The 72,089-nt window shown below is 39.5% G+C and overlaps 2 protein-coding genes across 3 annotated transcripts in view; both read right to left on the reverse strand.

Annotated features, from left to right (window-relative positions):
• Positions 1–12,870: 12,870 nt before the first annotated feature.
• LOC113950949 (mucin-5B) lies at positions 12,871–59,072 on the reverse strand. Of its 2 annotated transcripts, XM_027651389.1 has the most exons (49): positions 58,922–59,072; positions 56,215–56,413; positions 54,374–54,629; positions 53,413–53,527; positions 51,952–52,039; positions 50,121–50,254; positions 49,494–49,719; positions 48,566–48,691; positions 47,738–47,855; positions 46,386–46,524; positions 45,706–45,807; positions 44,599–44,668; positions 44,223–44,360; positions 43,352–43,516; positions 42,426–42,520; positions 41,528–41,654; positions 38,228–38,480; positions 37,211–37,263; positions 36,733–36,833; positions 36,275–36,426; positions 34,337–34,475; positions 33,491–33,601; positions 32,563–32,742; positions 31,966–32,202; positions 30,417–30,573; positions 30,075–30,203; positions 29,575–29,659; positions 29,332–29,369; positions 28,135–28,290; positions 27,233–27,298; positions 26,816–26,908; positions 25,879–26,120; positions 25,191–25,368; positions 24,650–24,900; positions 24,040–24,223; positions 23,292–23,484; positions 22,483–22,661; positions 21,900–21,969; positions 21,627–21,748; positions 21,202–21,233; positions 20,612–20,789; positions 19,517–19,621; positions 18,829–18,869; positions 18,092–18,214; positions 17,034–17,129; positions 15,673–15,801; positions 14,735–14,774; positions 13,947–14,070; positions 12,871–13,391 (listed from the first exon to the last, which is right to left on the reverse strand). In XM_027651389.1, exons 2-49 carry the CDS (start codon positions 56,294–56,296, stop codon positions 13,217–13,219), a joined length of 6,393 nt encoding a protein of 2,130 aa, XP_027507190.1. In that variant the 5' UTR covers positions 56,297–56,413; positions 58,922–59,072; the 3' UTR covers positions 12,871–13,216. The 2 variants fall into 2 exon arrangements, with proteins under 2 accessions (XP_027507190.1, XP_027507191.1); XM_027651390.1 differs by lacking the exon at positions 27,233–27,298 and having other exon boundaries at positions 13,029–13,391.
• A 7,587-nt stretch (positions 59,073–66,659) lies between these two features.
• The window catches only part of LOC113950827 (intestinal mucin-like protein), a gene marked incomplete at its 5' end in the record, with an annotated part of 9,350 nt that continues 3,920 nt past the window's right edge, over positions 66,660–72,089 (reverse strand). The window contains 7 exons of the mRNA XM_027651089.1: positions 66,660–67,144; positions 68,547–68,676; positions 68,968–69,007; positions 69,686–69,814; positions 70,444–70,539; positions 70,991–71,113; positions 71,725–71,765. Coding sequence (XP_027506890.1) covers positions 66,949–67,144; positions 68,547–68,676; positions 68,968–69,007; positions 69,686–69,814; positions 70,444–70,539; positions 70,991–71,113; positions 71,725–71,765 — 755 coding nt within the window. The remainder of the gene's footprint in view (positions 67,145–68,546; positions 68,677–68,967; positions 69,008–69,685; positions 69,815–70,443; positions 70,540–70,990; positions 71,114–71,724; positions 71,766–72,089) is intronic.

Consider the following 72,089-nt stretch of genomic DNA (forward strand, 5'->3'; position numbering starts at 1 on the left):
AAACACTATAAATACCATATTGGCCACAAATGAGGCAGAATTGTAAATGTGGTCCAAGATTCAAAATTAATCACAGAAGGCATTATAGAGACCTAACAGCAGTAAATACTGTTTCACCTGTCATCAGCTCTTGTGGGTTACGGGAAAGGTCGTGGGTTTGTGATTGATGCTCTACAGAGCCAATAGCACAGCCCTGATCTTGCAACCCTTCCTGCCTCTTTTGAACATCTCATTCTAGGACTTACTCCCTGGCTGACCCTGTTATCCCAGTACTTGGTAGATGAAGGTAATTGAGAAAAAAAAAATGTTTCTGAAGCTGGAAAGAGTGTTTTACTCTGAACTGGTTTTTTGCACAGACCACTCTTACTTCCCAGATAAGAGCAATTGCCCAGAAAGCCAATCAATGACATGCAGCACAGTTTAAATTCATACGCACACCCTTAATCCAAATTCACTTCCATAAGGAGATAAGCTTTCAGTAAGTTCACTAATCAACCAGTATAAATGCAGAAAGCAGAATGAGAGGTGTGGTTTCACTACTAAGTTTATTTTCCAGAGTTTACATTTAATTTAAATCAAAGGTAAAACAAAAATCTACATCAGAAACATTTCTTTTTTAACAGACCAGCATTTGCTGATAAGCTCAGTAAAAAAAAAAAATAAATAAACTAAGGACCAAGACATAAAATGGTTGCAAAATTATCATATATTTGAACCACACAGAACATTGGGTGATTTGCAATACATTTGATATGCTTCAACCAAAACCCCACAGCAACTATGCTAACACTTGCCTCTGCAGAGACTCACACTTGGAGAGTTTTCCTACTGATGTTACTAAAGGTCCCTTATTTTTTCAGGAGAAAACCTGAATGATGTTAGTTTTCAACTATTTCTTAGGAAGTTTGTTGCACAGGAGCATTTCTGGTTTGTGAACCTGAGTTACAGTTTAAGAGGGAGGAGATGGGTCCATTGTCTCTGCAACAAACTTGCTTCTTTAAATCTGGGTCATTTTTACAGGAAAACAGTCCCTGTATAGTAGACCTGGATTTGTATCATTACTGTTTTATTATCACCTCCAGTGCATATTGAAAGCCTTTTGCATCAATACTTTTTTGCAGTGTTGGCCCTTATGATCTTCCCCTGTAAGTATTTTGAGCAACAGGCTGCAGGACTTCTCCAGACCCCATGCAGATTATCTGCTTCTCCCTAGGTCGCTCCTGTCACTTACACTGACACAGCAAATTTACCAAACTCATAAATTTTTCACATTTGACATGAAGGTCACTGGTATGTGATGAAAAAGACTCATGGCTGGACGTGTATAGAAAGAATGAAGACTTTAGTGCCTTAAAAGCTGTTTGAAAGCTCTTGATCAGTTACAGAGCATGTAAGTTTTGTCTGGTAGTGCTTTGTCCTGTTTTCAGAAATGCAGTGACTTAAATTTGTAGCTGCTTCCTTGTAATTAACTAAGGACAAAAGCTGAACCCATGGAAATTGTACAGTAAACACTGCTGCTTACTGGTATACGGGAAAGAACAATGAGAGCACAGACTCCCATGCTAAAACCTAAGAGCAGCACAATATATTGTATTTTGGGGTGATTCCATTGTGCTGGCATTTGATTTAGAGAGAAATAGTTGCTTTTGCCAACACAGAAACAAATTTTCTCCTGCCATTATGTTTGGGCCTCTTTTCACCTCTCCTGTGTAGAGTGTTTGCTGAAGTCTGTCTGGCCAGTTAAGCAGGAGGTTAGCTGTGCTGCAGCAGATATGTAGAAAGCAATTTAATGATTTATTACCTCTATTGAACATAGGTTTTGAAAAGCAAACATTGTCCAGTGCAATATCACCACTAGTGACACACAGCAGTTTGCTTCTCTCATGTTTTCTTTTAGGACCTCACGAAACATGGCAGAATACCACTGGAATAACACTTGGTCCCACAGGACATGTAATCCTGAAAACAAAATATGGCTAAGCTAGGATGAAGAAGATAGGGTCAAGTTTTCTGCAGTATGAGCACCAAAGAGATTCTGAATTTCTGACAGTTAATTTCAAACAACATGTGATTAATGAAACAGAGAGAGTCTTACAAGCCTCCACAGCTCCCTGCCAGGCACAGCAAAAAAAGCCAGATTACTTGATTTAATTTCAGGCTTTGGGATCAGCACATTCATGGTAAAGAAAGAGTCACAGATAAGCTAAGGGGGCACTCAGTGACATTACTGTCATTAGAATAGAAATTATAAAGCTGGTGCTAAAAATCCAGTGTGGGAGCTGAGTAAGGAACACTAGTTCAGGATAAAAGCTACATTAAATGCTCAGTCTGGCAAAGGTCCTGGACATGCCATTGTAGTCATGACTTATGTTAAATCATGTACTGAAAGCAAGAGGCTGAAGTTTAATTTGGGTCTCTGGATAGAAATATGCCAATAGTCCAGAACATGTTGTTCAAATAGGCAACATGGAGTTTAATGTGCACTGAAAGTATTCAACATGGCTTTCTTGACTTGTGCCACTAAAACTCATACACATGGTCTACCCAAGAAATTTACTATGAACCTCAAACTGGAAGAGAGTTCTGAGGTCAGCAGATTCCTTTCTTGTATCTCGAAAGAATTATATCAGGTAATCTCTCATAAGTGTATCTCTACCTTAAACAAAATAGGTTTTTTGGTGTTCCCTAAGAAAAATTATTACACGGGCTTACATGTTTGAGGGCTTACAAAATATATCTTATTTCAGATTAAGCAAATAAAACCAAATACCTCTGTAAAACATGTTGATTGTTCCACTCTTCTTGTATTGACTTTCTGGATACAGATGGTGTGTTCATCAAAATATGCAAATGGACTCTTTATCTTTTATCTGAGAAAGCTGTCAGCAACAGATCTATTTGGTTCTCTACAAACATTTATATTTACAGACATTTTACAGAAGGACTATGGTTGTAATTTCTAACTAGGAGAAATATAATCCAGAACATAAAATAACAGGATTGTTATACAATCAAATGGATGTAGAACTAATAAATCTAATGTTTCACTCTAAACAAAAGAATAACACTCTCTTCCCACCATTTCTTAAATGTCTGGGTTCTGTTCACTTCAGTGAATTTTGTTCTGGCTTATATTGGCCTAAGTAAAAGCATCAACATCCACAATAACAACACAAGATGGTTTCAAATAGACTTAAAGGGTAACACAATCAGCAGTACTTAATATTGTATCAGTATACGCATATGTTATGCTAAAAGTGATGCAAAGTTACCCACATTAAGATGTTCAGTAACTGATGACGTAAATGTATTGAGAGAATACCATTAGTAATACGAGGGTACTAGACTCTGATGCAAGCAAAAGGAAAAAAATGTTATCAAAGCACATTTAGGAAATCATAAATTATATCTACAAAAATAATGGGCCATTTAAGAATAGTTAAGCCTATCCATAAGAATTATAAATAAAACTCTCATCATGCTAAATATTCTGATATTTTATGAAATGGAAGACCATCAAGTGGTTCACCTTCAAAACTGGCTTAAAAAATATTTTTTCTCCATGTTTCTCTTAAATCGAAAACAATTTCCAGTATATCAAGAAAATGTTAACCTAGGTTTGAGATACGGTCAAACTGTGGTGCTTTTTTTCTTAATATGTCACCTTTGTGGATGCAGTTTAGTCAAATACTCTATCAAAATATGAGAAATCATCTCAGTACCTTTAGGTGTAACATAGACTTCTGACTTATAATCTGTTAATAGCTTCATTGTATTAATTCTGCTCTCTAGATGTTGTAAAGGAAAGATCAAGACTTACCAGAGTGAATGAACTGGCACTTTATAAAGTATCATTTCTGGAATGCCTACAATGTTCCTGGCTATTCTTCAAAAGCCAGAGCACAAATAATATTTTTAATATACCAGTATAGTAATCTAAGTCAAAGAGTTTTTAAAAAAAAAAATCACTTTGAGAGTTTTTTATCTTGACAGTTTGTCACATTTAAAAATACTGCAAAAGTTTCAGACCAAGGTTATTTTCTGACACGATGCTTCAAATATCAATACTCAAAGAAAAGCAGGATTTGTGTAAACAAATAGGATGACATTCTGAGTAGTGAGCCCAGGAGTAATAATGTCACTGAAGGAGAAAGACAGATTTGCAAGAGGTTTCTGTTCCAGTGATGTAATTATGCACAAAAATTCAGCAGAAATTACTGTAATTTGCAGATAGTTGGCTAATATTTTGTGGCACAAAAGCCTGGAGTATGGCTCTGCAAAATGGTAGAGACCAGCTGAAAGTTAAACAACTAGAACCTGTATGCCTTGGCAGGTTAGAGACAGAGGCCGAGAAAACAAGCAAGGAGGGATTTTTGGTAATGGTACTGGAGGTACTAGAGTAGCTTTCTCTTCCTAAAAGGGATGCAGAACACTGCCATTTTTTTCACTTTATTAAAAATAAAAGCCCCCAAAGTAACTATTACTGATTTTCAGTTTGGTGAAAGTAATTGTTGTTTGTTGCATGTTCCAACAAAGAGTGTGTCTCTGTAGAGAAGAACAACACCTAGAGTCACAGATTCATAGAGTGTTTTGAGTTGGAAGGGACCTTCAAAAATTATCTAGTCCAATAGCCCTGCAGGGGCATCTTTTGCTACACCAAGTTGCTCAAAGTGCCATCTAACCTGACTGAACACTGTCAGTGATGTGGCATCCACAACTTCCCTGGGCAAACTGTTCCAGTGTCTCATCACTGCTATTATAAGAAACATTCTTCCTTATCTCCAATTTAAGCCTAACCTAATCTCTTTCAGTTTAAAACTGTTGTCCTTTGTCATGTCACTACAGGTCCTGGTAAAAAGTCTTTCTATATCTTTCTTATCAGTCCCCTTAATATATTGAAATGTTGCCTTCTCTTCTCCAGGCTGAACAAACCCAACTGTCAGACTCTCTTCATAGAAGAGGTGCTCCAGAACTCTGACCATCTTCATGGCCCTCTGGAACTAACAGGTCCATGTCTTTCTTGTGCTCAGGACTCCTGTGTTGGATGTAGCCCTCCAGGTGGGCTCTCACAAGAGCAGAGTAGAGGGGGAGAATCACCTCCCTAAACATGCTGGTCACACCTCTTTGGAGGCAGCCCAGGATGCTGTTGGCTTTCTGGGCTGCAAGTGCACATTGCTGTCTCACTTCCACTTTTACATCCTCCAATAGCCTTAAGTCCTTCTCTGCAAGGCTACTCACCATTAATTAATCACCCAGTCTGCACTGATACCGGGAATTACCCAATACTTCTTGCAGCCTGGAGTACAACTCTCAAGGAAGCAGGAATGGCTCCTTTCCTGAGAGTAACTGCACAGGTTTAGCTTGGAGAAGATTTGGGAGAGCAAATGGATCCAGCGAGGGTGTGAAAGATATGGGTTGAGCCTGCAACAGGAATGCAGGCAGGGAGAGAAGGAGCAAGGGCTTCCCGCAGCCAAGAGCAGACCCAAAGCCAAATTTGAGAGGTGAGGGAGAGAAGGAGGCTTGCCAGGGACCCTGAAGAGACCTGGCAACTCAGAGGTGCTGGCAGGGGCTGGACTGGGGGAAAGCACCTACTCTTCATGAACACAACTGACAAAGGACCTATGTAATAGAACCTTTTAAAATCAGATTCACCCAACAGCTCTGCAGTCCCTCTCAGGGTCATCCTATTGCAGATGATTATTTTGTACTCTAGTAAAATCCAGCTGTAAGTATCTGGTGGGTTTTGTTGGTTTTGGTTTTTGGTTTTTTGTGGTTTGGTGTGTTTGTTGTTTTTGAAGGGAGGACCCTTTTTACTTTAAAAACATTTCATTCCAGTGAACTGGCTGCCTAGAGATCCTGTCACACCACGTTTCCGTCACATCATAACACCATTTTCAATGTCAGTTTGTATCAAATGACAGGTTGGCATTTTCAGAGAAAGCAAAGGCTTTTCTCACTTTCAGATTCTGCTGGTGTAAGCATATATTTGACTCTAAAGGACAGTACTGACCCATCTCATGTCTCCAGCTGTAGTGCAGACTGAATACATAATTAATTTGGTTTCCCTTCAAAGAAAACTGTGCAGACGAAGCAGGACCTGCCAGTCCAGTCAGAATCCATTAGCAACAAAGATTACATATTTCAATGTTTGCTCTGTTGTTTTGACTGCAGGAACAAGGAGAAACAGTTCTTAATTACTAATAATCCCTTGCATGCATTATTAACAGACTATTTTGTTCAAATAGTTGGAGCCTGCAGTGTTTTACAAGTTCCACGTACAAAGTAATTCATCTTTGCTGATGATAATGAAAAATTTTGCTGTTTGTTAGAAGAATCTTTCTCAGGCAAGGCAGTCCACCTTACAAAGGAAATAAAAACTAAAAGTATAGTTCAGTTTTAAAGTTGCAATCAAAAGGTTGATTTAAAAAACAAAAAAGATTCCTGAATTATCACAGAATATGCTGAGTTGGAAGGTACCCACAAGGATCATCAAGTCCAACTCTTAGCCCTGCACAGGACTATCTCCAAGAGTCATATATTTATAAAATAGAAAGTAGAAGAGAATCAGGCCCAAAGCTATTAGAAACCAGGGAATTCAAAGTGATGCAGCACCCCTGAAATGGAACTATATTATGGAACCCCCCAGTATCTACGAGCAAGGGTGATACTACACAGTGAAGCAGAACTGTTCATCAAATAAAATAATAACTCATTTTTATAGAACAGACAATTTTGTTACCAGAAGTGCCATGCTATCCCAGGACAAATGTCAGTCAGGTAGCCCCAAGACAGAGTGGTAACCCTTGTGTCCAGGATGAAAAGAAACTCCTTTCACCAAGTCATATACTGAAGTGAAAAATCAACATCAAAAGCAAGCAGCTTAATTCATTAGTTATTAATAAAAACACATCAGGGAAGTTGAGCACACTCATAAGCATTGCTGTGAAAACAAAATATGAGACTGCTGGGAAACCTTTGGGTTTTTTTAACTTGACTGTTGTTTGTTTTTTTGCTGATGTTTTTCAAGTCACTGAGCTTGAGGGAAAGGTGAATTAATAGGAATAGCTTCTGTTTCTGCCAGAAATCTTTGCATGACTAGTAATTGCACACCTAATTGAATACCCGTTATGAAAGTATGGTTGTAGGATGAGAATGTGCTTGAAACTGCTTTTCCTTTTACAAAGGCTCTAAGGGTCATTATTATCACCCAGTATGAACAGCACAACGTAGGATACAAAAATGTCACCCAATCAACTACTTGCTCCTGGAAAGGCACAGATGTCTCTAGGAAGATGTCTGATCCAATTGATTTGGTGATGGACAAGAACAGACTTTCACACTGCTGCTACAAGGGCTGTTCTGGTACTCAGTAAAAAGACTCCAGACATTTCCCCATACAGAGCAGTACTGCAGGCTACAAAAATTCTTTGAAGGATTTTCCAAATTAGTTATTTAGGAAGAGTGTGATGAATTGTAACACTTCATGAAAATTTTCCTGGGGTAACGGTGAAGAAAGATGGATTTATAGCATACATTACACACCCAGGAAATCTTTTCCATGCCTCACCTGAAATCTGAAAACAACAGAGAACATCATCAAAAGCAAGCAGAAAGTTTAAGTGACAAGCTAGAACTAAGTCAGGGTGCTTCGGGATGTTAAAGTGTGTGCACTAGTCCTTGAGAGAAATAGCTCTGGGGAAAAGCTAATTCCAGGCCATAAAGTAGCAGCTGGTATGGCTACATTGCACTTTAGTAGCCTTTTGTTTATAGAACAATGCTCACTGCAGGTCAGATTAAACTCTGAGTTTAAGCCAAGTTTTTATGGCATTACGGGAAACAGAGCAGTCAATATAGAGTAATGTCTGGATATGTAAAGAAGTGAAGTCAAGATGCTGTAAAGGAGTGGTAATGGACTTGCCTCATGATTCTCTTCGAACAGCAGTGTAGGGAGAGATTGTAACATAAACCATTTCAGAGCTGGAACATGAAAGCGCTTATGCAGTTCTTCAGTGGCCTTCAGAAATTGAAGCTGAATATAACTTACTTACACAACACATGGGAATGGCACCAAACTCACTCCTAATTTATCCCAGTTTTAAGCTCCCTTTGATTTGCTGGTGTCATGCTAAGGGATATTGATGTAGGTCAAGATATGACTCATTCTGTATCAGGGTTTAGAATGAGATCAGTTACTAAGGACTACATTTAAAACACCAAAAAAAGAGTAAAGAAAAAATTCAGAAGACAACTACAAATGCTAAAAACAAGATGAAGCCTTCTACAAAGAACCTATCAAAAATAATGAAACTGTTCTTAGCATTACTCTTATTAAAAATCAGGGTGAAAGAGTCTTTCACTGAAAGCACTGATAGTTGAGATGTTCAAGGTAAGATACAGGGTTGGCAGAATTTGCAGTAAATATCTGGTGGTTCCTATTACAAATATATAACATTGGCATTTGGGATCAACTTCTTACATTGCTTTAAAGGATTTAGATGAAGTAGGGCTGTACTCAGACTGCCTAGTAAGTCAAAAAAAAGAGAGATGGAGGCATTTCCAGATGATAGTTGAGCTGAGGTGAGGTGCATAGCAATTTTCAGTAACTACACAGAAAGATTACAGTGACTCAAGTCCTGATTTATATATACTTTTTGTTGTTTTTTCTTTTTTTTTTAGCTAAATGGGATGATCCAGAGCCTTCCTACTCAGTCTTCCGTGATTTCTTCACTCATATCAATGGGAGACCCCACTGGACCAGATCCTCTGGAGAATCAGTAGTTAATTATTTTTTTATGGAACAAGGAGGGTGGTTTAAAAACAGGCCTTCACAAAAGTCAAGCTCAAGTGAAACAGGGATATCTATGACCAGAAGTGTCAACTCACAGTTACATAAATCCACTGCGCAGATTCCCTTTGAATTTATATATATATATATACACACACATATATGTATATATTAAAGCCAGTGAGTATCAAACTGTCTTACAGACTACTGATGAAACCTGGACACACCTTTTAGAGAAAAGTTAGGTGTATAAGAAATGACAACCTTTCTGTAGTTCCATGATGAAACTCTGGACTACTCCCGACAAAAAGCCAATTACTTGGGCACACCTCTGATGGGGTTGCTTTCCTAAGAGAGGGATTTCAATTGTCAAAGGTTTAAATGGATGTGAGAATGGCCTTGTACAAGGCAAACTGAGACTATTGTTGCCCTAAAGATACTGAATAACCAGATCCTTTGAAGTGGAAAAACAAGAAAGATTTTCACAACTGATACCTTTGTCTAGGTATCTTTGGAAAATTGTCACAGTTCTTTCTCCTAAAGGATTTTTGGGATGCCAGACAAAAGTGTGTAGCCTTGGGATTGCAAATACCGTGTTGTATATCCCTGCAAAAAGGCTTTATGAATTTAAATATTACAATCACATATAAGAAACAAAGGCCTACCTTTATCTTTATATTAGATCAGGAAGGAAATACAAACAAGGCCAAGAACATGTCTTTGAACACACGAATCTGTAGAAGCATCAGGCAGGACTCTCAGACCACTCAATCCTTAGTCTCCCCCTTACCTGAAACAGGATCCATCGAATTTGTTAGATTACTTTCTTTTCTGGTTCATTACTAATCAGATAACTTTCCTGAGTGATATTTAGACAAATTTTTTCATGTTTACCTTGCAACTTTCTAATTGTTAAGCTGGTACGCTGAAACAAAATAGGTGCAGCATTCTTTTAAACAATCCCTTCTGTATTGGAGGGCATTTACAGTTCACAGTCTTTGTTTTCAGCTTGAGATTCTAGATATCAGAATAGATTGTTATCGATAAGGCATGCTGTAGATAACACCAAAGGTCTGATTCCACAACCAGGGGATCTGCTCAGTGGAAAACTAGGTCAAAGAAAAGTGCCTCTCCCCAAATGAAAATCCAGAGCACACCCTGAATTTTCTTTTTCTCCTTGCAAACATTAATAATTGGTAACAAAAGCCAACCCAAAATTTAGCTAAACTGCATTAAAGTGGTGTTGTGAACTGACCTTTCCAAACCTCAAACCAAGAGGTAAGTTAGAGTTCATGTCATAATGGCAACCCAGACTCAGAGCACACCAGTAAAATGGTAGTGCCTTAGGACTTTTCACCTGACATGAGGCAGTATCTCCAACAAATATTTATTTTAGCAATATGGGACAGTACTTCCTGGTGTGTTGGTTCAGAACTGCTCAGTGACTTGGAAGTACCATCCTTGCATGATAAGAAAAGAACGGCTACAGGCTGAAACCAGCTGAGCTCTGGCCCAACTGGCTCAGCTGAGCACTGGTTCTCCTGGGGTTACCCTATTAAGTTTACGCTGCTGTAAAGAATTCACGCAAAAGGAAGAAACAGTACTTGGAGCAATGCCACTGATTTTTCTTGAGTTACGCCAGGGAAATATTTGACTTGCAGAGACCAGTCAGTAGCAGGAAGAGATGGCTTTGGGCTACAGATGAAGGCTTGACCGTGCACACGTGAGAAGCACCCACAAAGCAACGGCAGCCAGATCATGGTCAAATGAAGCTCTTACAGGCAAATTCTCCTGGAAGAGACACCTGCGTTTAACTTTGCCCATTCTGGTGGGGAGCTTGTGGCAACAACCTGAAGAAGGACACAAAGAATTTAGTTACAGTCCAGCTGGCTCTGTGCAAACAGCAGTGATGCTGCTGCATGCAGAGGCAGTCACTGAGCAAGAAGGGCCAGCTTGCCAGTGGGGCTGATCAAGCAGCCTTCAAGCTGATTTGTTTCTCTGCATTTTGGACATGGCAGGTGGGAAGTGGGGGGTGGGGAAATGTTTGACCAATTGACTGTCTCTCAGGTGAAGAAGTTGAAAGTTCTCATTAAACAGACTTTACCTTGCTGGTAGCTAAGTAGGACTCTGCACCTGCAAACAGAGGACCAATGAGTTCTCTCTAATACCCACCATCAGAGCTCTAGGTAGTATTGCATAGGCCAGTTAGATGCTGGACTGAGAGAGTAAATGAAGTGCCAGGTGTAACTGGGAATGAAGAAGTGGCATGTAAAATTTCACATAATCAAAAGCATCCTGGAGACGGAAATAAACCTTTGCTTCTAGTATTTCACTTGCCTGAAAAGCAAAATACCTGCCAAAAATGAACAGGAAAGTATGCCTCTAAATCAGTGCCATTCTCAGCCTCTGTATAAAATCTCATCATCACTTAGACAGGAGAACAGAAATCTAAAGACACCTGGTTAGATTAAGTTGTGGTTTATTCCCTTCTCCCAGCTGAAAATAAGGCAGGGATGCAAAAGGTTCCTGATCATGTTCTTGCGAAGTCATGTTGCTGAGAATGATTGATTTGTGGGGTTGGTTTGCAAGTTGATTTGCATGAGTGTGTATATGACTACTTACAGAGTCTGTTTCCTATTCTGATGAAAAAAGGACTCAAGAATGACCTCTTCCCCTCAGGGAAAGGCAAGGAGGAAAGAAAAGAATGCCCTTTTTTTGTTTTGCTGCTATTCTTTGCATTGTAATAGCATGCACACACTTGATTTGTATCAATAAAAACAGTTTTCTGGACTAAGGTGAAATTTATACATGAGCCTCAGAGTCAAGCAATTGTAACATGTGCCTTCCAAGGGAGTTGCATTGCACTGACAGTTAACCAAATTATTTGGAGATTCCTGTAATTTATCATCAAGCAAACTGGTTCACTGACCAGTGCAAGGGTTGGGAATGGGAGAATTAGGTTCAAGTCAGTGATCCATATGGGTCCCTTACTACTTCAGATATTTTATGATTCTATAATTCAAACTACATCACAGACACCTGTTTGTCGGATTTTGTTGTTCACCCCTCCCAAAGATACCCATGGTGCACCTATTTCCACTGTGATTGTTAGATACACACAGCCTCCCTTTTATTGTTTGTAAGGAAACAGAATAAAAGCAAAGGGTGAAATTCACCTCCTCTGACTTCAGCTGTCTAACCCAGCTACCCTGGCTCTCAGAACCTCTCGTGCTGAGAAACTGGTAACTTCCCAAGGGCTCTTACACCAGCGTTAGGCTGAGACAAATCATTCCAGAAAGGAGCTGGACTCCCATGCTTGTTCAAATTTAAGGATTCCTACAATTTTAAGATCAGTAACACCATAATGAAACAGTACACATCAAAGTAACCTGACATCAGCTGAAATAATTTATTATGAAAAAGAAGCAAATTAAATATTTATTGGAGCTCAAGATCTGCAACATTTTTAAATAGAAAGCTAAAGTTTAATGCATTTCATATCTACTTGGTCAGTTCAAATGCATTCACTTCAAAACAATTCTGAAGACACCTGCACAGCAGGCTGCAGGACACTATCTAAGAAAGTCACAGTGTTCAAGTCTCTTTAAGGTCACAGAAGACCAAATTACTCAAGTAACAGAAGCATCTGCCTTTCTTGAGTACTCTGAAGGTATTGTTGGAACATTTTGGTCACTGTCCACATAAGATACTGTCACCAGTGGCACTGGACATGCCAACTGGGAGTCAATTATTTATAACACAAATCACAGTCATGTAACCAGTACTGAGACTGAACTAACAGCTGAGAGTTTGATGCAGGCAAATAATAAAAAAACCCAGTGAGATAAGGACTCCCAATAAGAGTGCAAATATATTCGTTTTGTAGTGTGTACGTAAAAAACATGTTTTTACACTTCTGATATAGTGCTCACTGTGCTGAAGGACCAGTCACAGCCAAAGCAGGTTCAGGACCACCAGGGAGAACACAAATGTGGCCCTGAGCCAAGTCCTGCCTCTGTCTGAACTAGAGCTGTGGAAGTGATTGCTGTTTCCCTTCTAAGAGAAATGAAGTGATACATGTGGTTATGGCTTTACGACATGCACTTTCTTCAGGTAGGACTTTTGAAAGGCATCACTGTCTTGAGAGTGTCTTGCAATAACCTTGGTTTATAAACCAGCGTGGGATTAAAGACATTAGCCACCTTGCCCCATTAGCAGCATCACTGAAACAGGAGAACAAGTCCTCTTTGAAATGCAGTTTATTCTACAAACATTTAGAGTAAAATCTCAGTTAATTTCCATAACTGCATATAATACCAGAAAGAAAAAGCGCTAGTATGGTCATTTGAAGGTTACTCACAGCAGCTTTCTAAACTACTCACTTGCTAGGGAAGGAGTAAATGGGAGAGGAAATGTTTCCTTTAGTTATGCTCATGTTATCCTCTTTGGGCATTTTGTTTCCACACATCCACATTCATCTACATACACATATGTGAACTGGACTGTCTTATGCTTAGAGCAAATCAGTTCCACCTTCACTTTATGACTTCTTTTTTCATGGCAGCAAGTGCATTTGTGTTCCATTTCATTGGTCTCCAAGGAATACCTATAGAAATGAGGTTTCTCACATCAGTATGCTGCCTGTTATCTTCCCAAACTGATCCATATTTGCTGCTCCGAACAGAAGTACTTCTAAGGAGCAGAGGAGCAAACTTTCCCATCTATTTTTCTGCTTATTCATTACAGCCTTTCCTCAGGATGCTATTGGCCATGCAGGGCCAGATCCTCTGACACCAGTGGGGAAAACACCAGTAACTTCAGTGGATTTGGGAGTAGGCCCATTTCGGCAAGACAGAAAAGAACAACTCATGCACAGAACACACGGCAGGAAAAAACTTCAGTAAACACCACAGCTGTTCAAAAGCCACACAATGACATATTTAAGAGCATGTTTAATAAATTTAGCTGATGTCTTTCCAGAGGGACCTGTTTTCCTAGCTAAGTCCCTCCTATCACATTGAAGACATTGCTAATGGCTGCTGTTCTGCACTCCCAGTTTCCCAACCAGGTCCTTTTAAAAAGCAGGAAGCTTCAGCCTGCTGGTAACAAGAACCCAGAAAGACCAGCCATGGGGGAGGATAGAGAAAGGTTTCCTACTTACACAGAATAGGTACTGCACATCCCTTCACAAAAGGGCATTGGGACTGGAGCAGCTGATCTACAGTTGTCATGCACAATATACTGCTCTTTCACATTGCGTTTGCATTTGTGCGGCAGGTCGATACCTGAGTAGAAGAACACTTCTGTTAGATCTTTTCAGACTGAGGAATAAATGTTTTGAAAGGTATCTGCTAGTAAACCAAGGGTAGATCATCCTAGTAAAACTTTTTACAGTTCAAATGCATAACTGAAACCACAACTGAGAGTGCAAAGAGGCAGTAATCGAGCAAAACAATTTCCTGCTGGTCGAGGTACTTTTCCACTTGTGGACCAGCTTTAATCATGCAAAGATTAAACCAAGACCTAAAGGAGACATGAAGGGTTCAGGTTTTACTAAAATTGCTATAAATTACATTCGTGACTCTATTGCAACCTAAGATTTCTGAGTGGATGCTACAGAAAAAAAAGACCTTCCTTTCTATGCAATTTTCCAATGGAATAACACAAAGAACATTTTCTACAAATTTTTGTATCAAGAGTATTTTTCAAGCTAACAGTATTTCAGTTATTTAGAAACACAGAAAAGATGATAAAAAAAATTTAATGTCCCCATTGAAAGAATGTGGCAGATTTTTAGTCTCAGCTGAGAGGCAAAAAACAGTTCTGTTGCTGTAAAACTGTCTTCCAGTCTGTGGAAACTTCGGACTCTCAGTGCATGCAGAAACAGGACTACAAGCAGGAAGAACCAAACAGTATTGGAATAGAGAATCAGTGATTTAATGCACTCACATGTCTTACAACAGCCATCTGAAGTCACATCAACTGTCCCCTGTATTGAAAGTAACCCGAAAAGTTAGTTCAGATGCAGGTATTGCTAAGGAGATAGTAGTAATTATGAGAGTTCCATTATATTCCCTTACCTCTAATCAATGCAGATTCCTCACCAGACCTTTTTGTGTACCAATTATATATAAAACTGCTTAAAAAAAACTAAACCAAACCAAAACAAACCATCCAGTAAGGAAGGGAATTAACTTTCTTAAAACTATATACCCTCCTACAAGCCAGGTTAGATGTCCTGGCCTGACTTTATGCAGGTCTTATTGAAGCCAGCTTAAGAACCCCAGCCCCAGAGAATGACAGCTGCTCCTGGAGTTGAACAGCCTGGCCTACACAGAGCCTATGCCAAAGCTAACTCAAGTACATGGTTGTTCTTGTCCCTGCTTTGATTTTCAGATCTGCTGTGAAGTCCCAAAATGCTTCTGAAAGTTACTGGAAACCACTAATAGATGAAAACCGGGGTGTGAATGATACCCCTTGCTCGTTCATGTTCCACTTCTTTGCTTAATGATACACCACATATCAGAAGGCACTGTGTTCATCAGACCCCCAAGGATCTGTGGTGAGTTACCATTTGTTCAATTGCATTTTGTAACACTGATGTTTCTCAAGTGATGAAAAATCCCACTTTGCTATTGCCCCAGTACCCTTCTCTTTCAAGTTCCAGTTCTTATCCCACAGCAATGTGAACTGTGCGGGTTTGTTTGCTTTACTGCCATGGTACACTTCATTTAGGCTGAAAAAGTACATTTCCTTCAAACAAGGATGACCAGCTCAGAAAGACCAAGAAATACTGAAGTGACTCATTCAAAACAGTAAAGCTAAATCCCAGGCCAGCAGCATTATGGCTCACTCCTGAAGTCTTTCTCTGGCTGTAATATACTTACTGGCACACAGTTTGCTTCTTCAAATGGTAGGCAGACTTTTATTGTACTAGTCAAGGAAAACTGGCCCGCTGCTTCAGTGCATGTGTACTGAGTACAGTTATCATATGGATCTTTATAACTCTTTCCAACCTGATAAAAACAGGAAAAAAAAACCCAAGTCAATATAGTATAGCAATAAAAATAGAATACTGCAACAGTAATACAATCAATGAACTGGCAGAGGGACTGGGTTGTTCATATTACTCTGAAAGGGCTGAGATGTCTGCAACTCACATCTTCAAAGCTCACCCACCACTAGCCTATGCAAAATCCCTTCTGAGGCCAGCCAGCAGGAAAGAATAAGAAGTTGGTAGCAGAATGAGCATAGAGGTATGAGCAGAAATGCCAGAAGATAGGTGTGTTAATGTCTGTGAGCTAAAATATACACACAAAGAAAAATAACTCTTTTAAAAGGTTTGAACAGTTTTCATTTTTAGTAGATTGAAGAAAACAAAAAAGTTTGAAAAAGGACAAAAGTCTTTGCAATAGAGGTTAATGGGTAACAGCAAAGCCTCCTCGTGGAAAGAAAAAAATTGTATATTGGAACAGGAGAATCTAGCTTGCAAGATTAATTATCAAACAATAAAAGGATGAAATAGAAAATATGCAGGAGAGCTACCAGAGAAGCAATAGCATACAAGACAATAGTCACTGGTTGGAACAACATCATTAACCATTCACAGGAGTAGCAGACTGTAATAAAACCAAAGAGCTAGAATCATGGAATCATAGAATCATTAAGGGTGGAAAAGACCTCCAGGATCAAGTCCATCCTTTAAAGGCTTGGTTCATTAACTACACAACTCTACACTCACAAGACATGGTGTATTACCTCAGGTGTTACCAAGTCACTACACTGCAGTAGCTAATAATTTCTGCCTCAGCAAATTCAGAACTAGTGGTAGTACAGCCATGTGAGATTGCTCACACTATTTACCCCTGCATGCTCAGGGAAAGAAAATGAAACTGTTTCCAGATTGGAGCAGTATCATGTGAAGCCTGCTCATGTATCTCTGCAAGAGCACTATTACACATCATCATTCCTTCCAAATTCTTTCTTGCTATTCCATGTCAGGATAAAGGGTGGGGGGACACACATGATTTCCATTCCTACCCAAGATACATAATTTTCAACACACTAGTGCCTGTGAGATGCACACAGCAGAGACCAGCTGTATAAACATCTACCTTTACTTTGGAAACACAGATATTTTTACATCTCCTAGAGATCTTCCCAGCCTTAAAATGCATGACACTGGGAAAAAAAATGCTGAGGTCTTTTTGGTAACTCAATCTTGTGTGCAGAGCAAGGGAGTGCTTACCTCAATGGTCACATTGCCAAATGGAAAATTTGCCACACATGCCACTTGCTGGCACTGGCTGCAGCATTGACCCTGCTCTTCCACATAGCGAAAGCCCTGTGGAAATAAAGTTTCCATTTATCCATGTTAACTGATGTCATATTCATGAAGCATCTTTGGATCAAAACTACACTGAAGATGGCAGAGGAAATGAGCCAATCTCCTGGTTTCATCTTTGTTGTCTTTAGAAAACTGTTGGAACCACTTTAAGCCTCACAAGCAAAGCCAGTAATTTTTCTCCCTTATTGAACAGTGACTACTGGACACTTCAGTTGCCATGAAGACCCTGTCTATTGGCTATTCTTCTTCAGGCTTACACACAAGACAGGCCAGATATATTAATTCAGCATATAATTACTTAAATATTAATTCAGCACATGATTACTCTGCCACCAGTGCTTGGTCTGATATCATTATCCACAAGCACTATTGCTGTCAGACATGTTAAGATTCCCTCCCCTGTGTTTTAGGTCTCCATTGGTCTCTCAGTGGGTGTGGGTGTGGCTGGCTTCAGGGTAAAAGACAATGAAAGGTTTTGTCCATTTTTAATGCTGGTGGTGGGTCTGGCCTTATCTGGGAATGAATGGAAAAGCAACCACTCTGTTTATATTCAGTAACAGACTGAACTGGTTTTGTGCTGATTCTCATAAATACCGAGAAGTAGCAGAGTACTCAGCTCACAAGTACTGAGAACTGTCTGGAAAATACAGACCACTGCACAGTTTCTTCACAATCTTAATTTTTGATCTGACAATGGTCAATGCCAACAGAATGGCACAAATATCTTTCAGCACTCAAATTTTAATGGGTTTGAAATCATTCTCCCTTAGGGCATCTTTCCAAGGCTGACCTCTTAAATTTGCTAAAGCAAAAATAACTTGGCACCCTAAAAATGACTTTACAAAAAAAATAATAGAAGAGTCTATCCTGCTATCTTGCAGTGAGAATGCAGTTACACTATCCCGGTTTCAGAGTATATCCCCTCTACTGCCCTCGTTCCTGGTCAAGGAAGTGCTGACCTGCTGGCAGGTGGTTTGGCATTTCACTGGAAGACACTGGATGAGGTTGGTCTGTGTCACGAGATCCTGCTCATCTGTGCACACACAGTTCTCACAAGAGCTTTTAGGCACCATTGCTCCCGGCTGGAAACACAGGGGGAGAGAGAAGGCAGGTCATGACAAGAATTCAGAGGGTTCTAGAATAAACATCCCCCTTGACTATCAAAAAATTAATGCTTATGAGGTTTATTTTTGGAAGATCTTCCTGAAATGAATACTTCCAGATCTCTAAAACCTCACAATCGGTATCACAAAACGAACACAAGGCTGACACTCCCAAGTGCATCAATGATGTCAAATGAGTTATTTCATAAATTCCATGCATCTACTTTTGCTCAGTTTGACATAGAAATTAATCTTGCAACATTCAGTGAAGTTTAAAATTTGTATTCAATCATAATTCTGACCTATTGACTCTAAAACATAGGTCAGATCTCATCTAGTAAGCAGTTACTGGTCTTTAGCATTACCTATTCACTAACCTATCACAGAATCACAGATTGCTTGGGGTTGGAAGGGACCTCTGCAGGTTATCTAGTCCAGTGCTCATTTCCAGTAGTACATAAGACTATTGGCAGGGAAAAATTACCAGCCATTCTAATCCCGCTTTTTGTATAAGTATTGGCAATAGCGACTTCAGAAAATTCTGACTTAGGCAGCATTAACTTGTGGAAAGAAGTGTCTGGAAGAAGACCTACCTTAAATTCAACTCCTTCAGAAACACATACACCTTTTGGTACTGTACGAAAAAACAAAATGAAAAGGATGTGCTAGGAATGATGCAAACAGTTAATGTAGCCATCTCTGAATTGTGAGTGATCCAGAGAAGTCAAAGAGTATAACTGGACTTAATAGCCCACACAAACAGGGGAAAAAAGTAACTAGTACATGGTGCTAATTGTTATTCAGAAGCCCACATATTATTCAGAAGTCCACATCTGCTTAGATGTTACGCATGAAGTGGGAGGTAATTCTATATCCTGGAATTTTCCATAAGGTAAAATCTATTTACCTCATGGTTTTTTTACCCACACTTGAAATTACTTGACCTTTTCTTCATTGTTAACACCTTGCTGGTAACAAAGCCAGTGGGAAGCTGGCTCATGTATGTGCATCTAGAAATGTAACTTGGCAGCAGAGCTTCTGGATGGGTTCAATTTAACCATCATTCATAATCTGATCAATAGCTTACACTCACTGAATACTGGCTACAGAGAACCTACACCAGTTACTTCAACTTCAAAAGAAAAAGGTAAAAAAAAAAAGCACCATTTGTAAAGGCTGACAGAGAAGGGAAGAGGCTATCACTTATGATTTTAACTCATTCAGCAAAAAAATAAATAATTCAAGGAATAAAAAATCACCTTCAAGAAACAAGGTACTTACTACAGGAGAAGACAGGACAACAACCATCCTCAGATATAGCAACCACTGGTTGGAAACCTAAGTCACATCCTGTTTTGTTGATAATGCAGGTTTTTATATCACATTCTGCAATAGATAACAGAGATAAACTAAGCCAAAGCATCCCATCCAGCAGAGTTGCTTGCAGACAAAGCTTGAACATCCAAGAAATTGTGTAGAAATAGATGATTCTTGCATCACACATTTTTGGAGTTTGGGACATGTTCAGGTGAAGTACCTCTAAGTTTGCTCCATTGTAAAGCTCTTTCTTGGACATATATTTATGGCCCTTGTTCCTGCTTCTCTTCCACCACTGGATGTCACCTCTAAAAAAACTAAACACTCTTAGACAAGTGACAGGGAAACAAGCTGGAGTAAAGATAAATGAGGCAGAGAGTGAAAAAATGAAGAGGCAGTGGATGAGAGCCAGAAATGCAAAGGTTGGGAGGGACATGCAAGGTAAAGGACCTCGACAATGTCCACTGTTCCCTTAAGGCATCCAAGGAGCCTAATGGACCTCTTCCTGGTAGATTGAAGGGATGAGGAACAGAAAAAACATCCCACCACCATTGTCAGGATCCCCTGTCCTACATCTTGCTATAGGTGCTGGGAATGGCCAGCATTAGGAGCAGGCTAGTCTTGTGCTGTGGTGGCATTTGAGACTGGGAGGATGCAAATGCAAAGGTGAGTGCAAACATATATCAGGAACATCCACAGGAAGCCTTAGGGGAGCCTGGAAGATAAACCTATCTTCCCTTACTGGAGGGGTCTCTGTGAAAGGATTACCCTCTCATCTCAGAAGGACAAGAGCGAGAGGATTCTGTGAAGTACCTGGTAGTCCAAATGATCTATGGGGAATATTCCAATGTAAGCATCTGTCAGGTCATGGCACTAATTTAGAATACAAGTTGGACCAGAGGAGTTCTGTTCTGATAGCAAGAGCTCCCCGCATGTAGATAGAAGAAATGATGACTTCAGTGTTTATTTGAATCTTGTATCCTTGGGATACCGGATCTCACTGGAGGATTACTGCTGAAGGCATGATGACACATTATGACATGTGAACTATCTACTCACCACAGACAGTCTCTGTGCAGCATGGGTCATCCAGACGTGGTTTTGTTTTGCGTACAAAGCCCTCTTTTGTGCAGTTGATGGGTGGAGATTTAGCACAAGGGCGGGGGAAGCAAGAGATATTCAAGGTCGCTTCATCACAAGTACAGTATTGACAGTCATGCTCCCAAGCCTCTCTAGGCTATGAAAACAATAAGGATAGCAGTTCAGAGAGCAAAAACTGGAAATATTATATCAATGAATGCCTGCTGCACGACAGTGCTGGGTTGAGTTCAAATCCTGGAGGGATGCGAAGGGAACAGTAAGAAAAAACCCTATTATTTGCCACCTTCCTCTGCTGGTTTATGTGTTTGCAGAAGGCAAGCCTGGTAGTTCTACCAAGAAACCGATTCCCACAAACTGCTATTTCTGCTTCTATGCCTCAAATGATTAACTGCACTTCTGCAGTTAATAAAATCTGCTTTCCTTCCCAGTGTCTTTGCAGTTCACTGGTTTTTAAGCTTAGAATTAGAAGAAACAGCTCATGTAGCCATTTTTACAGGAGGTCACAGAACCCAGATATAGTATAAAGACAGTATTTTCCTTTCTCTTACCTGTTTCACTGACCCATCTTGTGCAGTGCAACCTGTAAAATGAATTGCATGTTACTTTAATGACAACTGAATCAGGGAAAACAAGAGAAGCAGGAAGACAGGAATAGAAGGAAAGTCCTCAAATCTGAGAAACAACCACAAAGAGAAAGAGGAATCCAGAGTTCAAAGTCACAGGTTGTATACCCAAAAAAATCTTCCCCCAAAAAAACATTCTCCCCATAAGAACAGGTAGAAATTGTCAATCCGAAATGCTTCCAGCCTAACCAGAAACAGTCAGTATCAAGGTCTCCCCTCTCCCCCCCCCCCCCCCTTCCCCCGCCCCGGTTCCTCTGTGTCCAAAATATCCCCCTTAATGTGCACTTCTAGTGAGGATCTTACCCGCCCCCCTCCCCCCTTCCCATCACACCATTTAAATTATTTCTTACCACAAACAGAAGCACAAATGCCATCATGATCATTCAGCAGAGTTTTCCCATCAGGACAGTAGCATCCCTCAATAAACACTGATGTGTTATTTTGGGAGGGGAGGGTGTCCATAACGACTTCTCTGCACAATTAGAATATAAACAGGAATGAATGAGAGGCAGAAATGTAGCCCAGGGCAATTAGACTCCTAAATCCTATGGGAATGTGAACTTCAAATTTCCCTGTCAATTTTCACATCATGGACTTGAAAAATGCCTTAGGAAATGACCCACCTGCTGAAGCAAGTTTTTCTTCTTGCTTCACCACATGGCTTGTACACCTGATCCCGAGGACAGATGGCCTCTGTGGAGCATTGCAACACACAAGTTAAGAAGTCCAGACCCACGTGTACCCTTCAATGCACAGCGGGCAAAGCACCCACGCTATCACAGCCCACCTCGTGGGTCCGCACAGCCCAGGCTCCTGCCCAGAGAGGGGCTCCCTGCAGCTTCACCAAGACGGGCCAATGGATTCAGCAAGGTCTAGCGACAGTACTAGCAGAGCTCGCCCCTGAATCGCGGGGTCCCCCTGAGCAGGGCGGAGCGCGCAGAGAGAAGCGGTGTGTTGCCATCTAGTGCCGAAGCTTTAGGAAGCATCGGAGTCAGCTGAGCTACTCGGGAGACAACACGGGCCTGTTTCCCCCTTGTTTTGCATCAGTTCTGGGCTGGAACAACCTTTTTATTTGTTCCTGCTTTTTCCCAGGTCCAGAGCAGCTCAAAAAAGATTGAAGCCTGATGATGTGGAGGACCATAAACAAGCATGTAGGTGACAACAGACCAGACTTGCTTCCCCACTAGCAGTGTTTCCCAGACTTACCACACTGGCCATTCGCCTGCCTCCTCCAGTCCACGCAGACCCCGTGGAGCCCGCACAAGGCTGCGTACGTCTGCATGCTCTGGCACTCGGTGCTGGGGTGCTCTTCTGAGCACCCACTGGCCACACACGCCTCATAGTAGGGCTGTGGGGGGACCACGCCGTGGCACTCAGTCAGGGTCCTTCACAAAGCAAGGAGACAGACCTTGGGTGACTTTCAAGGAAGAATTCAAGAAGCAAACCATCCACACCCAGGCAAAGCCTCAAGGTAAAGATACAACTACAAATTGCTCTTGTGGGCAATGTACCCACGCAGCTTAAATAAGAATGAGCTTTAATTCCCATTCTTTATAATGCTTTGAAAGGAAGCAATTTTATGTTAGGCTGAGACCTGCAAAGGCTCCTGCACAGCTCATAGCTATAAATCTATATGCTGACATTTTTGTAGTAGCATGTTTATAAATCCTGTTTTAAAGCACAAAATTATTTTAAAAACAGACACACACACTTAGTATATTTTGATTCTGTATCTTTCAGAGCTTTCAGATACTGATTCATAGCTAGCTCTCCAGAACTGGCAGGCAGAGGGAGTGCCAAGTGGAAGACACTATTAAGGCAGGACTGATTTTGATGATGCAGCTGAAAAATATCTGCCAAACTCGGTAACACACATCAGTTCACTGCTCAGTTTCACAAGGTATGCAAGACTTCATATTTTCATCATATCCTGTAATCAGTTCACCCGAGCCATGTAGTAAAACACTAAATTATCTTGTGGACTTATTCTTCTGATACTTTTGGGATTGTCTTACCAGATGATTTTACACAGATTAGAGGGCTCACAGTGCTGGGGATATTCAGTCTTAGCTGGTTCTGAGACACCTGGATTGCAGTATCTGTTGGTAGGATATGGTACTTTCCAATCTAATGCCATGTCTTTGAAGGACTCGATAACCTCACCATTCCTCTTCAGAGCATCATCAGGCTTCTGGTTGGTGCAAGTACCTGGTAGCAATATAAAAGCAAAGTGACAATTCAAGGTCAGTTGATGTCGATGAAGCTGTTTTTAGAGAACATTTGGAGGGAAGTTCATGTCTTTGTGGGAAGGTAACAACATGTGGGGTCCTGGATAGGTTCACAAAAACTTTTTGTAGGAAGAGAAGGCTAGAAGGAATAGTTTGACAGTTACTCATGAAACCCAGAATTGACATGCTGGTTGATACATTTCTCTGGGTGACCAAATCAACTGAGATAGCTCTGTCTAGGATAGGACTGTCCAGACTTTTTTATATTCCCATATAGAGTATATATGTTCAAGAGGAAGGGCTTAGAAAAAGTCTGCCTTCATCCACCAACAGACTGCAAACAGAATGAAACGATGTGACTTAAAGCTCTATCTCCTGACAGTGTCTTTCCACTAAATAGTGATAAATTTATTACAATTTGTGAAAAATAGAAATCAATGGAGTTGCAAGCATTTAGAGATGTTTACAAGGGGATGAGAGAAAGAAGGAGGAAAATTTATTGCATTCATTATTGTCAGCTGATGAGGACACTCACCACATAGTCCCATGGTATTATTATAAAACTTTCCAAAAGGGAGTTTTATGTAAAATGCAAGTTGACTGTAGGACACATAAACCTCTAATTCAGGTATTTCAATTATGGCATAAAGTCCAGAACTGGTTATCCTGATACCATTCTTGGAAATGTCTGGAACAACTTTTTTATTGTTAAACAAAATCTAAAAAGAAGAGAAACAAAAGGTCTCCATGAACACTCTTCTGTTAAGTAAGTTAAATGATCTGTGCAACTTGAAAGCTGAGCAGTACAAATTCGGACCTTAGGTGCACCAAATTAAGTCTTTCAAAGACAGTCATTTAAGCAGTTTCTAAGATTATTTTTAACATGTCATAATTTATATTTGAGTGCTCATATCAGGATAAACCCCACAATTTTCAATTACGTGATCTTTTCCTGGATTTTTAGAATATAAAAGTTTTTGTTGATACAAAGCAAAAAAGAGAGAAAACAATGCAATTACATTTCCTAACCCATTCCATATTTTACAAGCTTCATCCTTTGCTGTGGCAGGACGTTTGGCAGTACAGTAAACTACAGTAACTATGGCAAAATAATATTGAAAATTCATTTTAATACAATACTTTACCAAATTTGTTTTTTTTCCATGTTCCATTGCTTGTGTCAGAATAACAGTAGAGTTGGAGTAAAAAATGATAAGGGACATTGAACAAATTGCTCCATCAATGGCACCACAGTAGTAGTTGTCTATGTGAATCCAGAACTTGTGAGAGTCAGGATGAATTGGCTTCACAAGGACATAGGTACAGTTTTCTTTAAAATGATAATATGTCCCATCAAAAGTCACATAATGTTCATTTCCCCATCCACTGCAAATACCTGGAAGACAGAGTGACAGTCTTGAAGTTTGGCTTATAAGCTTCCTGCAAGTACAAGCTGGTTTTAACTCTTTTACTTGCATCCAGTGAGAGCCTAAATAACCAGTTTCATAAAGAAAAACTAGCCTAACAGGGACACTCCTATCCACTTGTAATGGCCAATGTTTTAGATGGCATTTCTGTTCCATTTTATCCTACCGAAATAAAATGAATGTAATGTAGATGTTGACCACAAAGACTTATCCTTCTTGGATACATAACATAAATTTCAGGCATTTTTCTGCCACTTACACTGACACTCAAAGACTTCACAGCAACCGGTTTCATCGTAGTGTTTTGTGAACGGGAAACCATTGACACAGAGTTTCAGTTGCTGAGGAGGGCAAGTCATGCTGGACAGTTTGATATTGTTTCCTTCTCCCAGGCAAGTGGCAGTCTGGCAGCGTCCAAAATTCCATGTTTCATTAAACTATTGATGGATTGAAAAAAAAAAAAGAGGAGAGGCATGTAACAACATAATGTAACAAAATCTTTAAAATCATGCACGGCGACTGTGTTCTGTTCAGTTAATTGTCTAGCATGGCAAGAGTTGGCGTCTACTGTGTGTCTGGAAACCAGGCAATATGAAACATATAGCAATCAACAGAGCCTTAATATCTACTTTTTGTATAGGACTAAATATTAAGGTCCTGACCACTTTTGATCATGGGATATGGCCAGATGTGATTTCCTAGTCTTTGTTCAATTTGGGAAGCTCTGCCACATACAATCATTTAGATGTTTCAGGTGAACAGAAAAATCTTCAACTTATTCTCTCAGTGGAGGTTTCTGGTATAATTCTAAATCATCTAATTCAGCCACACCTATAGTACAGCTGTAGTGGTAGATACCAGCATCAGAGGAGAACACCAGATCTTGGCTGCAGACAATGCATGAATGATGAATGATGAAAAACTTGGACTTCTTCCAAGTCTCTCACCTTTCTGGGAGGAATGAGTGCAAGACAATCGCTCACAGGAGCCCTTGTGGAAGCAGGAACTTGGTTTGTTGCACTGGGAGTGGATATTGGTGGACAGGTTTCAGAATCTGGATCACAGCCCTTGACGGTCTCAGTATGACCAGTTTTACACTCTGCCCAAATTAATTCAATCTGACACAATTTATTGCAGACAGAATAAGCGCAACGATCCGATATATTCACTGGCAGAGAAACATTTTCTCCTGCAAGGCCAAAACCCAACTGTTAGCACCAGACTGTACATGAAATTTCTAACTCCCAAGGCCTATGCATCACAGATCAGCTACGTACTCAGCCCTGGATTTAACTATCTGGGTCTGCCTGTACCCGGCAGCCACATTCAGGTGTGACTGTCTGTCTGCAGCACCTTGAAATTAATGACTAAACAGGAGCTCAATTCATCCAAATGGCAAAGGCTGAGGGAGGGCCACAAGTGGCTTATCTGAAATTCTGCTCTTAAGTACATTAGCAGGAGTTGAAAATGAGTACAAGAGGAGAGAATACTCAATACATCACTGAGTGCATCTGGGGTCTTCACAAACACAAAACAGGAGGTAAGTGGATCAGGAGCTACTAACAGAAGAAGAACAGTCTTTCCTCCCCTGTTTTTGGAATATTACTGTGAGTTACAAGCTTGTGTTCAGCAGTTTGGGATTCAGGTCTCTGCTGACATTAGCATCTGCTATAAGTTTCCTTACACCAGAGATATTCAAACCAGAACAAAGTTACTGAATGTGAGAGAGTTGTAGTTCTGAAGCTGTTAGTTACAGTTTAAAGACACAACAACTTCCTGTGTCTGACTGCAACAGGCAGAATGAGCCCTTGCTGAAGCATCTTTATCTAATAGTACATCTTTCCACATCAGTGGTGCAGAACAAAAATTTGCATAGTTTCTCACCCATTTGTATCAACTGCCCATTGTCATTGCAGAAGCAGGGAGTGGCTGCCATTGGCAATGGAGGTGCAGATGTTACAGTCTGCGTATGTAGTTCTGCAGGAAATGAAATCAATTAATATTCAAATGCTCTGCTACTCTACTTTCAAGCTCTAAGACATCTATTACATTCTTTACAACCACAAAAAAAAAAAAAAGGAAAATATAATCTTTTTTTTACCCCCACTGCATTCTATACATGTACACACTAAACCCATCCTCTCTGTATTTATATACACTCTCTCTATTACACAATATGGTGCTATAATACAAACACACTTCCACTTGTAGGGAGTTTTATATATGCATACATAAAATACAATAAATCCCCCTTCTACTCTCACTTAATCATTCCAGTTTTCTAATCCTGCAGTACTTCACCTGACTTTGGAGAGGTGATTTCCAGTGGCACTCCATTTGGCTTTTCTAAGCCTTGTGGCAAAGAAACTGTTGGTTTAAATACAGACAGATCATATAGACATTTTACTATGCCACCTACACCTACACTCTGCTTTCAATAATTCTTTCCTACCTACTACTTCATTATACTTCTTATTTCACTTGTTATCACTTAGCAAATACCAAACACACAGGGTCACTATCAAGTCTTTAGCTCTTCGACTCATGTGAGTACAGATGCTGACTTTTAATATTCCTTGTAGTCTTTGTATAACTGCTGCCAGGATAAAACACTTTTTTTTTTTGCCACTTATTTTGTTTGCCATAATCACGTGACAAAATTCTCAGTTGTCTTTCTCTCTTTTTACTTCCTACTTTTTGCTCTTTCACATTCTCTTCACTCTGCAACTTATCTTTTGGAAAGGGAGATAACTGCCAGGCAGCTTTATTTTCATGTTCCAGTTACCCATTTGAGACTCACTTATTTCAATGCAGAAAACAGTACAATAAGAACCATACTGTGATATAGGTGATAAGAAAGAGAAAAACAAGGTTTGGAAGTATGAAATATTGATACTAACACCACCAGTGTCAACTATGATATGCCCAAAATTATTGTAAAATCTGTACTGAAAAATGGCCAAATCTCTCTATTCTCTCTTTACCTCACTGACAGTAAGGTCAGTAAGAATCTATAAAAATTACACTTTTGGTCCTCAGTACAAGATCCACAAGCTCTGATCCCTCATTTTTGAAACTTCAGTAGTCTTAAATTCTTTGCTTGTCCTAGACACCCAGTAGGAGTCTTTTTCCAAGATGAATAGATCTTACTACCATTACAGATTTCCACAGAGTCAGCACCAAACCTCTTACAGATCTAGTACCTTGTGCTGGTGTAGATGGTGTTCTGCATGTGGTAAGTGTTTTAATGATCTCTCCATTAGGGCCACAGACAGCTTCACCACACTCAGTCCCATACACGTGGCTGTACACAGTTTCATTTAAGGTGTAGGTCTTTCCATTGTAACAGCAAAGGCAAACTGAGGCACCAAAAGAGCAAATATCACAGTAACAGAGGACACTTGCAATATAAATACAAATGAAAAGAAAACCAAACTCTGCGTTTATAGTTTTGAAATTCACAACATCAAACATGAATTATCTGTCTGAAAAAATTTTCTCAGTTTTTACTTAAGAAGCTGCACTGGTAATCTGTCTCATTTATTTTAAAGTGGATTGCATTTTTCTGGTTGCTGGTGTTTCTTGGAGTCAGCTTGCATAGAGCGATAAGTGATTGGTAAAAGCATCAGAACTGGTATTGCCCTAACGCCATGGGGAACACAGGTGAATTCCCTCTTGACTGGGAACGTGAGTGGGATTACTGCCTTGCTGAGTGATAAAACACTGGCTCAGAAGGTGTTGCACAGCTATTTCCACCCACTAATGAGAAGCATGCAGTGATAAACAATTTCATTTAAATGTAGGAGAAGCTATCCAGATTTTGGAGAATGTACATTCAGGAACCAAAGGAAATATATCTATTACTGCAAAACTGAAAATGTGTTGTTTGCTGGGTCACCTTGCATTTTGGGATGTGGTTTCTCCCAGATATGGGAATGAACTGATACCATACTTAAAGTGTGTCCTTTTGGCACACAAATATATTTGTCATAAGCTAGCTGTCTCAGCTTATTTTATGAAATTAATGGACAGGACTTTACAAGATTTGCCCTGTTCTAAAAGTACTCATTAAAACAGGTACCATGAATGGCCTGCTACAGACTAGTGTCTGTTTTCACTGACTACCAAGGAGGTGTAAAAGTGGAAAAAGTGGTATTTACCTGGATAGAATGAATCCCACATGTCATACCTCTCTCCTTCCTCTCTATGACTATCCTTTAGACAGTACTTGCGGTCAAAGGCTTCATTTTCCTTATCAAAGTGTATCTGTATTGCTGTGCATCCACCTATTAAACTACCTATCTGGATTCCTATTACCAGTATGTTTGAAGTAATATATGATATGGGGTTGTTTCAGTCCTATCATCATTCAGTGCACGGTGAAGGTGGTGAAAAGTTACCTTTGGAGTCTTCGGTACATAGTTTCTCTACAGGATCACTGAAGATAAAGAGAAAAGAAGACTTGTTTTATTGACTTGAATCAGTATATGGTATAGCAATGTCTGCAACGGTATCTACTTTTACATAAAATCTGCTCCTGGAGGATTTAATAATTATTGCCACCACCTATGATCAGTAACAAAATATTGCCTAGCTTGTCCTTTCCAGTCCTATTCCGCCTTTCTCTCCATCAACTGACCTACCATGAAGTGCAGCTGGGGAGGGAGACACACTCCCTGCTCTCCTCATCAAAATATGGCTTGTCAGGGCTACATTCTGGGTAACAGCCTGGAAAATTAAAGTAAGCAAACCATTCTTAGTCTTCATTACATAAATACAGGAAAAAACATAAATACCTCTATCAGATGGAGATTTTATTCCAAAATGAACGTGATTCCAGTATGAATGTTCTTTTTACTACTAGTTATCTTTCCATTCCTCTTTTTTCCTCTCTCCCAAAAGTTTTAATTAACTCTGTCAACAGATAATTATTCTTTGCAAATTTATATTGAATGGCTTTTTATTTCTCCCCATATTTAAAGGCAACAGGCAAATTATGCTACGAATGGTACCATCGCATGGAGAATTAGCCTAGGTAAGGCATGGTCAATGAGCTTCTGGGGCAAACCTTTCAGTCACCCAATGCTTAAGACATTAAAAGTAGACTGGTAGCTCTTAAAAACTGCATTAAAGAAAGAATTACCTTCTAGACTATACAGCAAGTTCCCACATTTCCCTTGTGGGTTCCTGCAGGTCCTTAGACAAGGGGCTCCACAGGGTTTATAGAACCATTCATGTTTGTCAGGTGGATTGTAATAATCACAGAACACAGCTGGAACAGAAGAATAAAACACCTGTAGGTCTCAGACACTGGGCAAGGATTATTTTTAAACCTTGTTTAAAAGATTTAAATAAGATAAACAAGATTTAAAAAGCTTGTTAATCACACATGCATTGCAATGTCAGTGTTCTGTCTCTTTATCTCCCGTGTGCCTGAGGACATGGAGCACTGCTTTTCTATGTGCATTTTCAGTGCAATACTTACGGCAAATGGCAGGTGTTCTCCAATTGATACAGATGCCAGCTCTGCTACAGCTTCTTGAATAAGCAGCAACTGAGGTACAGAAGCACTCACAGTCTCCCACACTGTCACAGCCACAGAAGTCAGAAACACAAGATTCATAATACGGTATTGGATTCACCTATCAAAATAGCAACAGATCTGTCACCACAGGTGTATTGGCTACACTCTGTTTTAATGAGGGAAAAGGTTCTGAATTTCTGTCATGCACTGGAAGTTTGTGACAGGTTGGGATTGTCATGAAGGAGCTATGATATTTTACAACAGGTAGTTTTCTATTTTCACCTGCCTAGTAGAATTGGACTCTAATTCTTCTCATTCTCATGTGTGTAATACTGTCACTTATCCTCAAAATGTCTTTCCAGTGTGATTTCTCCGGGACTGAACTATCTTGCTTCAGCTTTGCACAACCATATAGTGTGCATTCTCTAACTGAGAGACAGTGATTAAATGAGTATAAAAGGAAATTCTGTTTCCACTTAATTTCATGTCTCTTGTGTTTTAACCTGTGTTAACATGTACTAACCAAGGAAATTAAATGAAGTTTGTTTTTAAAATGGTTTATTAAAGTGCATTGAAGCTTTGTATACACATTTTAATTAATAATTAGTACCCTTGTTTCTGTTTAAATTAATTCAATTTGTCTGAAATAAACAAAATAATGAATCTCTTTAGATAATTTGAATGAACTTCCTCAAGTACAGTATGCAGTTTTGGGCATCACAATGTAAAAAAGACATTAAGCTATTAGAGAGCATCAAAAGGAGGGCCACGAGGATGGTGAAAGGTCTGGAAGGAAAGCCTTATGAGGAGCTCCTGAGGTCCCTTGGTTTGTTCAGACTGAAGAGGAGACTGAGGGGAGACCTCACTGCACTTTTCAACTTCTTCATGAGGGGAAGTGGAGAGGAGGTACCGATCTCTTCCTGTGATCAGTGACAGGACTTGAAGAAGCAGCATGAAGCTGAATGGGGGAGGTTTAGATTGGATATCAGGAAAAGATTTTTCACCCAGAGGGTGGCTAAGCACTGGAAAAGGCTCCCCAGAAGGGTGGTCACAGCACCATGCACCAAGTTCAAGAAGCATTTGGACAACGCACTCAGGCACATAGTGTGCTTCTTGAGGTGTCTTGGGCAGGGCCAGGAGTTGGACTTGATGATCCTGATGGGTCTTTTCCAACTCAGCATATTTTATGGTTCTGTACTGATCACCACACAAACAGACTTACACTGACTTATCTCTGGGTTTTACAAACAGCTATTTAACTTTTTAATTCTGCTGGCCAAGTATTATCCTCTTTATCTTCAGTTACTCAAAACAGGTACTGCTGTTTCCTCAATACTGTGCTACAGGATTTAACAGACATAGCTGTAAAGTGAGGTTCTGAGTGAGGTAGCCCTTGTACTCGAGGATTCTGTGTAGTAGCCCATTATAGTAAAAATATTCATGCAAATGTACTGCTAAATAGCAACAAATACCTAGTGGGAAACTATTGAGGATGACAGAACAGGATTACCTTACTGTGACAGGCTTCAAAGATATTACTCTTAATGATGCTGCAGTGCTTCTGTCCCAAGGCAGACTTGAAAGGTTGATCAGCACACAGGTCCGTCATGTTTATATTTGAGCAGGTGCTTGTTATTTTCCAGCTGTTTCCAAATTCCTGGATGCTCATCTCCATGGACTGCCCTCTGGTTGTGAAATCATTCCTTGAGCGGCCATCAAAGTCCCCACAAAGACCACAGACTTTTCCCTGGGAAGTTTGTGTAGGCACAGTAAATGGCTTGGTTATTTTGAGTGCAGCCCACTCTTTGACAGAAATAAACTATAGAACAGGTCAAGGCAAAATAGCTGCAAGATGCTAAACAGACATCAAAAACAGCTTAGAAAAAGCTGGACTTAAATGACAAGAACACTCTGTTAGTGTGTTGCTAATACTGCAAAGTGTCTGGCTTTACTTTTACCTCCAGGTATTTTTGAGTGTTTCATACTGACTGAACAATGAAATAAAACATAAATTATGACCTGCTTACTGCTTCTTCTTGAACACTAAACCAAACTCTTTTCTGAACACTGCTTTTCAGACATAACTCTCAGTCCATCCCATACCTACCTGGAAAGATGGTGCCACATGAACAACAACAGTAGTCTTTTGGTCCCACATGAAGTTCATCCCTTGATTTGTTTCAATCACAATATAACCTCCTCTGAGGTCCACTTTGTAATTTTTCTCAGCTCCTGGATCAGTAGCTATCTCCTGAATTCTTCCTTCCAAGAGCCTTATTTCACTGCTCTACAAATGAACAGATACATTGCATGGAAAGAAATCGAATAGAAAACTTAGTGTAACAGCACTGGTATTCTGCCTCTTGTTCTTTGCCTTATTCTTCTGTAGTCTTTGCACCATGTTGTGGTTTGCTGCCAGACGTGAGCCACAGACAAGACCCACTGAGTTTGAAGGGCAACTTCCATGACAATTCTTAACCTCACGGACACATAAACTGTCCTCATTCTAGAAGAAGTCTATTCTGCTGGCACAGCAGCTCCTGAGCACAGGGGCAATGGGCATGCCAGAACACCCCTTGCCACACTGCTTTGTTTCACCGCTTTGTTTCACCATCCCCTTACTCCCTACTATGGGAGAAATCTCTTTGGTGTACACTTTGGAGGAATGTTAAGCCTGAGCTGGAGGGAAGAAACTTTGTCCTGTGCTCAAACCATGGTACAGAAACATGCTTCTCTAAAAGCTTCACCATCACTCCTATACCACTAATGGTACAGATACAAATACACACACACAATGCACATACACAGAGTGCTGTTGACTCCTTGTATCTATCTCCTCACCTGCAGAAGTGTTCAGTGACCCTGTTAACACCAAACATCTAAACCTTTCCCAGCTTGTCTGCCTCTGCTTTCTGGCTGTTTGACTTCCATAGGTGCTTTCTAGCACCAACTAAGTAGGAATATAAGGGGATGACATACTAATTGCTACAAAATCAAGACTACAACTATTTGGTTATAACCTATTCAAAACAAACCTCAAAAATCAGTGTGATCTTTAGGGAGCAGATGGAGCGTGACTTTCCACAGGCGTTGTTCTGAATTACAATCCGGAAGGTGCCAGCATCCCTGTTATTAGGGCAAAAATCCTTAGAAAAATAGATAACATTCTGTTAGATCCTTTGAGACAACTACTCCAGTCATAAACACTTTCAGGAGCCCTAAGTGAATGACACTCTGGTTTGACTTCTATTATTTTGTCACTTCTTTATTCATCAAAACTCTAGGAATTTTAGAAGAATGCAGTGGAAGCTGACCTAGTGGCAGCTTCCCACTTGACCAAGATTTTCAAAAAGAAAAGGGAAAAAATGAGCTTTTCATAGCAGCAGTCCTGCCCAACAAAAAAGGAATTTTTTTTTTTTTTAAGTTAGCAAAACCAACTGTAATTTCAGGATGACAAAATGTCTCACCGAGTACTGTCTCATTACATGCAATTATTATACGTGAGGCTCACACCTTAACCTCTGCATGCTTCTGTCACAACAGAAATAATGTCAGTCTTGGATGGCTGAAAGAAAGACTTTTTAACACCATGCCAACATTTTCCTTGCAGGTGCTGGAATAATGTCCAGAAAGGGCTGTCCAACCCAGGAGTTAATAGTTTGGGATCACACAGTGCCCTCTTGTGTCACTTCTGAAGGTCAATTTGCTTTGTTTTTTCTGGAAAATAGCACTGTGTCTGCTCTAGGTACAAGAGGAGGGGACTAAGCCCTGCTCATGAGTGTTGATTATTTTACATGCGAATGCCTTTTAATTAGTCAGAGTGAAGCCTACAGTGTAAGCTGTGAAAAGCATAAGGATGGAAAAATGAAAAAAATTGATACCTGAGCTAGGATATAGTCACAGTCTCCCAGGAAATCAAACTTCTCCCCATCAAAGCTCATGTAATGCCCGTTTCCATACACAGTGCAGGTTCCCTTGCAAGGCTTGTCTGTGCAATTCCACTGCCTTTTGTTACAGGTGCTAGGAGGTAAAATGCAAAGAATCACAATGTTTCTATGAAACGTGGGTTTTCCTTAACCCCCAAAAGGGGCAGAATAATGAAAATGTTTGGGTTTTTCAGTGCTTCAAAGAAAACAATCATCTCACACTCTTCAAGCCATTCCCTCTCAACTGTTCTGAGATCAATGCCATCATGAGATGGCATTATTAATCAGAAAGTTCATATTTACTACTCAGACACATTTGAACTTTGTCTATTTTTATTCTATTTTTTCTTTCAAATATATTTTAAATCACTTAGTCCTGGCAGGAGACAGTGGGGATTTAGGAGGCAGATTCAAGATGAAGAACTGAATATTTCAACCATTTCTGAATATTAATCCTTGAGGGACCATGTGGTCAGTTCTGTTCCTGACTGCAGTGCTATGAACAAAATATTATCTCTGTCTTCCCTTGGATATTGGGTCTGGTTGAGATAGAGATAATTTTTTCCCACAGCAGCTTTGCATTGGCATCTAGAAATGCATTAGCAATACCCCAGTGTTTTCGCTGTTGCTGAACAGCATTAAGGCTGTCTCTTCAAGCATCCTCTCCTTACCAGCTGTCTAGGGGGTGGGCAAGGTCGTGGCAGGGGACAGAGACAGGACAGCTGTCCCAAACTGGCCAAAGGGGTATTCCAATCCATGTGATGTCTGCTCAGCAATAAGAGCTAAGAACATGGGGTGGTGTGGGAGCGTGAGGGGCCATTTGTTTTATGATTTTTTTTTCTGGAGCAACTGCTCCCTGAAGCCCTACTTCCTGAGAAGCGGTTGGACATCACCTGCTGATGGGAAATAGGGAATAAATATTTTATTTTCCTTTGCTTCTGCACACAGCCTTTCCTTTTGCTTTATTAAACTCTCTTTGTCTTGACCCATGAGATTTTCCATCTTATTTTCTCCCCAGTGCTGTTCTGCTGAGGAGGGTAGTGATTGAGCAGCTAGGTGGGCACCTGATGTCCAGCCAAGGTCAACCCACCAAACCTTGACAAACCTTACCTCTAGTTCAGGAGGACTGCAGACAGAAAATTTTTGTTGTTATACCCTTGACACAGAGAATGCATGTTTCTTCCCATGTGTGTACTGTACTCATAAGAAAACAAAGCTGTCGCTGCAATAAAACATCTTAATGACTCCGCAATAGCAACAACTGCTTACCAGGCTTTGACTTTACACGTTAAACTTGACTGCCTGTACCAATGGTGGTTAGACCAAAGTGTTTCCTCTTGGCAGAACTATACAGTCTCATCCTCAACTAAAAAATGAATAAGGATTCAAAGCATTTTACCCACCATGATTAGTACCAACAGTGAAATCTATGGCAGCATTATACCAGAAATTGGAGCAACTAGAGAATTAATTTATCTTGAGAATCATGCAACTGGAAGCACTGCAAGCCATGAGGATGGAGCATTGCAATTGCTCATGTATCTAAATTCAATCCTTTTCTAGAGTTCAGCTGTGCCCCATAGACACAGACTCAATTCCCCCTTATTGAATGAGCAAGCACAGACCAACTAGGGTAAGGCTGTTATTTCTGAAGCTAGTGTTAAAGCAGAAAAGCATGGAAATGGTTTGACAGAAGATCTTGATACATGTTCTCCTCAGGTGCAGGCTCCTGCAGTGGGTTGCAGAGAAATATTTTCCCTGTTATTTTTACAAGAAGCCTGATAGCCTAATGATGAAGAGTATAGCTCCAAAGTGCATCCTGCCCCCTGGGTGCACTATGCAAGGACAATTTTAACATATTTTCTTATAAAACAAAACTCTGGAATAACATACCATGTGTTGCAGTCCACTTTGATGGTTTCTCCAGGTTTATAAAAGTGTCCTCCATGGACACATGGACATTGATCTTTGGGAATACATCCTCCACTGCCATCCAATACCAGCCCATCAGGACACATGCAGCCAGAAACACATTCTGTGACATACTGCACATTTAAAGATGAAACAGAAGTCAATTCCTTAATGCACAGAAAGAACAGGGAACCAGCAGAGGTGCTAGTTCTGGATGCCAAACTTCTGGATTTTTTTAAAAATTCCTTAACTGTAAGCTAGTGACAATCAAGCTACAAGTATCACAGCTACATTGTTAGCTGTTAGCTATAACTGCTATGTGATCAGTAAAGCAGCCAGTTTGTGAACAGCATAACATGTTACCATCAGTGTTTGTTAAGGACAATCACACATGCACAGTCATGTTGCCCCATGTTCCTGCTAGGAGGTGAAGTCCTTACACAGTGCATGTCCTGAGTCTTACAGCTTTTCTGACACTCCGATCCGATTGCCCCAGGACCTGCTGAGCTGCAGTTGAAGTAATACATAGGAGCTGGGCAATCTATAGTAGGAAGAAAACACTTTAGGAAGGTAATTTAGTGAAAGCAATAAGGATACCACCAGCAATTGTAAAACTAACCAGAGCATTTCAGAGGGCAGTAAGTGTCTCTCACTTAAAGTTTCTAATAGCTTTTGCTTCAGCTCAATAACAGTGCAGGGAGAAGGCAGATAACTTCAAAGCTTTGGGAAGTATCCTCATCTTTTAAAGCATCCAGCAAGGATGGTGACATTTTACAAAGAAAAATATTATCAATAACCAGCACATTTCAAGGAGAATGAAAGACATGTGCAGAATACCAAATGTTACAGAAAGTGAGAGGTAACACAGAAAAACCTTATAAATACTAGCTGACATCATAATGTCGTTAAGAATCTCACCTTTTACCAGGATGGTTTCTCCAATGCAGTCTAATCTTCCTTGAATGCATTTGCTAAAGAGATTCCATAAAATGAAACACATCAGCTCTTTGCCCATTTCTCCCTCACAAGAGAAAAAGGCACTGTAAAGCTTCACTAGTCACATTCAAATTCCTATCAAAATGAATATTTGGTACAGCTATCAGTTTCACAGACATGAAGGAAGATAAAGAGACCCTGCTCTTAAATATTTTTCCTTCATCTGTCACTGATTTACTATACATTTTCCCTAAATGAAGCTTTTCCTAAGCATTTATTTTCCACTCCATGAGATTAGAATAATACTTTATTAAATAAGAGACCTCTTAAATTACTAAATGAATATGTGTTTATAAAATAGTCTAGAGTCCTCAGTTGGAAGACAGAGAGAGAGAGAGAATATATAAACATCTGAAGATAATAAAACAGTCTTCTCCTGGTATTTGTCTGCATTGCTGCCCTAAAGCGATTGAAAATGAGAAAACGACAATTGTTTTTCACTGCAGATGCAAATTAATTACGCTATTTTTAGTATTTTCACTTTAAAAACTGAGATTTGGGGTTGGGTTTTTTTCTTGGACCATTTTTCGTTTTTAAATAGCCTGCAGTATGGTGTATTGGAGGGTGGTTTTCGCTTTGCTTTTGTATTTCAAAGTCTGAAACTCTCCTGAGCCCTCTGTCTTCTAGGAAATTTGCTCTCATTGTGTATGGATACTTTGACACAACAAAGTACTTTGCATAGAAATAGGTTACAAATATTACTCTACTCAACACGTTTTCAGGTTCTTGCTTGCTAGAAGGAATATAAGATCTTAACATTTGCTGTGGCTGTATTTCCTGCCTTGGTATTGGAATATTTGCTTTGGTACAGTCTAGGAGAAATTAATCATTATTCCTTACTGTAAAATGATACCATTTATGGATTGGAGCAGAGACTTTCCCAGTGAGCCCTGACATTCCCAGGCATGCAGCAGCCTTTGCATCACCACAGAAGCTTACCACATCAGTTTGTCCTCTTGGAAGGAGTTGCCGGGTTGAACAATCTTGCCTTTGTAGTAGCAGGGACAGTCATTTGGAGTTACACATTGCTCTTCATCGTTTAGGTAGGTCCCTTCAGGGCAACCACAGCCCTCCATAGGAGGGATCTGAACTTTGCACAGCGGATCAGGTTCATCCAGTGAGCGGCAAGACTGGTTACAGTACTTCACACTATAGTTATAAACCATAGTCTCAGGACACTCCTCAGAGGGATCTTTGTAAAAGAAATAAAAGGAATGTATGGCTTTCTTTGTGCAATCATCTCTCATGCTGTTAATGTGGCTTTCTGCACATTGGTAACCATAAATGTGCTGCTAACAAAGTAGAAGGCCTTGTCTCCCAGTGTTCTGGGGGAAGTCTGCTTACATAGGCTGAACTACACGACACCTAATACTGAGAGAATCAGCAGGGTATGTATTTTGTAATTTGAAGAATTTACATTTCTATCTTCTGCCAAGAACTGAAACCAGTAATTTCTGACTTGTCCCTGTAGTTAAAAATTAGTTTTCTGACCTTTACTAAAGATTTCTTTTGCTGGGAATAGCTGGGGAATGAGCATATTTTGTAAGAGGCAAATTTTGATGTTAAATGGGTGGCAACAAGGAACTTGTTAATCATTTGATGCTGCCAGTGAAAGTGTGTTTCAATTTTCATAGATGTTTTGAGGAAAACTTTTGTTGTCCTCCTCTGGGCAAATGAGAAACAATAGTTTCTAAGACCTCTGGATGGACCAAACAGTTAAATACCAAAATCTGAAGAGCTCAACTAACCCTGTAAGACAGTGAAAAGCTGTTTTATTTTCATAGGCTGCCAACATGCAACTCAAAACTCTGTCATAAAATCTGCAGTAGTGATCCATAGGGATGACACCAAATTCTGTCAGAAAACAACATCCACATTAAGGCTGTGGTTTTCAAGAAAGTCTAGCATCCAAATACCTCTGAAATGCAATGAAAAATGGAGATCTAGTCATGTTGGGCCTCTTTCTAACTCACATTTGCAGATATAACCCCACAACTCTTTTTCAGATGTATTAGAAACTACAGAGGAGTTGTTCATGAGCAATTGTGCTAATCAACTTTCCAGCAATACTAACAACATTTTAGGCAATATGTTCCATGCCTAAACAAAGCTTTGTATGGTTTTCCAGTCCATAACCATAGTACACTTTCTTAGATTACTTAGCATCCTAGGCTTGTGTACACATGCAAAACCAGCACCTCTACCAACAAAACCCATTTGATTTTCTGGTCCTAGCTGGAGCAAACACAATATCCCGTGTATAAATTGGGCAAGCCATATTCTCCTACTTTATAGGCATCCTTTGAAGATGCAGTAACTGGTATTTGTAAAACAAAATAGGCCGAATAAGAAAGATATTAATAAGGATGCTGAACATGAATTTATATCTGTCTCAATTGGTAGCTATTATTGCAATAAAATAATGTGTTTACTTTCTCCCTTTAATTTTTTATGGAGGAAAAGATCTCTTTTGGTAAAGCAAGATCTTGTAGGAGGAAGGTTATTTGATTACAGTACTCATAGTCAGAGATTTGCCATCTTAGATTACATACAACTGGAGGCAAGAGTGCAGAGAACATGAGCATACCAAAGATATCTTCACGCTAGCTTGCACAAGGAGCGCTAAAAAAGCAGTTCTAGGATTTAGCAAAGACTACAAACCCCAGCGGTCTGCTGGGTAACCAGGAACTCAAGCAATGGTTCATCCCTCTGCTGAAGATTGTGTAACGCACAGGCACAGCCAACAATTACCTAGCAGGCTTTACTTATTTCATACACTCTACTTACTGCAATGTAGGCATCCACCTGGGATATAACCTGCCTTGGATGCTGCCTGCAGCCTAGCAGAGTGGACACAGCTGCAGGAGTTGGAACAGCCTTTCCACCCCCCACATTGGGACAGAACACTGAGAGTGACTATTGTTTCCTCTTTGTTCTTTCACTCATGAGTAGTGCAACCTTCACTCTTATCACAGGCATGTTCCCGAAAGATTATTTCTTCTTAAATAAGGCCTAAAATGATTGTGCTGATTAAGCCATTGGCATTTTTTCCCAAGGTTACTGCACTGAGTCAATATTACCTACTGTGACTTAAGTCCACAGATTTCAGTCAAACGCATGCTGCAAGCCAGTCCTGATTTGCCATGAAAAATGTCAGTAATTCTATGTTGGGAACAGAGCTTTCAATAAACAGTGGCTGTGTCTAGTACATAAATCTTCATGCTTCTAGGACAATTTACTGTGCACCATACTGTGTTCCTTTGAATATTTCAGCACAGGTTTGTGAAATGGTTCTTAGCACAGTCTTAAATGCCTTTGACAACACACCATAAAAGTTAAATTGTTAGTCTCTATTAAGTATCCCAGCTAGCCTCTAAGTCAGGCAATTAAATAGATCATAGCTTCATCAAAGTTGCATAAACATAACTGTTGCTATGTTTTCTATTCAGATGGGCTATTAGTCAGGAAACCAATATATCTATTTTCTTGTTGATAGAAGCAAATCTCTCTTGAACTATCTGACTGTCAATGAAAAACTGGAAATGCTGAAGTAAAATTTAGAACATGGGACTTTCAAGTTATATCTCAGCTCTGATATTACCTTATAATAAATTCTGGCAGTGCCAAAGGAAGATATATACATATGTGGACTCTAGACTCAGGATTTAGTGACAATGTGTATGTCCAAGAAACTTTTGTTCATTTGTTAGATAGTCCTGAGCTGAAAATGCCTTCAAACACTTTCACCTTCTCATATATCACCAATACATATGTATTAAAAAAAAAAATACTATTTTACTGTAACATGGAAAAATGCAGTTAATGAGAGTGATATCATTTGTATGGGGAATGTCTGAGACAAGAGGGCTGAAAGAGGGCTGCAAAAAAGATATCAGAATTAAAATACATGGGGAAGGCCATGTGTTCAAAAGTAACCTTATTGCTAGCTAAATCTAAAGTGAAATTAACCCTAACTCCTGTTTTGATGTGATAAATATGCCTTATACGATTTTGCTTCTCTGAGTACTGAGTTCAGCTTATATTTTACACAAGGAATATGCATCATAAGAGTATGAAGCAGCCATGAACTGGCTTTGGCAGGAAGAAGAACTTTATAGAATATATGCTTATTCTGTTTTTCAAAGACTTTCTAACTTGATGACTAAACACAAAAGACACTAGCTGACACAAATTGGGCTCTCCTGAAGCTGTTCCCCCAGGGTATTCTAGGACACATACCACAGATGCCCTGCCTCCAGCCCTTCAGGGACACGCCTGCTGAAGCACAGTCTCTGGAGTAAGTAGAGAGCACACTACACAGTGCAACTTCACTCTTCTCAGCATTACAGGTGTCATACATGCATTTCTAAAGGACAGGAAAGGACATAGACATTATTATGTCAAGCTCATAGAAGAAGCAGGGAAACATATAGCAATTCACAAGATAGTCAACAAATATATTTTTTAAAAGCATTATTACCATTGAAACTTAATATCTCCAAGAAAAAATGTATGCAGATGAAATACTATGCAAACCTGAGAACTAGCAAATCCATGACAGAAACTGTAGTGACATTATGTCTAACACTCATGAAGAAATGAAAAATGAGAAAGATAACGGCACCTATAGTTCATTAAAACACTAAGAAATGTCTATACCAGTCTCCCATGAGGATGTACAATCTAGGACATGTCAAAATATGTCATCTTAAAATATACATAACTGAAAATGTTGTGCAGTGACGATGGCACTTGTGTGCATATCTAGTGTGTAGATAAGATACACCCAGTTACATGACAAGTGCAACAGAAACACAGAGCACTGACTTTGCTTTTCAAAGAGTGAACAATTCTCCCTCTTTGAAACTTTGAAATCTTGAACTCATTTTTTGTATTTGCTTCTAGGTTGTGCAACAGATGTCAGTGGTGACAGTCACAATTATTTCCAGGGCTGCAGCCAAAGAGATCCATCTTACCTTGCATAAACTCTGATTTTGTTATTTTTCTAATCAGCATCAGTGAACTTCTTTGGGAACAGACACTATTGTAACCTCTTTCACTCCCCTAGGCCAGGTGACCTTCATGGCAGATCAGTCTCTGGACTAGATTAAACAACCCATTTAGACCAGTGCCTTACCTTGATGTACACAGAAGGGTCTACAACAGAATGGCAGGCAGCAAACACACTGCTTGTATTAGACAGAACAGCACACCAATGCTGGGCAAATTTTTCTGAAGTGAGGAAAAATATTGTCCATAGTCACTTAAACCACATTACTATCTGAATCAATATTCTTATCTGGTACCACATAGAAGTAGAATGACCTGAATCATTTAGATAGTGCTGGATGGAAATACAAGTCATTAACACATCAAAGTGATAAGCATAGTTTGATGGGTGAGCAGCCATCTTCCTAAAAGGAAGGTTTCACTTTCCAAGTGCTAACAGTACTACTGCAGCTGGATTTGCAGAACATCTACAATACCTTCCCATTTGCATTGGTTTTTACCAAACTTTCCTAATTCTTTACAGTCAGATAATTTTTTATAGTCAAGCAATAGCATCAAGCATGTAATAATCAGGGAGCTGCAGCTTTAATAGCATGTGACAATGCCTAGGAGAGCACAGTCTGAACCCTATATATATCCAAATCCAGTCAGAGTGATAAATCAGACAGGGCACCTATTACAGTACAATGCTTGCCTAAGTCAGTATTGTTGATAACTTCTTCCTTTTGACTTCAGCTGTAGCAACCAGATTGGATGCAGAACTTGTCCAAATGTTGACAACAAATGCTCTACCTTAAACCTAAATCACTCTCATTGATGCTGTGTGTGCTTTTCCAGTCATCAGTGAATAAGGTGTTGGCTCTCTTTCCCCAGCAGTGCTGTTTCTTCTTTTAAAACCAAAGTTGTAATCTTAAAGACCTGCAAAACCCAATGTGTCCTCTCTAGTAATAGCCTCAAAGGCAGTGGGTTTGGATGTTTATGAGATTTCTAAAGTTTTTTTGATCATGTGAAAATTATTTAGCACTGATAAACTAGAGATGAAAAGCATGGTACCTTTATCCACACTGTTCGAACAAGGATCTTCAAAGCTGTCCTCAACATCAAAACAGCTGGCTCTAGTTTTCCATGAGTTACCAAAAGCAGAAGCTGAATCTTCCACAGCTCCAGTGGCTGTTCTGAAGTCATCAGTCTGGATGTTATTGAAATTGCCACAAAGACCTCATGGTGGGGGTAGTGGGGAAAGAAAAGAAAAGAAAAGAAGAAATCACTACCTGCATGGAAAAAGGAATGGCTTCTAGATGAACACTCAGCTCTATAATGGACCTTGCCTAAGAGAAACCCATTTTCCTTCAGAGACTTCCTGATGTTCCCACAAATCAGATAAGACACTGTCTTTAGAGTGTAATTATTATTTTTCTGCATTACAGTAGCACTTAGTGATAGCACAGAGATTGGAAGCTGCTTGAATGTGCTTCAGTAAACACTAGCAGACAGAGAAGTATCTTCTCCAAAGGCTTATAAGCAAAGGAAATAACAAAAGAAAAACAAAATGGGTCAGAAAGACAGAATGTAATCCCATTTCACAGATAGGAAACAGAAGCAGATAAAGCTTAAATGATGTAAACAGGAGATTGGTGGGAAACCCCAGTACATTGTCTGTATTTCACAAGTCTCTAATGAAGGCCTACTTAAACAGATAGAGTCTAAAAGACCCGCACACACAAAACATCACAGGGATGATCTAATTTTCTTCAGCAAATTGAAGGATTTAGCCAATGCTTTGTTTCAGGACAGCTACAGATCTAACCAGCAGCTGTAACATACCAAAGTGAATATGAAATCAAATATTTTGTTCACTTAAAGAGATAGACAAGCAGCTATAACTCAGTTTAAGAGAAAACTGAAAGAGGATGGTGTGTCCTACCAGATGTACGATTCTGAAAAGAATGATCTACTGTTATGGAGAGCTGCATTACAGGTTTCATTTGCACTCGAATCTGTACTCCAGCTGAGCTCAAGATTTTGATGAAAAATGTAGATTGTCTGAAGATGGTGATGCCACCTAAAGAAGAAAGAAAAAAAGGAATGTATACACTTGCAAATTTTTATGAAACTGAGTAAACAGGAATATCCATTTACCAATGCATCCAGTGTAACACAGGAATTCCCAGGGAGTCCCAGACCTAGCCTAGTCTCCACCTAACAATGAGCAGAATCAGTTCTTTTCAGAGAAAGGAGCAGGAATCCCTCTGCAAACAGATGTAGGCTACTGTGGGGAAACTGCGAAGAAGGGCATTTACCTTTCCTTACTGGCAGCTTCACAATGAAATTGTTCATGTAGATATTTCCACAGGAACATATTTTTATAGTCTGCAGGGAAAAGAAAAAAGCCCGCAGTAGTGAATGCATATGACATGACAGACAGCAGCAACCTGACAAACTTCATTAAGCATCAAGGAATAGCATCTTCAGAACTTGATCACCTCTGTGGTCAATGTAACTCAGTGTCCAGACACCATAAAATAATGCAGGGAAAATCTCTAGGCCTTAACAAAAAATGAAAACCCCTCTCCATAATCAGCAGCTTTGATTGAATGCTCTCATACACCTAAAAGGTGAGCCATCTTTTTGAAAACTGCATCTGAGATGTTCTGTGTAGGTTTAGATCCATCTCACTGGAAATGTAACATATGCAAAATGAGAGCTATCTGACTCAAACTCCCTCAGTAATCAATGGAGGGAGATAGGCCCCTCCAAAAGAACACCTTATACCTTAGGTGGGTTGACTTAACTTGTCCTTTGGAGATCCCCATCTTCCTTTATTGACTATAGAAGTAGGTTAGGATGTCAAACCTCCTAACAAGGTTAGGACTGCAACAGCTAAATTCCAGGTGTGCCAAATAGATCTGTATAATTTTAGGAGCGTATAAATACCAATCCTAACTCAGCTTCCTCTGAATTTAGTGTGAATCCTGCCATAATTTTCAGTAGAAGCCTTTGGCCTTCATTTGGAGAATTCTGCTACTTCAGTCACTGCATTAGGAAAAACCTGAGGACTCAGAACTGTTGTAAAATAAAGGGGATCTTTTCTTTTAAAAGACTCAATCTTTCAAAAAGAAACAAATGAAAAAGTTTGAAGTCATGAAAAAGAGAAAGAAACTTGACTAGGATAATTTTTAGACATCTACCTCTAAAGAAAATGGAAAAGAATCCAAAAGAACTGCAAAGGAAATAACTCTTACAGGACAAGCCTAACAAACACATGCACTGCATCATCTGCTGGTATTAATCTTCCCATCTCAGGACAGCAACAGACCAAAATGAGTCCACTGTGTTAGAGAAATCACATATTTGAATCTGAATAAAAGTGATCTATTATGTGTCACTAATTAAAGCCAATTACTCACAGTTTTTCCTAGTGTGACTAATACATTCTTTAAGCAAGTCATTGTCTTTGATGTCCCACACTGAATGATCTCTCCAATCACCACAATTGTGTCATCTCTGTTCTGAAAAGACATGAAAAAAGGGATGTGCAGACATTGTTACAGGGTGGGAGCTAGAAGGGGGAAAAGTATCTCTGAAAGACTAAGATGGAATAAGGAACGAATAGGAGTATTTGATCTCTAACTGCAAACTGTATTTCATTGCCAAAATCAATAATGTTCATTAACTTTCCTGTGCAGTCTCTTTCCTTGCTATCAGCCTGTGTGGATCTCATATTTGCAGACAGTCATATTCAACCTTTTTGTGGAAATTTTTGCTCATCCACTTCCTTTTGACAATCACACATAAAGAAAACTTCAGGAGAAATGCTTAAATCTACACTAATACATCAATTAAGAAAACAATTTCAATTAAAAAAAATACAACTATGTTGAAGCTGCAAAACTTTGAAGCTAAGCATCAGCAATTGACATGCCATTCACTGCAAATTCAAAAATTTTGGGGGTTTAAGACTGAGTATGTGTTGAAGTGCTTTGCTGAATTGGTGTCATTTAATTAAATTAAGTCATATAAAGCTCCAGCACAGTTTAATGCCTTATGCTACTCGAGATTTAGGAGTGAAATGGGAGATGGCTCATACCTTAGCTAGGACATAATGACAGTTGCCATGAAAATTGAATCTCTTGTTATCAAATGTTGTTATATGGAATCCTCCATCTATGTGGCAATTTCCTGAACAGGGCAGAGAGATACAGCTCCAGTGGCCTCCTTTGCAAGTACTGTGCAAAACCCAAAAAACAGCAGTTAGAATAAACACAGCTTCAAGGGAGCAAAGGTGATATACCATTTGAATCTGCACAGATGCACCCTCTTTGTCTTTTTACCTTGTCTTCTCATTAAAACCTGGTGGGAAGAAGACTTAAGGCCCTTAAAGTGTGAAGTTTGAATGACTTTCAAGGAGAGAGTGAAATGCCCTGGGCTTTGAACTAACTCCCTCACAGAGACACTGAGATGGTCAAGCAAGAAATGTTTTTCAGGGCCTAAATTGTTTACTTGACCTTTTAAGGAAAGAAAGAACTTCCAACAGGATCTTGCAATGTTTTGTGCTATTGATGCAACTATACAGCAAGTTGCTGATGCAACATTTTGGCAGCTAATTGTGGAGGACCTGAGATAACGAGCAGTTATAATTCTTACACCTGTGCACACGAGGAAAACAGTCCTGCCACATAGGCTCAGGCTTTGAGAGGAGTAAGTGAGGATGTGGCTAGATGGGAACCACCCAAAGCTCATTAATTTGAGTTACTCAAAATTGCAGGAAATATTAATCCAAAAGAATTTGCAGAACATCTAACTCATCATGCATCACAGCACATTTCATTCCTTCTTAACATAAAGGTCAGGCCTGTGGTCAAGAAATGATACTGTGTCACAGGAGCTCAAATAACATATACAACTGTTCATTCACCAGATGGGTATCAGAGCAAGAAATAAAACTGTTTTGAAAATAATATACCTAAAGTTGTATCAACTTTCGCTAGTGCAGAGTGGAGATGGGTTCAAGCCACCAGGTTTTTTCTAAATCAAATAATTTTCAAGGATCATGATTTTTGAGATCCAGGCCTTTATACAGCCTTTGTTAACCCAGAGATTGTTGGAAATGTCACTTATTAACATGGTCTGACTTCTTGCCTCGCTCTAGTGGCCAATGTCTCTGAATTAACCAGCAAAGAGTCTCATTTTTCTGCATTCTGAAATCTCGAGCTCAGTTTTCACAACCGTTTTCAAGTGAGGGTGGTAATAACTGTGTGAGGTTGAAGACTACCTCTAAATTTCCCTGTACTGTTGAAATTCAGACCCAAGCTTTGCATTGTTATTTAAGATAAATATCAGGAAAAGGAAAAAAGAGTGAGAAAAGTACAAAATGCAACTCATCAGTGCTCAGAAATAAATACTTCTGCCTTGTTAGTGCAATCAGGATCACATCAGTACCAGTTTTGGCAGGGAGTGGAGTAAGTTCCTCCAGATGAGTAGACTTTGCCTTGAAACATACAGGGGCAGCTGTCTCTGGGGATGCATTTCTTGCCACCGAGGTCATCAAGGATCGTTCCTGTTCAGACACATTGGCTAGTTAATATTGCTTTGGTGAGTCTGGAAAACACCATCAGGGAAGATTGGAGTATGGAAAAAAACTCAGGAGTATTCAGCACTTCTTTGAACGAATGGGATACGTTTTAAGGAAAACACCCCAGATGTTAATGGATGGGAAATATTTCTTACTAGAGCTCAAATGAAAGCAATTAAGAACTCAAAGAGTGTTTACTGTTATGAAATTTTTCCTCTGTCACAGGATAATCTAGTGTCAGATTGCAAGGATGTAAGCCAGTTTCCATTCTTTTCTAATAGTGAATCTAACAGAAACCAGAACCTCATCTTAGACTCTATTTCATGTACAAATTTACACATGCACACACCTGGAAATGCATTTATATTATGTGTCACTTAACCTACATCAAGATCTAGTCTCACAACAGGGAGGCACCTCACCAGACATCATCATCTGCATTCTTACTTCTAGAGTAAGAATTCTTACTTTCCACATCTGCACAGTTTTTTTCTACCTCTTTCTTAGAAATCTTTCCCTTTCTTCCTCCAGTGTCAGGATTTTGAATCTTTAGAGATCTGGTTCTTCCAAGAAGAAAGTTTTTAAATTATGCTTGAAGAAACAGTTTATTTGTTGTGTAAAATGCTAAAGAAAGGGAACAACCTCCCCTTTGTCCCCCAATGTGTGTGATCACTGGGAGAAGTGAACTGCCTTACCAGGAGGACAAAAACAGCCTTCTGTACATGGGGCTTTACAAATCTTGCTCCTTTCTGGATCTGCACATGTGTCAGCACAGGAGTTTCCACATTCCATGTACTCCATGTTGTTTGGGCATTCCTGATCTGCAGGATCAAATGAAAATGGAGTCTGTTAATGATGTACTTATAAGATCTCTCAAATCATTGTATCACAATCTGACTCCTTCTTCCTCCTTTCCTGCTTATCTTGTTTGCAAGACCTTCTGTCCAGATATGTCATGTTTGTTCAACCTCTAAAGGAACTTTTTATGGCCACTTTTACTTTACCTGCGGACAAAACAGTACTGCTGGGAAATATGAGCTATTTTACATTATCTTACTAGCTCAAGGTTGGCTGATGTCATGATAGAAGCAATGAACGCCAGATTCATTTATGGAGTCATAATAGTTTATTTTTGCCTGAAGCATTAGTCATTCTGGCATGAATTTTCTATCCCAATCCACACCAGCAGTTTGGGTGAACTACCTGTAGCTTTCCCCCTGGATTTACAGTGATTTCCTGCTTGGTAACTGGACTACTGAGTAAGAAAGCACAGGATAAGCTAAGTACAAACATATTATACTTTTCAGTAACTACTTCTGTCTAGTTGTCAACATTTGAAACAAGGTTATTTATGACTTAACTGTGCATGGTAAAATTCAAAAAAAGAACCGAGGAAAACTTACTCGCAAGAAGGAGGGGGGCTACATCAAGCTATAGTTCTAATTCAAGAGGCAAAATCAAATTAAATTTGTAGAAGCTTTTCCACTAACAATGTTTCTGACTAAGTTCTTCTACAGACTGATTCACAGTAGTTAACAGAGCCCCTAGCTTTGCTCCACTGGAATCAGAATACTTGCATAAATGTCTAACCTGAGAGAAATCTCCAGAACAGCAGTTACTTACAGCAGAGTTCTTTGGTTCTCCATTCCCCAGGGTCTCCCTTCCTCAGGACACAGTCTCGAGAGTACTGGTTTAAAGTGCTGCATATGCAGCTGGAAACCAGATCAGAGTGAGAGGAATTAGCTGCACAGTGACACATATCTTCAGCACAGGTCTCTATGTAGTCATCAAATGCAACCACTTCGGGGCAGTTTCCAAAATGGGACATAAGTTTCTTGCATCTTTTTTTCTGTTAAAAAAAAAAAAAAAAAAAAAAAAAAAAAAAAAGAAAAGCTATACTTGACATTTGACCACCTCTCGGATTTATGGATATACAAGATTTCACTGATGACAAAATTCCAGGGCCACAGGATAATTCAAGTTGGAAGGGACCTCAGGAGATTATCCAGTTTAACTTTCTGTCATGAGGTTTTTTCTTGGACTGGAAGCTGTCATTCAATTGTGCATTCTCCAGCTATCTATTTCTCTAACACTATAACAGGATATTCTTTCAGCATTTTGCTCAAATTCATGTGTAAAGTCCTGAAAAATTCAGTTTAGTGCTTGCTCTGTAATTAGCACTTGTTTCAACACAGTTTCTCCAGCACTGTAGTTCAGGAGGGGTTGTACTTCTTGGTCACACATACTTACATATATACTGCATCTATCATCTTTCCTCCTAGGATGTCTTCCAGTATGGTCATCTGGACTCACATCAGCACACTTTTGTGATGGATCCTCTACTTTGTGGAAGTTCCCAAACTGTCTTGGATGCATTTTATATCCTGCAAAATCCCCACATGCATGTCAGTAACTGCCTGCAATTCTTTAGATCAGTTAATGGGCTATAAAGATGCACTTAATTTTTGGGCTCTAAGGCAGTAAGTATGCACTTCACCAAATGCCCAAATTTAACCAGCATCCATATTATAAAGGATGAAAGCCTGATATAACTTCTGTTGAGCTAGAGCCAGGAACATGGCACACTTGTATGAAGGCCAGCTGTCAGCTTGGGAATTTAAAATCCCATGAAACTCTTGACATTTCGATTGCATCTCATCATTTCCAAAGACTTTGGTTTGTTTAGGGTGTATTTGATCTTACAGAGTTTTGTATTTGCATGTATAACAGTCATACATTTTAACTTGCCTTCTACTATCAGAACCTAATGTAAAGCCTTAGGCGTGTATGTTCTATAATATTCTCTACCCTTCCCCCCCCCCCCCCCAGTGTTTAATAGACAGATTCCTGACTAGATCTATTCTCCTATACTAACTCAGTCCCCTAAATATTAATTATTTCCACTAAAGCATTGTTTTCAGGTGCTTTACCACTAATGGTTTTGGAAACAGGTGATCTTTTAAAGCTCTGAGCTCTTGGAGCCATGTGATTTTCCAAGGATCTCAACTGACATTAAAGAACATAAAGAACAAAGTTTCAAGATGAGCTACTTCATGTAGATATGGGATTTTTCTTCCTGATAAGAGGAAAGAGTCTGTAGGTAATGAGAAATTTTGAACCCTTACATGCAGTGGATTTTAGCCTGGACAAGTATACTGAATTCTGCCTGCTTATCCCGGAGAGAAAGATGTATTCAGGAAAGATGTGGTAGGCCATGTGGTCCCCAGGCATGGGAACCTGTTTTGTGTGGAACAAGATCCATATGAGAAGAGTTTGGTTTTCTTAGAGCAATGGTTCTCAGTAGAAAACTGTTTCTTCATAAAAAACTGAGCCACCTTTAGTTTTCACATATTGCACTTGTGAAGTATAGGGCACAAACATGATTAAAATGTGTCCAATACCTAATACAAAATATGAAAATGCCCCCCCAAAATATATTACTACAAATGGTACTTTTAATCAAATCTCAGGATTCTTTCTGAATGGGTGAGCTAGGTGACCATATTCTTCTGGTGACTTAAGAAGCCCAGGTATTATATTAAGGAATATTGTTATTACCTTGGCTTCAGTCCTGCAGTTAATATCTCAAGATGCAGGTTTCTCTTCACTCATACAGCCCGCTGCAGGACTTAGCCTCAGCTCTTTGTAATATCTGAAGGTGTCAGTGGATGGCACCACAGTTTCTTGCAAGATGCTCAGTGAAATCTCTGTGATTTCTCTGATGCTTTCATTTCATTATAGAGACAAAAATAATCACATATAGAATGATTAAAATGGAAGAAGAGAAAATGCAATCGTGCATTTCCTTAAAGTATGTTATTATCAATGGGAAACCTGGCAATGTTGCTGCATGATAGCCAAGCAATTAATTTGGGTCAAAGAGGTTTGAGACTCTTACAAGTTTGAAAAGAGCAGAGAAGCCCAAATCATCCCAAAAGCTCTTAAAATACATCTCCTGTATATGAAAATGTTCATGTGCCTGTCAGGGAATCCAAAACCCTGCTAAATATACAGATATCAAGTTTTATGTCATGTATTAAGAGGTCTGTTCTGTGTGGAATATGTTGTATTTATGACCTACCATCCAAAATCAAATCATTCTTCTCACTGCCATCATAGTTCCCACATAGACCACATATTTTCTCTTTATATGTTTCTTCCAGGTCCAGCTACAAAAGAGGAAACACAGAGTTTAAAGGCTTTTCTCCACATCGGCAGCACGTTACAAAGTCGTTCATGCAGAAATGCTCATTCCCAATTTGTAGCAGTCTCCTCTTCTTTTACAACACTGTCATAAAACTTACCTGTAGACAGATTGAATTCAAATGTGAAGATAATCCTATAGCAACTGTCATTCCTACCTACTAAAGAGCTAAGTGAAGCATACTGAACACTGGACTAATCCTTGAACCAGTGTCTCCTAGTATAGAGACACTGGTATATAGACATTTTGTACCTCTTGCATGGTACCACAGCTCTTCTCCAGGCAGGTCAGATAACTGTGCTCTAATGCTGAATGCTGCAAAGAAGCACCCTCTAGTTAGATTTTAGTCATATCTAAGAGTTTTTCCCAGTCCATAGGGTAAATGGAAACCTTTATAGCACTTCTAGGGATGGGTCTGCCCAGCATTACTTGTTTTGCCCATAGTTAGGGGAAATAAAGATCCAGGTTAGCACACTGTTGCCTTGCTAGATAAAACTACAGCACCTAACCACTCTTACATATTTGGAGGATAGTACTGGCATCACTCACGTCCACAAAAAAAAAAAAAAAAGGCGATGCTTTCCCTACAAGTCTGTCACCCTAAAATTGTGTCCACTCTGCAATCATGTACAGGTACTGCATTCAGTATTTTAGGTATTAATTAGTACAGGGGAAGGAGGGAAGTAAATACTTCAATAAATCAGAATTTCAGTATCACTTGATTGCTTCCTGGGTTTTTTTTCTCACTATTCACCTTTTACCCTCTCTCTATCTCTGAACTGTAAAACATGACACACAACTTCCACTTAGTTAATCTCAGTCCTGGTTGTGAAGGATAAGTGTTCACACACAGAAGTGTAAATACACTGTTGAAGAAGAGGATATTACAGGGTAGGTCTTTAGAGGGGAATTCTCTCATAGCATGGCTTTGGAATGACAGAGGCCAGTGTCTGAACAAGGTCACACAGATTAGTTTCCCATGCAAGATGTGCATGAAACAGAGGGTAATTAGCAAGTCAGAGCTGGAGGGACTAGCTGTGTTGCTGTCAGTGCCTCAAGGAGCAAGGAAGTAACTACAGATGTGTTACATCCAGGGTTAACAGTGGCAACTTTTGTCGCATAAAATCAGCTGGAAATGCCTAGGGGTTGTGACTCCATGAACTCCATGACCCTGCCCCACAAAACTATTACCTAGTTTGGTATTTCCCTATCAGCTTATGGATACAGTGACACCTCTCTCCCACAATTTCTTTCATTAACACAGTGCCTGCATCCAGCTCTGCTTTTCATCACTGATGGGTTTCACCAGGAGAAAAACAACTAACTGGTTGTTCATACTAGGAGAGTGTCAGCCCAGTTCCACTTGAGTGTCAGGCCCAGCTTGGAAGTGACTTGGAAGTAAGTACAGGTGTCCTCAATCAGGATGCTCTTCAAGCTGAAGGGCATGGGGATCCTGAAAATTGGAGGGAACAAAAGAGATTACATTAAAAAAAAAAAAAACAAACAAAAAAACCTGATGTAATGCTCACAGAGATATAGGAAGAAAACCTAGAGTCAAAATGAACTAAGTAAGATGTGGGAACACTGTTTTCAAAATCAGCTTTCATCCACCCAATGCACTGAATTTAGGTGTGATCACATTGTCCACTGTGACCTTTTACCTACCTTAATCCACAACACAATGTATTTTGGTCATTTGTTGATACTACATTACCCACTCAACAGATACCAAAGGAGCTCTGCTTGTTTACATATCCTAGGACCTAACCCAAAAGTTTATAAGGAACAAGAAGACAATATTGGGAAAATGCCCTACACATGAGGACACTGCAGATTGTCATCATCCCTCCAGGATTTCCTTGACATTTGGGATTTGCAGAGATGTGAAAAGACCTCTGTTCTGTTACTCACCTGCTGATGCGACTCAGACATTAGTTTTCCCTCTTATCAAGACAATTACCGTTCATTTTCCCAGTCTAAAAAACTTAGAAATTCAGAAAATGGCTAAAATTTAAGAGATTTCTTGTCCCTTTGATTTAGAAGACACATATGGGCTTTGGTGCTATAATTACAACTAGTGACGAATGCTGTTCTGTATTTGGTTGTTTCTAGAAGGCTGTCAAGAGAAGACAGCCCATATGCTTGCAATTTTCTCTCCAACAAGATTGTGAGGGGTTTTCCCAGAGTCAAAGATTGCCTTGGCCCTTCATAATTAAATGCTAGGAGAAGAACTCAGTGCTTCTCATGAGGACTGCCCTTAAAACTGTGCCCAACTTACAACAGTACAGTCTTTACTCACTTGTTCCCGTTCACGGTGATGCCTGTCTCCTTCACCTCCAAGATCACTCCATCAATGGTGACAGTGAAGTAGATCAGGAAGTTATTCTTGTCACTGCGTCTGATCTGAATGTTAAAGTCCTGGTAGCTGTCATTGCAGTGTGAAGCAAAGACATATGTGCAGGTTCCAGGAAAAGTAAACTTAACATGGTCGAATGTATGAAAGTGGAAATTGCCCCAGGTGGCACATTCACTCCTACCGACAGTAGAGACGTGGACTAAAGAAAAAGTCATAGGAAGAGAGCTTAGAAATTCACCCCATATGAGGTGCTTTGTCCTTTTTTTGTTGAAAAATATTAAAGGAGAGATTTTTCAAAGGGAAAAAATAATAACTCCTGGAAGATACTAGCTTGTGGGAAGGAGTTTCATCTCCCTGATCTTTTGAAGTCAATGACAGAGATACCTCCAATGTAAGCAGATTAGCTCTGGCTCCTTTATGTTAACAGTGAAGCAGAATGGGTTCAGCTTCCCTACCTTACATATCTGCCTAACAAGATTCTCAAAACTGCATGCATCTCTCCATTATCTATAAAGATTGTGTCTGTATTTACACAGTAGACCCATCCAAAGTCTTGTATTGAGTCCCTTCCAGGAGATATCATAGGTGGTATGACTACAGCAAAACAGCAGCCACTGGTCTCATGGTTAAGGCTGCTACCACCTTCAGCAGTCAGCTAAGAGCTACTCGTTCTTTCTTCTCAACCAAAACTCATGTTTTGGACCTCTAAGTTGTACCTCTGTCAAATGCATAGATACATACCCTAAGTGCATATAAGATATCACTTCAGAAAGTCATTTTCATGCCACTGAGCTTCACAAAGACAACATGAATTACCCTGAATTAAATCATATATGTTTGCTACAGAATGCATTTAGCATTTCTTCTAGGCTCATCTGAAAGAATGATGAATGAAAATGGGTAAATTTCTTTGTGTTGTTTAGGTAGCTTGTTTAGGAATATCAACATAGTATCATCCATCACAGATCAAATAAAAAACCAATGTAATAAAAAATTAATGCACTCAGTGAATTCTAAAATATTATTGAATATTCCTGCCTAAGAACCACCAGGGGAAAACTGAGAAATTCAGATCTTAATGGTAGAAATGTGCAACACAAACTCAACTGCCGTGAAGTCCTTATAGAAACACTCCCTTTTTAAAGGGACTGTTATTTGCCATAGGTTGTTGCAGCACTAAAGTGGAGTAGGGCAATTTAGCACTTTTCTACACAATAATGAGGGCAAATGAGAAAATTTGGCTATTCTTGGAAGTAGAATTGCTAGAATTACTAAGACAGCAATAACTGTTACATCAATTGTTTGTGCATTAAGCAGTTGGGAAAAGTGTAAGACATTCAAAATCAAACCAGGAGATAAGAGTGCAGCAGACCACAAAAAATGTGATTATTCCTAATGCAACATTTCTTGCTGGTCAATCAAGCCTAGCTGCATTATGATACATACTCCTTCTATAAAAAGTATAAGTGAAATATGTTGAAAAGGGTATCACCTTTTTTTTTTTTTTTTTTTGTGATGCAACCTGCATCCAGAGGGTCTCCTCTTAAAGATTAGTCATTTTATTAGGACATAAAATAGTTGATACACTACCTACTAATGGAAGTAAAAAAGTAAAATACTTAAATGGTTGACAATAAGGATGAAAATGTACAATGTTAAACAGTGTCTGGCATGTCTACAGCTCTTACATGAATATGTTACACATTTTAACTTGTCAACTCTATTTTTCACCTATGGAGAGCAAAATGAGAGTAAGTAATGTGAGAATTAGATTTTTTTCTTACCTATCTGAACAGGTTCTTTGCCCTTGCAACAACTCCAAATTAGGCAGAAGATCCAAAATGATCCCCCCTTTTTTATTCCCATCTTGCCATGGAGCGGTAACTTGAAAATCCTTTCAGGGAAGTGTTTTTTCTTGGCTTATAGGCAGATTTTTATAGTCCAGGAGTTTGGCATGAGAACAAAACATTGATGGCAGGGTCCCTGAAAGGTGGAGCTTCATTAAATTTTCTTTCATTTGTTCATATTAGCACCCAGCAACCTTCTGTCTTTCAGAAAAGACAGGTATCCAGTTCTCTCTTGCTTTATGGGAAAAGAGAGTTGACCTTGTCTAATTTCCATTTTTTAATATAGGTCCCCCCACCTTTCTCCTACATTGTTGTTATTTCTTTGGCAACAATAGTTTTTCTTTTTCAGAACATCTGATTAGTTAAAAGCAATTACTGGCCTCTTTCAGAGCTTTGCTCTGGCTTGCATATCAGCACAGTCCCCCAGCTCAAGAAAACTTTTTTGTTACCTCTGCTAACTTTGAATCACTAATGGTGACCTCTAAATGTTAGAGCAAAAAGTATTGTAAGGTCAAGCATAATGTATGGCTTATTTAGAGTAAAATCTTATGGCAGGAGGGCATTGTCCTTTAAGAAGTGTATCCAAAAGATCTTACAAAAAAGACCAAAGACTGACTGCTTCAACAGATCAGGAACAACACTAGGCCACAAAGTGCAAAATTCTCACATGTACTGCACAAATGGGATATAATCATACCAGTCAGTCATAGGAAGGTAATTTATTCTTTATGCACACAGAGGCAGTGGTTTCTCCAAACATCATAAAGAAGCAGTGCCCAAGTCCCATCAAAATGTAGACCACAATTCAGTCCTTCACCTCCTAAATTATGCTGCTGCAAAAGTGTCCCTTGATTCTTTCAAAGTACTTTAATACCCTATCACAGACCCATAAAAAATCCAGCAGATTCAGTCATGATCTCTACGGTCTGTAGGACAACCTGTCACAGATGTTTGATATCAGTAATTTTAAAGTCTCTTCTAGGGATTTACTTGCTTGGTTGACACTAGCATTTCTTCACGTCATCCATGTCGTGGGGGGACTGCTTCTGACATAGATGAAGTCTCTCACCTAGACCCAGCAAATCAAACACAGATGACACACCTCCAGCTGCTCCATGCCCCTTTGGGAATATACTACTGCCAGAGTGATTGCCAGTAGTAAATGGGCACAAATATAATTGAAGGTGGACATAGGGCTCAGTCTGGTTGCAAGGCTTCAGGTCAAGCTTGTGCAGGCACCTACTGGGAAATATGCATGCCCTTTTATCTGGTTGGCAGACAGTAAGCTGGTCCTTGAGAACAGTGTCTTGCTCACTGCTTTACCAGGCTTTCTAGTATTGACACAGTTGAGTGAACCAAAGATGACCTACTGCTTCTTTCAGCTGCTGCCCCTGCACAGTTGTGAAGTGGCTTAAAGAACTGCAGGTGCAAATGTCTGCCAGAGGAAGATTTGCTGCTGCAGTTGCTCCAAAGAAAATTCAGCAGTAGCGGGCAAGAGCATTGTGCAGTACATGAAACATGAGTTCATGTTACCCCTTTGCCACTGTCCGTGTCCCATTAATTCCATTGTCAGTTGCATTTGAGGCAGGGCACTACTGGAAGGCAAAGTCTGTTCTTGAAGCCTTGCCATTTTGGCTGGAATACAGAACCAACAGACTTTATGGCACTGGTGATGGAAATAATGGACTCCTGCTGCTTTTCCTTTTAATCACAACACATCTTCCCTGGTGATCTCCATCCAAATAGGTACAAAGTAAACCACGATAATATCTAGTAGATAAACCAAACCACGAGAATATGACATTGTAGATATGAGGATAGTCTGAAATAAATACAGTGCAACAGTGACACTCAAATTCAGCATATTCTCATGGTAACTTTCAAATTGAGTTCTTGTTCATGCCACAAAACAGTGCTAATGGCAGGTGTGGGGAAGGGCAGTGAAGCCCAGGAGGAAAAGCGCATAGGTCAGTAAATCACAGACACAGACGAAGAGAGTTTAACTGAGGACAAAGATGGAAAGCCGAAAGGTAATAATTTTCCAAAATCAAAGCTAGTGTCAAAATCCAAATGTAGAACTCTGTTGAGATAAAGTCCATAATTTTTTAATCATGGTACTCTTCTTTCCCCAGTCCCGCCCAGGCAATCAAGGCATTTTGGTATGAGAGCAGAAAGAAGAATAAGATTCTAGGAATATGATTCCTGACTCTAGAAAAAAATCCCTTTATTCCCACTGAGCAGTACAAAAGCAGCAGGAACCACATATTAACTCCTTGCTGAAGATACCCTTCAGGTTGGAGTAGTCCTTTGATGAAAAATACATAGTGAGGTTGATCAGTGCAACTCCCAGCCCTTTGTCTTCTGTGCGTGGGGCAGTTCAAAAGACATGATTTCCCCCGTAAGCCCAATTTAGCACTTAGGGTCATGGGAAGAGCATGAAAAGCACATGTTAAAACTGTGTTCAAGGAACAGAGAGAATAAAACAAATAACTCACTGAACCGACATCCACTTATGCTCTACTCAGCAGAGAAAGTAATATCAGTCATCTGGGATCCTCCTCTAAGAAAAGCAAGAGCACAACTCCTGCTACTCAGAGAAACAGGACACTCAGTCCTCTTCCTTTGCATCTCAACATTTTCTTACCTCTGCTTGTCTGCTCTGTCATTTTTGCAGTTCCTTTGCCATTTCTTGGGGAACAGAGTTCCTGTCAGTGACTCACCAGAGCTGCTGCTTCTGGCTTCTCCACCGATACTGCAGGCTACACTCCTTAGAAATCACTGGATGCTTCACTCCCCTGAAATGATTTCAGGGCTACTGACAGGGGAAGGATATTTGCATTCGAATGAAGTTTTTATATTCAACCGTGGCAACACTGAAGTTTTCAGAAAAAACACATGGAAGCTTTCAGAAGGAAATTCAGACTGACAGGGAGCTTATAGACTATGTTGATCACTTACCACTGAATCATTGCTATTGCTGGCATGCAAAATAAAACTATTCCCCCTGCAGTGACATACTGGGATTAATAACTCTTCTCTTTATTGGATTCTGAGGCATAAGAGGCCTTCCCTCTTCTGCAGCTGTATTACCAAAAAGAACAATTCTTCTTGGCCCCTTTACCGCCCATTTCATGGATCATTTGCCACTAAAGGGTATGTGATTTTAGTAAATACAATAGGTAAATATTAACTTAGCTTCTTTATCACCACTGACTCACTGAAGATAAACCATCATGAAGCTAATGTAATGCAGCAGTGACTCACATCTCATATTTTTTGCTACAAACTTGGTAAAGAGGCACTCAAATAGGGGGCATCTGGTGAATTAATATCCAGCCACTGTACTGAAGTCTGGCGGTTGAATTTGTATCATATCCTTCTGTCAAAAGGTGATTCAATACATACTGTAAAGCATCAAGGCTATCCTGGATCAGTCCAAACACTTGTGGGGTTCAGCTTGAAAATCCTCAAATATTCCACTTCATTCAGGCAAAGTTGGTACTGCTTCTTAAATGAGTATCCACTATAAAATGGTGTTTTACAAGCACTGCCTAAATAATAACTCTAAAGAAATGATGTATGCTTCATTAACAAGGTAATGTTAGCCAGGAAAACAATTCATTTGGATTTAGTGTCAAGCCTTCTTGTGCAAATAATCCATATGACAAAAAAAGTCTGAAGTGAATTTGGCAAAATATTTTATATAACTGATAGTTATAACAATCATTTGTGCATTCTAAAATGCCAGTAGAATTCAAGAAGAACATGGATTACATTTTTTTATTTTTTATGATATCATAGAATTTTAGGAAATTTACAATAAAGATTTATTTGATCCATCAGATTTGCATCTACCACTCAGTTTGGAACAGCTGTCAGTATGTATAAGGTGATCTGCAGCAAGCAGTGGAAAAGGAGGGAATGAATCTCTGTCAGTAATTATCCATTAAAATATATGAAGAATGCCTTCAGTAATTTAATTTTGATAGGAGATGGTTGAATGTTTTCTTACATTTTGCCTTAGAATGAACATAAAGCTCCTTAACCTCTCATCTTGCCATGGGGCTCCTTGACTTCTCATGAAAAAATCAGGGACATTAGTTATTCCTGTTTGCAAGGAAAGAGTTCAGCTGCTCTTTGCTGGGTTTTTTTAAAAAGATGTAGATCTGTCAAAATCCACGTACAAGGAGTAATGACACGGCTGATTGGTGTTCATGCACACAGGTCTCTTTGACCTATTGGCACTTCCTCACGTAAGAAAGACTCCCTGCATAGAAAGCCATCTCATCAGGAGGTTGGGCCCTTGAGATTTTCTACTTGAGAGATTTTTCTTTAAGCAACCTTCCTGGTGAAAAGCAGAACAAAGGGAACCCAGGGCCCCTTGTGGGGAAGGATGCAAACTTTCTGCTATAATAATTAGAGCTTTATGGGGTTTAGGCTAGAGCAGATTCCACCTCTTTTCTAAAAAGCAATTTCTTATTTCACAAGTGCCAAGATAATTCAGAAGAAGCCACTGCATACTTAATACAGAGGTCTCTATAACCCTGAAATTACATGAAATTACACAGCAAGTAACCATGCTCACTATGACTGGTTACTGCAAGCCAAAAGAAAGGCTGAGAGATGGGGCAGAGAACAAGTTGACGTGGGAAGCTAAGCAACCTTGGCCTGTTTTTTTCCTAAACTGGACTTACACTATGTCCCTGTTAAGGACCTGATCTAAAACTCTGTCAGAGCATTCCTACTGGACTCACAAGATTGTGATCCTTCCAGCATAACCTGTAATATTTTGCAGTAGGCAGCTAACTTTTCTATGTCATCCAAGTTTCAGAGCTGGCCCTGCCTTGAGCGCTGTAGCCACCAAAACCGAAGCTGAATACCAATTTTAATTTAAATCCGAACACCTACCCAGAAAGAGGAAAACCAAGGGAAATGGGGACACAGTCTTTCATTAGGCCTCTGCTTAGCATGTTGGGAAGGCAGAAATAGGCCACCCAGGGACTAGTTGCCCTTAGTGTGCTATGTTTTGCTCAGACTCCCTTAAGGAGAAGAATGACCATACATCTCCCATAGATCCTGCAAACAAAGGGCAAGAAGTGCTCAGCTACACTAGTCCAAAGGGACAGGCTATTGAAATTTAACTGCTGTGTCAGGTCACAGGCACTGTGTAAAGCCACATTCCTTGATCACCGTTCCTGTTGCCTTTTGTTACTGCTTAAAAGAAAGCTGCATGAACCACAGGTGCTCCTCCTCAACCCCAACTCTGCCATACTATAACTCTACTTGATTTTTGTCAAATAGGGTAGTTGTATGTATGTTGTTTCGCTTAGTATCTGAGGTTTCTTCTCCAACTTGCTCCCCACATACATGATAATCTTTAGTGATTTGAAAACCTGTTATGCTTCTGTTATCATTATGCTAGACTTATGCCTTGGTATAGTCAGGAAGAAGCTGCTTCTGGGTGTGGAGATTAGCATTTGTGTGACTAACTGAATTAGGGTCTCATGACTAGTTTTTCTGTTTAACCTTCAAGGCAAATGACAAGGTTTTCACCATTCAAATATTTCATATAATGTGACCAGGAACAAACTTCCAGAATGATCTTTTCAAGCTACTCTTTGTAAGAGTAATTGTGTATCATTGGAAGATCCATGATTTCCTGGAACTGGGCAAGCTCAGCGGCATTGGAAGAAACCACTTCTCTGTCAAATGTGGAGAGGAGGCTAGCCAAAAGAGTAGCAAAAGGCAACATGAAGTGTTTTCTGTCTTTAAACCACTCTGCAGAAGAAAGATATTCTGATATGGAAGCTGTTGCACTGAATATCAAAAATATATTGTGAGTTCTGAGTTCTACTCTTTGGTAGTTTTCTCAAAGTCTTGGGATAATAATAACATTACAGTGGTGTTTTTCACTATTCTAGAGACAAGTTTGTGAAAGGAATTCAAGCATTTCACATATGAATTCTGAAAAACTGGAACACTTAAGGAAATTCATTTTGAACATAACAGATTTTAAATGGGTGATGCTGAAAAAGAATTTACAGGATTAGTCATGGGAATATGGCTTATGTAGCCTGGTTGGACCTGATTGAACTAGGAGGTTGCCAGTTAAGAACACAGTTTGTGGTATCCTGAAAAGATTGAATTAATTTAGGAAATTTGGCCCTGGAAGAGGGCTGCTTTACTTGAAGAACTTGTTCTGCCTTAAAATATCCCCTGCTCCTCAAAGCTTATGCTGGGAGATGAAATTTCAGAAATTGTGTACCAATGTTACCATTATTTAAATGTATTTCTGTTTTTGTTAGACCTAAAATTCATAAGAATTTTCTTTCCTATGATCTCATAGTTTGTAAGTCTATTTCTGTCTTTTTTTCCCCAGTATCTGAGTTTGCTTTTCTAGACAAATGCAAACATTGTACAACAAGAACAGTAACTGCATGATTATTTACTTAGGGTTTTGCCTTTGCTGAAGTCCTTTCATTGGGGCTTATGTGCGGAGTTGTATGTGCTTAGTTCAGTGAAGTGTGGTTTAGCAAAGTACAGTCAAACAGCAAACATACTGAAAATTTTATCTTACCTTTCCTCTCCTGCAGCACAAAATAATAAGATTATATTATATAGTTATATCAGTAAGCAATGTAGTTCTTAGATCAGAAACCTCTACCTTGTATTATTTTGGGGAGGGTTCTTTTTGGTTTGCATGTGGCTTTTTCCCCTGCTTCTGAATTCCATCTGCCTTACCTCAGATAACAGCAGTGATTTTCCATATTGCTAACAAGAACTTTCCTTTCTGTCCCTGGTGTTCTCAAAACACTTGTCCAGTAATGGTTCATAAAACAACCGTGCTCACTTTATCAGGCAATCTTCTGAGAACTCCTTTTTAAGTCCAGATGAAAATTCTCACTGTACCGCTGTAGATTCATGTGAAAAACATCTAGTTTCTGGTGTATCTCCAGGTGACTACAAAGAAATTGTCTGAGATTCAAACTGTCCTGCAGAAGAAGACTAAAACCCTTGTGTTTCACAGATAAGGTGCATTCCACAATTGCCTTGCTTCCAGGGAAGCATGCAACCTACTGTGAGGCTCAGGGTGTGTCTAAGGGAATACTTGTGTGTATTTCCCACCCCCACCTCCTGGTGGCCCACAATGCAATAGGACAAGGATCTCTTTTGTCAGAGTGGGCAAGTGTGTTGTGAGCTGCATTGGAGGCCCTCAGCTGCAGTGCTCTTTACTCATGTGGCAACAGCACCCTCCCTGAGCTGCAGCCAACTCACTCAGGTTTGCTCCAGCATTTGGTAGTGGTCTCCCACAACTAACTCTGTGCTGTGGGGAGCTCCCTGTAAGACTGCAGCTGCCTGGAAAAGATCTTGAGTTTCCAGCTGCCTTGGTGAAGCCTGCCACTGAGGCAAGAACTCAAAGTCACAACCAGGACAACCACGGCAATAAGTATGCTACATGTAAATTCCAGCTCCAACCTGTAATGGGGAATTTCAGCTCGCCCATATCTGCCCTTCCTTCCCCTCAAGAAAGCAACAATAAGGTTGTGATTTGTCTTGTTTTGTTTTCCAGAATGTCAAAGCAATTTCAAGTACTTCTTTGAGGGCCTCGAGGACATGTTCGAACCTCATATTTAGAGGAACTCTCCTTATCTTGTGCTTAGGGACAACAAGACAAAGTGAGGCCAAACTAAGCAGCTTTTGGAGAGTAACAACTGGGACCTTGTTTTTTGTGCCTTTAAAGGCTGTGTGGGTGGAAGTCTTGCTTGCATCCCAAGAAGCCTTCCTCATTTTTCAAGGCAAAACTAAAACTGCTAAGTAGCAGGAGATGAAGGAAAATAAACAAACGAAAAAGAAACCCTTTGCCAGCAATGAAAGTGGGAGGCTGGACAGAAAGCCTAAGAGGATACGAACACAGGACTCAGGCATGGAGACACGACATGGAGCTCTTGCTACTTCTCCCTTTTAGGTATACTCCAGAAGAGAAGGAAATTCTTGGAGAATGGCATCATTTTTTGAGGACAGAGAGAGTCGAGCCCATTCCCTTCCAGCACTAATGCTTTTTATGATGCTGCCAGGGTCCCTTGCCTGGAAGACCATGAGATCAGAAGGTCCCATGATCTCCTCTGAGTCCCTAAAGGGGCAGAGGGCAATGAGAGAGATTTCTTCAGTTTGTCCCCTGGGTTTTTCAGAAGAATCTCTGTTTATGACCTGCAGACCCAACAGCTCTTGTTTAAGAAACAAAATGCTTCATGGGATCAAATAGTACAGGTCTCCATTTACTTTCAAGAAGGTCATGGAGGGGAGCAAAAGTGCTGCTCACTGTTACTCTTTGTAGGAATACACAGTTAAGGTTTCTTTCCTTCTATTCTCTCCCAAAGACTCTTTGTGGATTTCTCCACTGGAAAAAGTTTCATCTGTTCAATTTTGTCATCCAGTTCCACTGGAAATGCAGGCACAAACTGAACCACACAGTTCTAAGGTGACAAAGAGTGCAGAAAGGGGTGGAGGTTTGACATGTACAGTTTGACCCAGAACTCCCAAGCACTTGTAAGAATTTTCTGACAGCATCCGCTTGGAAACCTGATTATGGGCAGCACAGACCCAGCACCAAAACTGGAAGGACTGCAATATAGAGCACTGTGACACCACCTGGTGCATGCATGTAAATGCCTTTCAGAATAATTTTTTTCAGTGCTTACTAAGAGCATACAAGTGTCTGTGGGGAAACAGGAGCATTCCTTCTTCTCAGAGATAAAACCCTCTACTTCAGGAAATAAGAAACCTCCTTTCCAGGTAGCTTGCTTTTTTGGTCCGAAGTAATTTTACATTCTTAGCCATAGACTGCCCTGCAGTGGTGAAGTCAAAATCTGCAGCCCTACTGACTTACACAGAATCTTTAAACTTCCTTATTAAGAAGTAGTTCACTCATCACTAGAAGGGCCAGAAAGAGCCCATGTAAACAGAACAAACAAAAAATGAATGCAGCAAGGAAGATTTTAGATTTCAGTGTAAATATAGTGTGCAGCAAAATGCCACTACTGGCTAGTAATAGTTTATCTTTTTTTCATAGGAAACAAGGCAGATTTGATCACGCCTTGTATCTATTTGTGTCTGGAAGTTGTTTTCTGACTTCAGCCAAATTTAACTGCAAAAATGAAAAACTCAAAGACAGCTAAATCTCAACAGATTTTGAGAAAAGCAGTTTTTGCAAAAGACTAGATGAAAAGTATGGCTGTTGTATCAGCAAAGAAATTGTTAGACAACAAAGAATCCACAGAGGAGAGTGACTTTGTAGGTGTCCCAGGAGGTAAATATCAGTCACATCTCACAATGAACATAAAAATCCTTAGAAACCCATAGTGAAGCAGAAACCAGGCTTCATTAGTTGCTTTGTAAACTGACGAAACTTCCTTAGATCAGCTACCTCTCCAACTCCACATAAATTAGCTCTCTAATCATAGTATTGGAAAGCTTAAAAACATCTAGAGTTTCATTTTCTGCGTGTTCCTACCAGTGTCTGCATCCTAAACTGCAGCACATTTGCTAGGCTAGTAGCAGCACAAAATAGTGCCACCGATCCTTTAGGTAGCAAAGATGCTACTATTGAGGTTGGCTATTGCTCAGACTCTCAGAAGGGTAAAACACAATTACGTGTTCATTAACAGAGACAAAATAATACCAAAAGCCTTTTTTTTTCACATACAACAGCGGTTGTTTGCCCTCATTGTGCTTCAGATGATTCAAGAGATGAACATCTTCCGGCTAATCTGCTTCAGCTCCCCTTATGGCAAGATCAGATAAACAGGCACTTTTGAATCAGCTAACCTGGTTTGGATGTGTTCTTTGTCGTGAAACAAATGAATGTCAAAAATGGCTATTGCTCTCCATTTGCTGTAGAGGAAGCCTAGGATTACAAGCTTAGAGATGGACATCTGTTTTGCAAAGGTTGGAATTTGGAGAGCTCTTACTATAGTAGTAACTATACATCTTGAAAGCACTGTGAATGAACATATGTAAACATAGCTGAGGGACTATTTTTTTAGTGACAATATATAACTGTGATGACCTGAGACAGTTCCAACATACACAGCCCTCCTAAAATAAGATCTGGTGCTAAACTAGAAGTTTCTCCAAGTAATCTGAATCACTTCATGACAATTATTCATCTTTGGCTTTGTTCTGGCAGACAGAATTAACTTCTCTCCCACCTTAAACATTGAAATTTCAGTTTTTAGGGAGCCAGAAATAGACCCCCCCAAAAAATTTAGGATATATATCACTCAACCTCCATTAACTTGAAAAAGAACTTTTCTTCTCTTTTAAAACTCAGACTAATGAAAACAGTACGTAAATAACTACAGAAGCCATGTGTTTTTGAAATGTGCTTTTAATCGTTCAGAGAAAATAAGCAGATTGCAAAAGGATCCAAAAGGCTGTGCACTTGGAAGAATACAAATTTGTGTTCTTATTTTGTCACAAATAAATAGAGCACTGTTCAAATTAATCAGAGAACAAATAGGATACATTTACTGGGAAAAGCAATGTTCAAAAGTAGTCAAGAAAGCTAAGAATGGTACACACGCCTTTCAGTCAAATGCTGCTAGTTTTTTCCTGTCTTCATTTTGATGTTAGGCTGATGGCCCTCTTGGTAGGTTCAGAGATCTTGCCTTGTCATTTTCTTGTCTGCAACTCACTGGATTGTGGGATCTGGCATTGAGTGTCTTGACAGCTGCAGCTTTCCACATAGATGTACTTATGTGACATTGAGTGCCCACCAGGACACTTCAGTACCACATACTTCTCAGTAGTCTTTGATTCTCTGCAGCAGGAACAGCTGTGATCCATAGAATTGGCCTCAGCAGAGTATCTAATAAAATAGAAAATGGCAACGTTACTCAGTGCCAGAAGCCAACATACAGAAGGAAAGGGTGAAATCACATACAGAACTCCTGTGAGAAGCCGCAGTTGTGGCTAATGGAAGCGCTAAGCTCATCTAACAGAACAGTGATTATAATAATATGCTTTTAAAGTTCATTGCACTTGCTGAGATTTCTTTTTTTTGGTAAAACCATTCATATCAAAGTCCTATAAAGAACCCTCAGTGAGTACAAGATCATCAGCTTCCTTAGATCCCTCTCATAATCCTAGCACTGATGGATGTTAAATACACCAGATCAACAGTTTAGGGGGAGAAAAAGCCTTGACCTGAATATGAAAACTGCATAGACAAAGGGCTACAACGCCATATAGAATGGCATCACATCAATCAATTGTCTACAAAAGCTATAATTGCATCATGGGAATAAAATGCATATCCCAGTCAGGGCGGTATTAACAGGAAAGGGAAGCAGCAGCTCTTTCTGTTTCTATCTCAAAGTATTTTTTGCAGTCTTGTGTTCATCAGCTTCCCAAGTACCATTCCTAACCTGAAGAATATGTCTATATCAGGCTATGAACTGCATCAAGATTCACCTTTTTTTTTTGTATTTGTGTGCAGAAGCAACCACAGAAAGACCCTAGGATCATAAGGTATTTCAAAATACTAATAAACTCCCCAGCCAATCATAGTTTCATGTGATACTAAAAATCAGTTTTCTCCCATGTAAGGTACCCAGTGGCATACTCAGTGATAGGCAGCAAGTGACAGTTTCTTTGGGGAGTTAGAATTGTGTTTTTCCAGTGCTCACTACCAGGTGTCCTACTAGCCACTCCCTTATAGCCACTTTTTTGTATATTCTCTCATTTCAGAGAAAAATGTACAGTCAAAATACTCTACTAATACCATCCCTAAAGCATTAGTTTTCTAATTTATTTACTGTATAAAAACTGTAGGTTTGAATCTTCCTTTAAAAGATGTATGTGTATTTCATTTTAGATGTTAACTATTGAGAAGTAGCTTTTGAGCTTAAGAGTATCAAGTCTGGCTGCTCCCTGGGCTCATTCCTAGTACAGGAAATTATCCACGTTCTTTTGTGATGATTTCTAGCAGAGGTGGTCTGACACAAATGACAGACAAGGCAGTTGTTACTGGATGAATAGACCTTATCATATCTGTTTGAATCCCAAGGAAATTTAATACATTCTTCTGCTTTGCATTAAGACAAATCAACTGTTCAGTCACAGATTTCATGATTTTGTGTCTATGATTTGGGGAGCAGATAGTCCCAAGTCTTCTACCATTCTGCAGTCTGCCTATTTATTGTTCCTTTTATATAAACAAGCTCAGTGCCAGCAGAATTTCAATCTCATTGTCTGATAAGTTTACTTACAGCGAGACAGTTCCACATGTTCCTTCACACTCAGTCATGACAACTCTGTCCACGGAACGGCAGCCATTATAGACAATAAAGTCTTCTCTTTCACGGACAGAGCATGGTGTACTGCTATCCAGAGGTGCACCTATAGGGAAAGATCAGAAAATACGCACAGTGAAATACCTCCAGAAATTCCTTGCAGTTCAGCATTCCCTCAGCTTCACTAGTGCACTCAAAGAACTGTCTTAAGTGGTTTTTCTGCTTCAGCTTAAACTTTTCCAGAGAGATTGGACAGTGAATGCTTGGAATAACAAACATAAATATAAAAATATCTATTTAAATAGAAATATATCAGCCTCTATTGCTGGAAAATGGTTCAATTAAAGAAGACAATTCTTTCTCTGTATTGTTGATTCAGGTACACTGGGATACTTACAGGTTTTGCAACAACCATTAGGTAAGAATGAAATAGTTCCCTAAAAGAACAAAGAAACAGAAAAAAATTATATTGTTTTATTTCTCAGTATTGAAAGAGGCTTTTATGCCAATAACTAAAGAGAGCAATTCGTCAATCAATGGCTGGAAACAACCAGTGAACACTGCAGCATCGATCTGAATAAGTAAAGAAAATGGTCTCTTCCAGACTTGAAATCTATCAATTTAAAAAGGATTGTGAAAATAAAAATAACTCTTTGAAAGAAGTCTACAGTTAACATAATGTCATTTTTAGTCAGAAACTATTCCAATAAATGCTTTCTTTAAGTTTTCTGTATTTGAATGAGGAGTATGCACAGTGTTACTGGCAGCCTATTGACTGAACAACTTCTGTTTCTGTAACATTCAAGAAAACATGGTTCCTGTTGAGACAGGACCCCAAACAAAGCAATCAGCAAAGACTTAGCATCTCAGTGCTGACCAATATTTTGGCTACTGAGAGACAGTTACCAGTTATAAGCCTCAAATTCTCACCCAGATATTTTATACACTGTATAGGGCTGTGCATGGATGCATTAGAAACTTTTGCCCTTGTGACTGAGAAACTATGGTGAAGGGTCATCAGAGCTTAATTTTACTTTTGTTCTTAGTCAGATGGCTGAACTAAACTGAAGTAATCTATATATGGAGTAGAGGGTAAATTTTCCATTTTTACTTACAGGTTTGCAGCTGTCCTCATTAAATGCTGGACAGGTAATCTCAGATGTGGAAGAGATAAGCTGGTTGTGGATCTCTACACAGCTATAAATGGTGCAGTTGTTGTTAGGATCATTTTTAAACTCTCCAGGCTGCAAGCAAAATGCAAAATGTAATAAGAAAAGCTGAAGGGAGCTCAGACAAATTTTCTTGTCCTCTGACAATAACTTTCCTCTTGTTTCCCAGTAAATTATTTTTAAGAGCCATTTCAGAGACAGATTGTTACATGTACTGCAATGTGCCATACATGGAAAGAATCTTCAGTTTTACATGGGATTTTCCTTGAGAAAGAAAAATGCCTCTAAACTATGTAGAGTACCTTAACAAAATCATCCACACACAGCTAGACCATTATATGCTAATTAAGAACAACCCTAAACTTCCACCCTACAGGGGCAATGCAATTGTTCCATATGCAGGCTTTACAAGTGTTCATACAGAAATCAAACAGCATAGATAAGCCCAAGCTTCCAGACAACTGAAAGAAAATCCCTTCCAATGGTATTGGATTTGTCATTCCAAGAAGAGCCTTCCAGAAAATTTGATTTCATGAGACCTACCTTCAGGTCAAAATATTGTAGATAGGTTTTGCTTTAGATGAGTCTTTGATCTTTCAGGTGCAAACTTACACTAAGCCTTGTCTCTGGCAAGGAGATGTTCCCCTTCTGAAACAGGGAACTTTACATATTTGGTAGAGACACAGAACATAGAGCATACTTACACTCAAGATGAGTTCATCATTGTTTGCATGTATAATACACTTGGTCTGCACACATTTTCCACAACATTCACCTTTCACTGGTTGAAGTTCATATCCCTAGATATTAAAATTAATTAAAAACAATAGCACTATAATAGATGAATTTTTGAGAAATAAATGAAAACATACCAATCCATTGATTGATTATACTTTGAAGTGCACTCTAGATTTGTGACTTTCTGTGTTCCAACCCAATAGAAGACAAATAATAAAAGCAGGTTATAGATGGAATAAATTAAAGCACTGCAATGCAATAAATATGCCTAATAATTGAATATCCCTCCATTAAGTGCTCTACAGAAATTTCCCAGCTAATCTGGCCAATATGAACTGAATACTGTCAGTTATGGAGTCAAGCTGCATGCAGCAGATTGCTCGAAGGACAGTTGGCATCCACACCGGAGTTGGTCTCTGAATTTCAGCTCCCTGTTCTTTGCTTAATACCACTCATTGATCAAAGTGATTTTCACATAAATGGGTATTTTGGGTTTTTTTGTTTGTCACTTACCGGTGAACAGTACGTATTGCATGGAACAGGTTCACATGAGATGATATTCAGTTGAGTGCTGACGTTAACTTCATTTGTGCAGAAACAATTCTGACACTTATCAACAAAGACTGAGGAGTTAGGCTAAAAATTTTAAGAAAAAAAATCATATGTTAATGGTATATGACATGTTTGACAGACATTTATTAATTTCAAAAAATCTGTAAATCAAGCAATGAAAAAGGAAAAAATCTTAAAGACAACTGGATAGCTATCTGGCTAGCCATTTATAAAGACAACATTTTAAACACTGAATATAATTTAATGTGTGTCTTTATTGAAGTCCTACATAGCAATGATAAACTCTGATATTAGAAGGACAGGCACAATTACTAGGTCCAGTAGAATTTATTAGAAATTTAGGTTTGTTTAGAATAGCACTTATTCACATATCTTTTAATTTTTGAAAGCAGAGTCTTAAAACTGCAATGATGTACTGACAATAAATGGGGACTGACTTTTTTAAATGCAAGCACATTTAACCCAAATCTCTCTCCTGATACTGACACATAAGCAACTCTTCCATTTCTTTCATACACAACAAGCTTTTCAGGAGAGATTTAGGCTTTGTGAAATTGATGACCTCCCGACAGAAAGTGGAAAATTTCTAAAATATTGATTGTACTGGATAAACCTCTTCACAGTATTTGTGATCAAGTATACTAACTGGTCTTTTAGGCATTTTTAGAACTTACCAAGAACTCAGCACTCTCGTGAACACAGACCCCCTTGGGAACTGTTAATAAGCAAGAAGTTAGATGTTAACGTAGGAAAAAAGAATAAAAAATGTCTTCGCACCACTCTAGTCAAACTCATTTCTTCCACAATGAATTCAAATTCATTGGTTATTCCTCCATTCTGGTAGCAGACACGACATATATAAAGTATAAGAACTAATACTGCATGTGCAAAAAGGGAAGATTTGTCCTAATACATGCAGTCCAGTTCATAGCCAAGAATGTCCAGTTAATAGGTACCAAGTACTTCCTTCTTTCAATTACCAAGAACAAAGTAGTCTTTGTAAAGCTGTCTTCTACTGGGGATGCTTATAGGGACTTTT

Source organism: Corapipo altera, unplaced genomic scaffold, assembly GCF_003945725.1.
Source record: "Corapipo altera isolate COAL_440 unplaced genomic scaffold, ASM394572v1 78, whole genome shotgun sequence".
Classification (NCBI taxonomy): Eukaryota; Metazoa; Chordata; class Aves; order Passeriformes; family Pipridae; genus Corapipo; species Corapipo altera.

Excerpts from the sequence above, each read along its gene's own strand:
- LOC113950949 (XM_027651389.1), bottom strand. The coding sequence starts at position 56,296 with ATGGGAATAAAAAAGGGGGGATCATTTTGGATCTTCTGCCTAATTTGG. Across the intron at positions 53,528-54,373 it reads ATCACCGTGAACGGGAACAA|GATCCCCATGCCCTTCAGCT; the intron begins GTGAGTAAAGAC and ends TCCAATTTTCAG. Across the intron at positions 13,392-13,946 it reads ATGTGCAGTACCTATTCTGT|GTATTCCTTGGAGACCAATG; the intron begins GTAAGTAGGAAA and ends TCATTTCTATAG.